Source organism: Vombatus ursinus, unplaced genomic scaffold (genome assembly GCF_900497805.2).
Source record: "Vombatus ursinus unplaced genomic scaffold, bare-nosed wombat genome assembly UNPS02000577.1, whole genome shotgun sequence".
Taxonomy (NCBI): domain Eukaryota; kingdom Metazoa; phylum Chordata; class Mammalia; order Diprotodontia; family Vombatidae; genus Vombatus; species Vombatus ursinus.
Window position 1 is genome coordinate 5,182,941 of NW_020940355.1, and position 72,089 is coordinate 5,255,029.

The 72,089-nt window shown below is 38.1% G+C and overlaps 1 pseudogene; it reads right to left on the reverse strand.

Annotated features, from left to right (window-relative positions):
* Window positions 1-5,930: 5,930 nt before the first annotated feature.
* On the reverse strand, window positions 5,931-50,980 carry LOC114046578 (annotated as a pseudogene).
* Between the last annotated feature and the right edge of the window lie 21,109 nt (window positions 50,981-72,089).

Genomic DNA, 72,089 nt, shown 5'->3' on the forward strand with positions numbered 1-72,089 from the left:
GGCTTTCAGAAAGGGTTTGACATTTTAAATGGAAACACACTTACAACACAAGTCTGCTGTCGGGAGAGGCCAAAGGGAATCCATGTCTCTCAAGGAGCTGGCTCCTTCAGGGCAACAGTTAGGTCCTGCTAGCTTTATTGATGACTGGCAGGACCTGGTAAAGTGCAGCAAGGGATGTTTCCAGCAACTCAGTAAGTCTTTCAGAGGGGAGTGACACAAAATCAACCAGGCTCCATTATATTCTACACTCCCAGCTCAATTCACTCTCAGACTCCTCCTCCACTTCCTTACCAGCTGTCTTGCCCAACTTGGGATGACTTGGTGCTGGGAGCCTCTCTCCTAATTGGTGAGTTGCTTGACTGGGACTGCCATTTCTTGAGGGGACTCAGCCAACTTACTCTGGAATTCTCTACTTCTTATCTTCTACTTGCCCCCCTTTCCAATTCCTCTTTATTACTTTCTTCCCCAGTAGCACCGACACTTAAAGAGTAAGGACCATCTTGCTTTTGTTTTTCATTTTTTTTGTATTTGTAAGACCAGTGCTTAGCAGATAATAAGTGCTTAATAAATGCTCACTTTCTGTCTCTTTTTCTGTTTTTGTGTCTCAATTTCTGTCATTATGTCTCTATCCATGTCTCTATTTCTCTGTTTCTGTTTCTGTCTTTCTATCTCTGTGTCTCTGTGCTTGTCTGTCTCTCTCCTCTATCTCTGTCTATCTGTCTCTGTCTCTATCTCTCTCCATCTCTCTCTCTGTTCTCTCTCTCTCTCTCTCCATGTTTTAGCTGGGCCACTCTTCATCAAGGTTTCCTATATCATCAAATGAATGGTTAGCACTTAGTTGGGGAGCATGATGCTGCAAACCCATTGACAGAAAACAAGGGCCATCATCAAACTGTGTGCCCTTCCAGTCAGGGACCCCATAACAGTCAAATGTAATAAAACACTCTAGTGATAAAAGTATCACTCAGACTTAGGTTGGAGAAGGAAATGGCAAACTACTCCAGTATATTTGCCAAGAAAATCCCATGGACAGCATTGGTGTGCTATGATCCACAGGGTCACAAAGAGTTGGACACAACTGAATGACAGAATAATACCAACAAAGACTTAGGTGCTGCATGGTCAGGAGTTCTGGGTTCTGGTCCCAGCACTGCCAGTAACTAGCCATGGAACATGTAGTAACTGAATCTTTACCCTCAACAGTAAAATGAAGTATCAAATTAGACCATAGATTCAAAGCAGGCTAAGCCACTTATTTTATACAAACATATACATGACATCTCTTCCTATAGAATATACTTAATCTCCTTGAAGACAAAGGACTGCATTTCTGACTTGGTATCTCCAGCACCTAGCATGGTACCTGGGCACATTTGATGTGCTTAATGAATGCTTGTTGTTGATTCAGCTTTTCATTGAATCATTTTTCAGTCGTATTTGACTCTCTGTGACCCCATTTGGGGTTTTCTTGGCAAAGATACTAGAGTGGTTTGCCATTTCCTTCTCCAGCTCATTTTACAGATGAGGAAACTGAGGCAAACAGATTTAAGTGACTTGAGACAAACAGGTTTAAGTGACTTACCCAGGGTCACACAGCTAGTAAGTGTCTAAGGCCAGATTTGAACTCATGAAGAGTAGTCCTTCTGCCTCCTAGACTAGTACTCTACCCTCTGAGTCACCTAGTTACTTGAAATGCTCAGTCAGAAGCGTAGCAAGTAGTAGAGCTAAGATTCAAATGCAGGTCCTCTGACTCTAAAGCCAACATGCTCTCCACTGTACCATGATGATCTTTAAGATTTCTCCTACCTCTAACATTTTATTCTTTGAATAGAGTTTTCATTTCTTATCTGCAGCCCACTGTAAACTATTATTTGAGATAGAGAATGTAAAATCTGGAAGGGTCATCTATCTAACATTCTCAATTCAATGTAACAAACATTCATTAAACACCTACTATGTGCAAGGCACTTGAGATACAACAACAAAGACGAAGCAGTTCCCATTCTCTAAAAGTTAAAAATCTCCTGGGGCTGAGGGGTAGGGGGGAGAAATACAACATGTACACATATAAGGTTACTGGAGGAGAAAGAGAATGCCAATAACAGGGTAGCAGAGAAGGTGTCCCAGGGTAGGTGGTGCCTGAGTAGAACCTTGAATGTATGTACAATGGCTAAGCTGAGGAGGGAGTGTGTTCAGGTGTAAGGGAAGGCTTGAGTAAAGGCATGGAGGTGGGAGATATTCAGGGAATAGCTAGTAGTCATAGCAAGGACTTAACTATCAAAAGCATTTATTTAAACCCCTTCCTGTCAGGAAGTTCACTGCTTCACTGCTAAGGTCTAACTACTAACTACTAAGGGCTTTGTGAAATAAAATGAGCAGGTCTTGCCTTTTAAGAAATCAGCATTAATCATTTACACCTGTGTGTTCACTTAGTTCTTTACAAATTGTATTCCTTTTCCCCCTCCTCAATAGAATATAAGCTCTTTGAAGGCAGGGTATTTTTAATTTTATCTTTGTACTCCCAGTGACATTTCAGTACTTGGCTCAGAGCAGCTACTTAATAAATGCTAGTGAAGGTCATTCCTTGTTGCTTTTCTTGATGGGGGTGAGGGGGGAGAAATAAGATTATGAAAAGTACTTTTCTGGCCCTTTGTCATTCTGCTGAAATTTTCTGAGTATAGCAACTCTTTTTTCAGAAACAGTTTTCACAGGAACAGTTTTCAGATAGTGCTCTCTCAGCTACAAAATCCTTTTTTTGTTTTTGGGTTGCCCGGCCTGAAGCTGTGGTGCTAACATCACCATGGGGCTAGTTATAACATTTTATTGTTTTCTGTCTACAGGACAGGCCTGACCCAAGAGAACTGGACTTTCTCCAGTAGTCATCCTTCTCTGTTTCTTGGGTCAGGCAGAATCCACAGAATTTTCCCCAGGGTTTGATAATGCCCAGTGATAGTTGTCAGTAAACCCCCCCACACCCCAAATGCTGCTCATCATCCCTTTCAGGAGTCTGTGCTGTTTCCTCACTGCTGCCAACAGGCAAAAAAAATCTTTAAGCAACCAAATTTGCCTCTGACTTCTTGAAAACTTGGAAGAGACAAGTCTTATGGAGAAGGAACTGTTCTGTGGCCAGGCTTTTTCAAATTCAGTGGTACTTTTCTCTCCCTGTGAACCTGATACCAGGCTGTCACACAACAACCCTGCACATTTCAGCCACCTTCACAGCAGAGGACAGTTGTTGTGAGGGGCTCCAGATTGATCAGGAAGGTGGCAGGTGTTGAGGGATCAGCCTTGTTACCATCCACTTTTTCCTCTTGCACAGAACTACTGGAGAACAAAGAGGGACAGGAGCTATGGTTTCATGCAGCTACCAATGAGTGCCATGATGGTCATTGGTGCAGAAAATATAAGCTAAGCTGCTACTTGATTTTCAATTTAGAAAGCTCTAGGGTACACGACCAGTGGCCATCTGCCAGTGTTTGTACTAGAAGGTCAGTGTACACTGACATTGAGCAAATTGATATTATATGTGCTATGGCTCTTTTATGAGGTTTTGCTCCATTCTTGCCATGTGAACCCAAATGAATACTACACCTTTACCACTGAAGCATTGTGCAAAGTTCATAATACTATATTCTTTTTTTTTTTGCTGATAGTACCAATTCCTTTATGTCCCATTAACTTAAAAGCTCCATGTTATTGCAACCTTTTTTTTGATTGCATATTTTTCTTGTTTTTTTATTATACAAGTCATAAAAAGTAAAGGTGGCTTACTACTCATAATGAAAATAATTTTATGATGTAGTTCCATCTAGTTGGGCCAGAGAGGGCTGATTAATGGTTGGTGCAGTATGAAGGGTCATTCAGTGAAAGAGGGCAGTGAAGAGGACTTTGTTTGCACCATAAAATTTAATGAGAAAAAGTCAAGAGACAGGCATATATGTACGCCTCAGTTTTGATGAACTCTACATTAATTTCTTTATTGGATTTAAGCTTCATGAAATATGAAGATCTGTCATAGATTTGAAAGTTTAAAAAATCCTTTAATCATGAAGATAATATTATGTACTGACCATTTTTAGTAATTTTGTCATTTTTTCTTCCTTTCCTTAATGTGAGAGGCTTAGGTCTCAGTCACAAGTATCATCATCATCACCATCAAGGATTTATGAGTCCGTAATAGATAGGAAATATTTTATTAGATGTGCTGAAGGAATCCTAATGGATATGATAAGACACACAAATGTGTAACTCTTGTGTACTATAATATAATAATTACAATCCTTACAGTCACTGTCCTGAGAGGTAATTACCATGGCCAATGGGCCAGCCATCCCCACCAACTGCTACTCACAGGGCAGAGAAGCCAGCTTAGAGGAAGCAGCAAGGTAACCTGAGGGAGAGACAGGAGGCACCATGCACCAGGAAGGTAAGATCACCACCACACTGACCACCGGGGGGAACTATTTATTCTTTAGATTGTGAGCTTCACTAGACATTCTCTTAGGTCCCTTCAGCTCTAAAATTTTATAATTCAATGATTTTGATCCAGGTTGTCGGAGACAACACTTAGTCTAAGAGCTAACCACATCTAATTCCAGCAGAAGTGATTGACAGACAGGCAGATAGATGCACACACATATACATATATGTATGTGTGTGTATATCTCTATCTATCTATCTATCTATCTGTCTGTCTGTCTGTCTATAATTAGAAATGGAATCTGGCTTTCTTAATTGTGGTTAATATATGTATATTTTTGACCTTGAAGCAATGGGAAAGCCTTGGTTACTATCCTCTGATTCATTCTAACTAGTTCTCCTCTTGCCTTCTTCGGATCTCTCATTCCCCACCACCTTTTCCCATCAGTGATACTTGAGAGGTAATCTAGAAATTGTATAGAAAATTATGGTGGAAGGAGAAAGCAGAGTAAAACTTTACTGTGGGGACAATAACTGAACCAATACATCAGCGCAAGTGGTCTAAATATAGTCTTTTGCTGGGAACAGAGATGAGGGGAGAGGACGTATCATGAAAGAAAAGGTGGAAAGACAGGATGGTATAGCTTAAGAGTTGAACAGGAGAAACAGGTTTAAGTCCTGTTTCTAGCACACATTAACTATGTGGCTCTAGGCAAATCACTTCACCTTTGAATCTCAGTTTCCATCTACATAAAATGGAGATAATAGTACTTCTAGGGGTGGGAAGCCTGCCCCTGAAGCCTATCTACCTCCTAGAACTGTTATGAGGAAAAAAAAAAAACTTTGTAAATCTTAAAACACATCTAAATATGAGTTACTGTGATCAGAAGCCTGATGGTGGGAGTTGTGACTAGGCTGTGTTTAAAAAGGAGACACATCTGAGAGGGGGCCCTATTGCATTATGTATAAATCTTGTCTCTATACTTTAAAATGTCCCATTTACAGTTCTCAGAGAGAGGATAACATCCTGTATTGACTTGAAAAGAGAGGCCTTGAGGAGTTAGAATGGCAGCCCACCAAGGGTTTGATCCAAGGTAAGTGTGTGCTAAATTTGAAGAAGGTTTGAGGTGTGTGTGTGTGTGTGTGTGTGTATGTGTGTGTGTGTATGTGTGTGTGTGTATGTGTGATTAATGAACTTGACTGTTTCTTTGATTATTTGCTTCTTATATTAATTTATTTCTACTACCACTATTCACTTCTAGTCCATCCCTGTTTCCTTTTCTACACTCCCAGGGGTTTCCTGTCACCTTTTCTTTCAACAACTGCAAATCTTTGCATTTCATCTCAAAATGACTCCATGTTTCCCACCTTCCTGTTACATATAGCTGGGGGTGGTGGTGGTGGTGGACACCTCTCAAAAGCCTGTTATCATGAAAGCAGTCTCTCTCCTTTTACTCTCTGGTTTAGAAGCCTGGTGCTATCTCACTTTGATTAGAAAGAAATTATTTACATTAGCAGTCTTGCAGTCGGAACACAAGGCGGGGAGCAAATGTCATCTGTACCACGGAAATTAATTCGGCATTATTTTGAAGATTCCCAGCCTGCTAACCATTGTTCAGGGTGTCATCATCTGCCTTGGCTCCTGGGGACGTATTTCAGCCCACATTTGGGCCTTGGCAGGTTTTGGGCATGGCCCGGCTCACAAGGGAACCAAACAGCATCTGCATGGCTCACTGCTTATCAGGAGTGAGCACTGGCTGCCATACTGTAGGGCAGCTAACGAAAACAAAACAACAATAAAGGGAGGCCTTTGTAATGGATTAAAAGGGTTTAGAAACATCTGAGCCATGCAGTTTTCAAACAGTGACACTGCCAATGACTTCTTGACTGAAAGCTAGAAAATGTGCTTAGTGGGTGAGATAGAGTTTTTGCTGGGACCGCCAACATTAGGGTTTTGTTAAAGGTCTCTTATCTATATTCTGTTTGTGATGTGTGTGTGTGTGTGTGTGTGTGTGTGTGTGTGTGTGTTCCCTCACCAGAACCCTGGAGCCTGGGTCATGGATAAAGTGACCTTTTACCAAGTGAGATGAACCAGGTTAATAGCATTACAGTATTGCTACTTGTGAATGCAGTTCAGGGTCATCCTCAGAGTGATCCTTCCACTCTTTATTCTCCTTCCTCACCTCTCATAGCCAGTCCATTTTCCTGAAACATCTACTCTGCACATCATCTCCTGATTGTATCCCCTTTTCTACAGTGACCTGGCCACTAGTTTGTTTCAGTCCCCCATCTTCTCTTACTGGACAGCAAGGAGACCACTGCCAAGGGACACATTCCCTTCTTGTATACTCCCCCTCTCTCCTTCCCCTTTGGGATCGTAATACACTCAGAACACATCTAGGCTATTTGTTGAGTTATATGGCTTGGAGAGATGAGATTCAGAAACTCTGTTCCTTCTGGTAAGACAGAGGACCACCAGGCCTTACCATCTGCCCTGAATCTATATCCTTCAGAACTCTGGTATTCTCATCTGATCTGCTGAATGAGGAGTCTATAAAGGATCTTTACTGCTAGAGAAGTTTTTCTTTCCAGTCACCATGGTAGGCCATTCCTTTTAAGTGTGGTGGACTCAAGTACTTCCTAGGTTCATTTTTTAAAAAGGCTTTTCTTTTTTATTATTAATTAATTTTATTTTATTATATATAATAAACATATAATAATATATATTTATTAATAATTGGATTAATAATAATTAATATTAATCATATAATTATATGTAATATTATACCATTATATAATATTATATAATAAAATAATTTCATTAATGATTAATAAATTAATAAAATAATTTTATTATTAATTTATTTAATTTTAGTTTTCAACATTCACTTTTATAAGATTTTGAGTTCTAAAATCTTACAGATTTTTTTAAAGCACCCTCCTCTTCATCTCCAAGATGGCTTGCAATCTGATACAGGCTATACATGTACAATCATATTAAGCACATCTTCACATTAATCATGTTGTAGAAGAAGAATCAGAACAAAAAGGGAAAAATCTAAGGAAAAAAACCCCAAACAATAACAACAACAACAACAACAAAAGATAAAATAGTATGCTTTGATCTGCATTCAGACTCCATAGTTCTTTCTCTGGATGTGGATAGCATTTTCCATCATGAGTCTTTTGGAATTGACTTAGATCATTGCATCGCTGAGAAGAGCTAAATCTATCAAGGTCGGTCATTGCACAATGTTGCTGTTTCTGTGTACAATGTTCTCCTGATTTTGCTCACTTCCCTCAGCATCAGTTCATGTAGGTCTTTCTAGGTTTTTTCTGAAATCTGCCTGCTCATCATTTCTTACTGAACAGTAGTATTCCATTACATTTATATACCACAACTTGTTCAGCCATTCCCCAATTGATGGGCATCCCCTCAATTTCCAATTCTTTGCCAACCACAAAAAGAGCTGTTATAAGTATTTTTGTACATATGGGTCCTTTTCCCATTTTTATGATCTGTTTGGGATACAGATCTAGTAGTAGTGTTGCTGGGTCAAAGGGTATGCGCATTTTTATAGCCTTTTGGGCATAGTTCCAAATTGCTCTCCAGAATGGTTGGATCAGTTCACAACTCCACCAACAATGCATTAGTGTTCCAATTTTTCCACATATTCTCCAACATTCATCATTTTCCTGTTTTGTCATGTCAGCCAATCTGATAGGTATGATGTGGTTCAAAGTTGTTTTAATTTGAATTTCTCTGATCAGTAGTGATTTGGAACATTTTTTCATAGGACTATAGATAGCTTTAATTTCTTCATCTGAAAACTGCTTGTTCATATCTTTTGACCATTTATCAGCTGGGGAATGCCTAGGTTCATTTTCTTATCAGATTCACCAGTGGTACTAAAGGAAGAAGGAGATATAGTATATCTAGCATGTTATGCAGGATATCACAGCATTCCACTATTGTGGAATTATTCAAAGTCTAGATAGTGTGAATTAAGAAGTGCTAGGAAGGCCCCCCACATTGATAACTTATGTGCTACCATCAATGATTCATTCTTCAGTTTTAATCCTTGCCCTGTACTAAAATGCAAAATGATCTAACATTTCTCATTTTTTTATTTTTTATTGGTCTTTGAGTGTGGGTTAGGAGAATTAATGGACCTAGTGGATAGAGGGCTGGACTAGGGCTCAGGAAGACCTGAGTTTGAATTCTATTTCAATCAACTACTAGCTGTGTGACCCCAAGTAAGTCACTTAATTAAATGTCTCTCAGTCTCACTTTCTGTATCTGCAAAATAAGGATAATATTATTTGTAATAGCTACCTTACAAAGCTGGGTTGCTTTTTTCTTTGGGACTAGACTTGAAATTTCATTAATATAAGGGAACTCCCTTTGAGAAAATGCTCTTTAACAGTTCAGATTAGCACCTGCTCTAACTTACACTGTGGTCTTAGACACTTGCCAGGGGCAGTGAGAGGTTATGGGCAACAGGGTTCTTACAAGGATCAAATGAGATATTGTATGTAAAGTTCTATGCAAACTGTAAAGCCCTATATAAATTCCAGCTATAATTATTATTTGGTGAATTTATCAAGTGAGAAGATCTTCTTTTTATTGGCTCTTGTCTTTGAGTCAACCTAGGCAAAGCATTGGATTTGTAGAGTGGAAAAAGCCCTTTTTTTTTAAGAGTTCAAGGACAAAGTTCAAATCCCAGCTGTGCTATAAATAAGCCCCACGTGATTTGGAACAAAAAAGTCACTTCATCTAAGTCTTGGTTTTCTCATAGATCTCATATCGAAAAGGTTGGACTAGACAATTTCTTAGGTCTCTCCTAGACATAAATCCATGATGTGATAATTATGTGAAGGAGAGTAGATTCGAATGCTTGATAGTAGGTAGAAGCCAACTCCTCCTCCTCAAATGACCTTGGATCCTGAAGATGGGTAATGGGTCACCTTTGAGTTGCTGTAATCTATGAGCCACTGCTGGACTGCTACAGATATTTCACAGAGGGTGGAGGGTCCTCCTGAGGGATGGATCCCTTTGATCAAGTTTAGGGTCTTGTCTAAGAAATATGGCTATTTATGATTGTTCTTGATTGGTGTATGTAAATTCTGGGTTCTTGGGGAAGACTTCAAAAAGGGGCCAATGACAGAAGGAATGTCTGATGTTGGAGGACCAGCCTCACCTTGTTCAGAATGACTCATCACCAAACTGTCTATAACATGATTAATTTTCAGTCACAGTAATTCTCAATACTTCTCTAATAAATGTTAGCGAGATTGCAATCTGCATAGGAGGAATGTGCAAGGGGAGGCAAGGGAACAAGCATTTATTGAGTGTCTACTATGTGCCAGGCACTGTGCTAAGTACTTTACACATTTTATCTCATTTAATTATTATGCCCCCTTTTTTTTAGCTAAGGAAACTGAGGCAGGCAGCAGTTAAGTGACTTGCCTAGGGTCATACAGCTATAAGTGTCTGAGGCTGGATTTGAACTTTGGTCTTTCTGACTTCAGATCAAATACTCTACTATGTCATCCGGTTGACTCTAATAATAATAATTTATATAGCATTTCAAGGTTTACAAAGTATATATATGTATATATATACACACACACATACATATACACATATATGTATGTAGTATTATATATAATGCAAGTGTTTATATCTATATACATACATGTGTATACACACATACATGTGTGTATACACACACATACAATTCATTCTTCAAAACAAAGGTGTGAAATAGGTGCCATTATTATTCCCATTTTAGCAATTAAGTAACTGAGGCTGGGTAATGTTAAGAGTCACCAAAACAACTTCTCAAGTATCTTTTATTTTTACATTACCTTCTTTTTTTGGAATATATCCCATATCCTTCTGTACTCAGTCTTCATCCCCAGTAACAAAAAATAAAAAAAGAAAGAGGAAAAGGCATTTCAGCAAAACTGACATATCAACCGAGTTAAAGTGCATATCTGATGCTCCATGCTCGTAGCTGCCTCACCTCTCTGAAAAAGGGAGAGAGAAAACTTTTTTTTAAAAAAAAAATCTCTTCCCTGGTGTCCAGCATGGTCATTTTAATCATAAAGTGTTCAAGTTATTTTTTTTTGTTCTCATTGTTCTTTCTGTTTACATTGTTGTAGTAAGCATGTGTACATTTCCAGGTTCTGCTTACTTCAATCTATATCAGTTCATATAAGTCTTATAATACTTTCTTATATTTTATTATATTTATATTTTTATATTTATAATTTGTTATGTCACACATAAATTTGTTTAATCATTCCTCATAAATATAATCATTCTTCACATATATAATCATATTTTAAGTAACTGATAGACACCAATTCATTCCAATCTTAAGTAATATTAATTAGAAGACTCTATATTAACTCAATCAGTTGTAATATTGATTGTGAATATGTCCCTATTAGAGCCTCAAAGGTCATATAGTCCAATCCTTACTCATATTATGAATCACAGTCAGAATATCCCAACAAGTGGTCATCACATATCTGCTTGAAGACTTCCAGTGACTAACTCTTAATTTTTGGACAGCTTTCTAAGAATGTTGTGTTGTTTTTTTTCCTTATAGTGAACTGAAATGTACCTCCCTACAATTTTGGGATTTTTTCCCCCAATGGTTTTAGAACTAAAAGGAAGCTTAAAAATTGTCTTTTTCATCCTTCTCATTTTACAGATCAAGAAACTGAGTCCCAGTGAAGTGAAATGACATGCCCAAGGAGCACAGGTAATAAGTACTAGAAATGAATACTCTGACTCTAAAGCCAGTGCTAGTTTCACTGTATCAGCTACCTTTCACCCAAAGGTCCTGGTTCTCCTTTCTAGGGCCAAGTAGAACAAATTTGATCCTTCTTCCACTTAACAACCTTTCAAATATTTGACAATTGCTGTTATGTCCCCATAAGGATTCTCTTCTCTGGTTTCTTCAAGTCATCTTTCTATGACATGATTTCCAACTCCCTTACCATCCTGGACACCACCGCTGCCCTTCCCTATCCCAATATATTCTACCTAGTCCTTGTTCATTGTAAAGATGACACTCAAATCTAATTACAATATTCCAGATATAGTCTGTCCAGGGCAGTGCAATAAGACCTTACTCATCTATCTTATTTGTGACTCTAAATTACTTCTACTAATTTGGTCCAAGGTTGCATTAACTCTTTAGACTACCTTGACAGGTTGCTAACTGATATACTTGCAGTACACTAAGATCCTGTAGGTTTATGTGTACACACACACACACACACACACACACACACACTTTTGTGTCTGTATCTTCTTTTTGTGTCATTGACTTGCTAGCATGTGTTACTACCAAATATTGTCATCTTAGCTTTCGCCTACCATTCCTGCCTGTTGAGGTGTTTTTATATCCCAATTCTTTTAACAGTTTTTATTTTATTTTTTTATCTTTTATTCATAGTCTCTCTTGGATTTTTTTTTGCCATGCATGAATGAATTAACAAAGGAAAGAATGAATGAAAAACAAACACTTTTATGTCCAAAACACTGTGTCTTAGCATAGTGATACAAATTGATACAAATATAAATCTAAAATAGATACACAGAGATGCAAATAGAAATGCAAGACAATCCTGGCTCTCAAGGCACTCACGTTCCCATAAGAGGAGATAATACATATAGGAGTTTTAAGCTGTAAATTATCTCAAAAGGCCCTCCTGGTCCTTAGGGCACAGCAGCAGAGCAGATGCTAACAGATCTTTTTAGTGCATCCTTTCCACTGATCAAACCATGTCTGTTTCTGTTGCTAGACCATTCAATAGTGCTAAGGACTTTGGTGGCAAGGGCCTTTTCAGGACCTTCTGTAGCCAAGACTGCAGAAGGCAGCAGTGGTTCTAGCACCAGATTCACTGGGTGGCAATTAGATCATATGTATGCCTTTATCTAAGGAAATTATAAAAATGTATGAGAGAGCAATGTCGAGGACCAGGTTGACATCAATCCATTAGTCTTCCCACCCTTTGGGGTCAGTGATCCAACTATTTCGGAATCCACTTAACTATATGATCATATAGGCAATGTCTCTCTCCATCTTTCCCACAAGGATTCCTTCTTCAAATACTGGTCTCTACTATATCCATGACAGATCCTTTGAATTATTATTTTAGTAACTGTAGAACCATATGAAAAAAAAAACGTGGTTAGTCTGGCAGAAGAAATACAATCTATTCTCAGTTATTCACACTAATGATCATTGGCACAGACAATCAAAAGCTGTCAGTAATCTGCCCCACATGGCCATAGCCTTACTCATTGCAACAGAAACGCAACACAGCTGAGTGTCAAGGAATGATGCCTAATGTTTGTGGACAATACACAATGTGAATAAACATACTGATCTTCATAAACCGACGGAACCAAGATATAACAAGTCAGATACTGAAACAATCAGTGACCTTTACCATCCAAGGGAGGATGCAGCCCACTGTAAGAAACATATGCTACCTTTAGATAAAGCCTAACAAATCATAGCTTTATAGTAAAGATTAACCTAATTAATCAACTTATTAAATGGATATAAAACAGCAATCTAGCATAAAAATTCTCCTTCTTGGGATTTGTCATGTAGGTTCGTATCTTGCTCACAGTATTTCTTTTTTATTTCTCCCTATTAGATAGTAAGCTCCTTGAGGAAAGGCTGGGTTGTTTTTTATCTCTGGATCTCCACGGTCTAACACAGCACTTTATACACACAAGCATTTAATAAACGTGTGTTGGATATGCCAAACTAAATTGAATGTTGATCGAATTTTTCCTCATACCAGTGTATGCCATACCCTTTGATGTCTTTGTTAAGTCCCTCAGTCCCCCACAAGACTAAGCAATAGCTGAAATACTTGCAAAATCTATGTTCGTGGAGAGGCCTGGCATCTAGTCCTGTTAAAAAAGTGTGTTACCCACATCATTCAGAAACGTCTATTTCAAGCTTTCTAAGGAGTAAAGCCTGCACTGACACCGTCTGCTGATACTTCATCATGGTGTGCAGCAGAGTCTGGATCCTCAAAGGTTCTCAAATGCAGGAGTAGAATAATATAGTCTTTGGCAAGTCTTCAACTGAAAAAAAAAACTAGTCTCAGAGACAGGCAGTATGTTCTGACTAAGGTCTGATCAACATAGCTAAGTGCAGAGAGGTTTATCACCAACAGTCTGGTCACAAGTTCTCACTTTAACCCATGAACCAAAGAAAGATTAAAAATATAGTCCTTCCACTGGATGCCCTTCCACTTATGTAATGATAATGGTAAAGTACAAGAGAAGATGTTAGATGATATGAAGTCATGTAGAGTTTGTTGTTATTCATTGTGTCTGATTCTTTGTGATCCCATCTGGGTTTTTCTGGCAAAAATACTAGAGTGATTTGACATTTCCCTCATCAGCTCATTTTACAGATGAAGAGACTGAGGCAAATAGGGGTAAGCGATTTGGTGAGGGTCATATAGCTAGAAAGTGTCTGAGGCCAGATTTGAGTTCAAGAAGATGAGTCTTTCTGACTTCAGGCCCAGCACTCTGCCACCTAGCTGTCCCACACAGAGTTTAGTTCCTCTGTAAGCATTAATTTCATAGCTAATATGCAATATATATGTATATATATATGTGTGTATATATATATGTATATATATGTACTTTGGATGATTTGTTATTCCTTGACAATATTCATTCTCCTGACTCTGCATTTGCACAGGCTGCCTCTCTTGGCCTGGGATGCTCTGCATCCCCATCTTTGCCTCCTTAATTCCCTTGCCTCGTTCAAGATGCAGCTAAAAACCCATATATTGCAAAAGGCCTTCCCCACTCTCTCCCTAGTCTTAATGTTTCCTTTCATCTGTTTCCTGCTATGTACATTGAATAAAACCAGTACTTACATAGCTATTTGCATGCTACTTCTCCTATTAGAATAAGGGTTCCTTGAGGTCAGTAGCTCATTTTTTGGTTTTTATTTATATCCCCAGCGCTCAGCATAAGGCTTGGCACAAAATAAATGTGTATTCACTTACTGAGATCACTCAACCAAGTCAGTGTAAGGGTAATAATAGGGAACACAGTGAAAAGGAGGGTGGGAAAAATGGGCCAGCATTAAGAAATGATAGCAAGTCAGAGTCTTGTAAAAGTCGAGTCAGAATTTTTTTCTCAGAAGAGGCCTATGTGAGAAGGAAGTTTCTGAGTAGTATTTATCTCTCTCCATCTATTCTTCCATCCATCCATCCATCCATCCATCCATCCATCCATCCATCCATCCATCCATTTTTCTCTTCTCTCTCTCTATCAACCTGCCTAGATAGCACAATGGATAAGGTCCTGGAGTCAGGAAGACTTGAGTTCAAATCTAACCTCAGACACTTACTAGCTGTGTGACCCTGGGCAAATCACTTAGCCTCTAATTCCCTCATTTTCCTGAACTATAAAATGGTGATAACAGTACCTACCTCTCAGGGCTGTTGTGAGGATCAAAAGGGATAATGTTTTGTTTGTAAAGCCCTTAGTACAGTGCCTGGCACATAGTAGGTTCTATATAAATACTTGTTCCTTCCCTCCAACTATGTGTGTGTGTGTGTATATATGTATGTATGTATGTATGTATATATGTATGATCTGTCTATATCTTTCTATGTCTATCTCTATGTATCTGTCTCTGTATATCTATCATTTTTCTGTCTATCTCTGTCTTTCTGTCTCTGTCTCTGTCTCTTTCTCTCCCTCTGCCTCCTTTTTTTTCCCTCTCTCCTTTCTGTCTCTGATGACAAAGCAAAAATGGATTGTAATTTGACCTTTTGTATTGATTATTCGCATTGATGAAATCACAGGTCCATTGATGTAGTGAAATGCGAAAATAGATGAATGGGTTGAATCTTTTTTTAAATTTTATTTTGTTATTTTCAAATCCATATCCTCTCCCTTCTACATCTCCATATTCCCCTTCACCCCTACTTTGAGAAAGCAAGAAAAACAAAGTCCAGTATGAACATAATCAAGCAAAATTTTTTTCTTATACTGGCCATGTTAAAAAAAGTACCTCAGAGTGCATTCTGAATCTATTACATATATATCTAGAGATGAGTAACATGCATCATCATGAGTCCTGTGATACTGTGGTTGGTTTCTGTTTTGATCAGAGTGCTTAAGTCTTTCAATGTTATTTGTCTTTACAATATTGCTACTACTGTATAATTATTCTCCTGATTCTATTTACTTCACTCAGCATCAGTTCACATAAGTCTTCCTAGGTTTCTCTGAAACCATTCCTTCTGTCATTTCTTACAGCACAAAAGTATTCCATTACATTTATGTACTTGTTCAGCCATTCCACAATTGATGGGCAGCCCATTAGTTTCTAATTCTTTGTTACCACAATAACAGTTGCTATAAATATTTTCACCACATATAGGTTCTTTTCCTCTTTCTTTGATCTCCTTGTGGTATACACCCATTAGCAGTATCACTGGGTGAAAGTCTACACACAATTTAATCACTTTGGGGCATAATTCTGAATGACTCACCCAGTTTGCAGTTGCTCAACCAGGGCATTAAAGTATCTGCTTTCCCACACATCCTGTAGCATTTGTCATTTTCCTTTTTTTTTTTTGTCAACTTTGCCAATCTGAAGTGTATGAAGTGGGACTCTAGAGTAATTTAATATGCATTTCTCCAATTGTGATTTGAAGCATTTCTATAACGCTATTGTTAACTCAGATTTCTTCCTCTAAAAACTGCCTATTCATATACTTTGACTATTGGAGAATAACTCTTCTTCTTATAAATTTCAATCAGTTTCCTATACATCTCAGAAATGAGACTTTTATTCAAAAAACTTGCTACAAAGATTTCCCTCCAATTTTCTGCATTTCTTATTAATTGTCGCTGAATTGGGTTTCCCTATCACAAACTTTAAATTTTATATAATCAGAACTGTCTATTTTAAGTCCTACGGGCCTCTTTATCTCTTGTTTGGTCTTAAACTCTCCTTGATCCATAAATCCAATAGGTATTTAATTCTATTTATTCCAATAGGTATTTATTATTATTTTATGTTCCTCTAATTTGTTTATGATATCATCCTTTAAGTCTAAATCATGTACCCATTTGGAGCTTGTCTTGGTGTATGGTATGAGGTTTTGGTCTAAATCTAATTTCTGTTCTTGAGTTCTCACAACAGTTTTTGTTAAAAAAAAAAGTTCATTCCCCAATAGCTGGGATCCTGAGGTTTATCAAACACTAAGCTGCTGTTCTTGTTTGCTTTTGTATATTGTGTATCCAGTCTCTTCCACTGATCAACCTCTCTATTTCTTAACCAGTGTCAATTTTTTATGATTATGTCATTGTATTATATTTTGAGATCTGGTATGACTAGACTCTCTTACTCTTTTCTAAATTAATTTTCTTGACCTTTTTTTTCCTCCAGATGAATTTTATTTTTTCTCTATAAAGTAATATGTTGATAGTTCGATTGTTATGACACTGAGTTAGTAAGCTAATTTAGGTGATAGTATAATTTTTATTATGTTGATTTGGCCTACCCATTAGCAGTAAATATTTCTTGATATTAATAATAATTAATATCACAATTTATAATATGATTGAAAATTAATATTTCTCATAGATCTGTCTTTGTTTAAAGATCGTTTTGCAATTCTGTTTATATAGTTCTTACGTGTGTCTTGGCAGTTACTTTCCCAACATTTTATTTAATCTGTGGTGGTTTTAATGGAATTTCTTTTTCTTTTTCTGCCTGTTGGATTTTATTGGTAATATACAGAAATGTTGAGTTGTGAATTTATTTCATATCTTACAACTTCGCTGAAGTTGTTAATTGTTTTGATTAACATTTTTGTTGACTCTCTAGAGTTCTCTAAATAAACCATCTTATTATCTTACAAGTGATTTGTTTCTGTTTTGCCCATGCTTATTGCCCCAATTTCTTTTCCTTGTCATAGCTAGCATTTATAGCACTACACTAAATAGCAGTGGGACAATGGACATCTTTGCTTTACTCCTATTCTAAGTGGAAAGATCTCTAGCTTGTCCCCATTACAGATAACATTGGTTCTTACTTTTAAATGGATACTATAGATAAATAGATACTATAGACAAATAGATACTATTTGTCCTGTTAAGAAAAGTTCCATTTATTCATATGATTTCTAGGGTGGTTTTTTTGGTAAATGCGAATAAGTGTTATGTCTTATAAAATAGTTTTCTGTTTCTGTTGATGTAATCATATGATTTTGTTTTTGTCATTAATATGTTTATAACTTTTTAAATATTGAACTAGCCCCTGCATTCCTAGTATAAATCCAGCATGGTCATTATATATAATCCTTGAATGGGATAAATCCTTGGTTGCCTTATCTCAAAAGAATCAGACTAAGGCTGTATAGAAAGGAATGTTGTTTATATACCAGAAATCACACATTTATGGCTAGAGCTGTGTCTACATTGCTAAAACTGCCACTGATTTGGGTGATATAGCATTTTTAAAAAATATTGGACCTTTGATCTCACTGATTTGGAAGCTCCCTACAGTGATGAAGATCATAACCCATTTGTGTGAATGTGTCTATACCTATAGGTATGTATGTATATGTGGGTGTGTGCAGTTGTTGTTCAATAATAAAGGGCAGCTAGGTGGTATAATGGATAGAGCACTGTGCCTAGAGTCAGAAAAACTACCCTTCCTGAAATCAAACTTGGCTTCAGACACTTATTAGCTATGTGAACCTGGGCAAGTTATTTAACCCTGCTTGCCTCAGTTGCCTCATTTGTAAAATGAGATGGAGAAGGAAATGGCAAACTGCTTCAGTATCTTTGCCAAGAAAACCCCAAATAGAGTCATGAAGATACACACATGTATATTATATACCTATACATGTGCATGTGTAGATAGATGGATAGATAGATATAGATGACATACATATACATACATATTTTATGTGTACATATTTTATATGCTTTAGTATGAATTCTCCCTGAATCAAGACATCATTGTATCTTCATCTTCTTGAGTTGATTCTGAAAAAAAAATCATTACCTGGTAGGTGACTTTTTAGAGATAAACTTCTTCTAAATGAATTAGGCTTGTCTTTAGGTGACAGATATTTAGATCATCACTGGGAGCACCCTTAAAGCCTTTCTAGCTGATTACAACATTTCAGGGCTTGTGTTTTGATGGAATAACCTTGAACAACCTAGGGCCACCTCTGCACTATAGTAAGGTTCAAAAGGAGAGGGTGTATATGTATGTGTGCTTATGTATGTATATGTGTATAAATTGTGTACATATGTTCATATACACATGCACACACACATATATATGTGTATATATATATATATATGGAAAGAGAGAAAGAGAAAGAGAGAGAGAGAAGGAACATGGCAGACTCTAAGCTGTCCTTTGAGTCATAAAGACTTGGGTTCAAGTCCTCCCTCTGGCTCATACTGGCAGTAGTTCCCTGGCCAGAAGTCTCTATACATTTCAGAGTAGGCCCCAATCTGTATTAGCAGAGACTTTCTCACTATAACATCCCTGTATTGATGAAATCCCAGGGCTGTCTCTGCCACAAAAAGCCACATTTGTAATAGATATGGAGAGAGCACAAAGCAATAAAGAACTCTTATAATACAAAACTCTCCATAAATTCAACTGATTTTTTTCAGCTTCAGATGAAAATAGCTGGAACAAGAAAACCATCTTTGCTGACTAGCAAGTCCTAACCAAAATGATTATATTGTTAAGCTGTCCCTAGTGACCACAAAGAAAGAAAAAAAAACAGATGAAAGAAAGTGTTGAGTACCAGGCTTTTAAGAAGAAAACCTCTCATGAATGCAGCAAAGCAGCAAAAGTCCTATAGAGGACACACACCCACAGTTTCTCCCACAGGTCCTTGAGCACTGGACAGGCTCCCAGACGCTTTTTCTGGGTCAGGCCATAATCCTAATCATTTATATCGACAAAGTGCTTTAGAGCAGGAGTGTCGAAATCAAATAGAAAAGGATGCTTGTTGATGGCATATTGACTGAGAAAACTACAAATTAACATTATTTGTGTTGTATTACATTTTTATTTATTTTGTTAAACATTTCCCAATTCCATTTTAATCTGGCTAGAGCTCACTCAGGACTTGGCCAGCAGTTTGATGCCTCTGCTTTAGTGTTTGCAAAATGCTCAACAGGTAATCTCTTTTTGAGCCATATAACAATCCTGTGAAGTAATGACTTCAGGAATTCTTATCCCTGTTTTATGGAGGAGGAAACTGTGGCTATTATTTATACAGCTAGAAGGTATCTTTGAACCATAGGCATGCTCGTGCCAGGAATGGTAGAACACATCTTAATGTCTCGAAACTCATTGGTAATTTGTGTCTCATTTTTAGAGTATGTATTTTTAAGAAAAAAAAATTAGTCATCAACTTTTAAAAATTAGGTTTAGTTCTAAGTTTTAATTTCTTTGGTTTGTTTGATGAATAAAAATAACCATCTTTTATTAAGCATTCAACAAATACTTACCTTAAAAATAATTCCCTGAATGAGCACCCAAAGAAACGTGCTCTGCATGCCTATTACTTTCTGAAAGGTTGTCCTGACTTCCAATTCAGCTCTCTATCCTCTATCTAATGCTGGTTGCTTCCATACCATAGAAGTATTTCATCTTCAACTTTACAACTGTACCAAAAGCTACAAACACTAAAACCAAAGGCTTTGAACCAAGTCTTTGGCCAGATGACCTTGAGTGTCTTACTAGAGGAACAGAACTTTATTTCTCTTTCTTTGCCTTTTTTTGGCGAGGGGAGGGTGGTGTTGCTTCTGAAGACTTGGATTAGGAGATACATCCCATCATTTATCACAGTGCATATGCATTACGGAGGCAGAAATAACGCAATGCATTATATTAAACAAGACATTAAATCCATCATTCTTCTTGACCTTTCTGCCTGCTATTCCTCTCAACAGCTAGAAGATATTTGTGAAGCTTGGCATAAGATTCACTTAGCTGTTGTGTTGGTGTTTGCGGATTGTCCATCTGCTCTCCTAATGTAGTAGGCTCATTTTAGCGTAGCATTTGTAAAGCTTTACTATTTTAGGCCATTCCAGGATTGACATAAGGATTCTGGTGTCCATTATCAGCAGAGAGATGTATATCAGTTTTAGGGTGTCATGTTAACATGGGTAGCCTGGTCATATTCTGTCTTATACATCATGCTCGATGGTAGATTTCTGAGCTCTCTGTAGTTTCTGAAAGGGAAAGGGGGAAGGTGAAGGATGTGACAAGGAGATCTAGAGCACAGAACACAAATGACAGTGAGGGACAGACAGTATGCAATGTCCTAGAGGGAAATCTCAAATGGTCTTAAAACTATTCTCTTTTGTACCCAAGGTAGACATAATGGCAGATAATGTCTTTTTAAAAGAAAACTTTGGTCATCAACTTTTAAAAGTTAGGTATGATTTCATATTTGTAGCAGTAGACACTCTTATGGCAATGGTTTACTTCATCCCTGTACCAACTCCCCCAAAGAGCCTGAGAGTACCCCACTCTTTCTCCCTCTTAAATATGTTACTTTTTATTATGAGCATGGCAATTATCAACAAACATAAACCTTTTGACATACAAAAAATAAGAAAAAGTCCTGTGTAAGACAGAACCAAAAATGGGATTAGACTAATATTTTACACTATATACCACAATAAACTCAAAAAGGATATATGATCTAAACATAAAAATGCATAAAACATAGAGAAGGGGAAGAGGCATCTTTCACAATTATGACTAAAGGGAGAATTCTTACCAAAACAGTGGATAGAGGTGATCACAAAAGATAAAGTAGGTAATTTCAAATATATAAAATTGAAAATAAAATTTTGCATAAAGGGTAAATGGGCTTTACAAATGCTCAAATGTTTAATAACATAAATAGTAACATTAAAGTTGGAGATACCCATGCAGGAGGGGGCAGAGACCTGCTTCTGAGAGAAGACATCCTTCTTTTTCCTCCTATGTAAATAGAGACAGCCTCTTTCCATTGGCTGCATCTTTAAAACTAACGGACTGGGATAGTCTCTCCCTCTCTCTCTGGCATCATCCAGGGAGTGAAGGTCCTTTTAACCCTAGTAACAGCGCCATAAACTGAACTGGGTGATGGGGAAAGGCCACATATCCTCTGTTAGGCTCTGAGGCCCTTCGAATAAGATTTGGGGTTTTGGTCTGTTGTGTTTGTCCTTGTCAATTCTAGGTGTGGATAGTGGATCTCCAGCCATGGTGACCTTGGAGGCAGTTTTCTATGTTGAATGTTGCTATAAATTCATCAGGGAAGACTTGAGATGCTGGGGGTACTGTAAAAAGTTCCAGGGGATTTTAGGCTGTGAACCTAATCGCCCTCCCTTCACCAGAGACTGAGGTGGTGTAAGGTAGGATTATGCCCTCTAGATATTGAGGAGTGGGGGCAGATGTCTGCATGTTTGTTCTTGCTAGACCTTTGAAGTAAAGGTTTTTATCTTTGTAAAAGCTGCTCTGATTGTTAAGAGTTTTAAAAGAAACTGGAGTGTGGAAAGATGCCTAAAATTGAGAGAACACCATCAGTGTGGGCCAATGGCAGAAAAACTATATAGCCCCAACTCCTCTTACAGGTACCTAAGAACCCTGGGGAGGGGTGAAACATAATGTATATAATCTTTAGGTTGTGGGGGTCAAGGTACTCACATAAAATAAATTAAATTAGGATTAGAAGAGAACTGGGAAAATTTTTCACTGAAAATTTCTCTAATAAAGGTCTAACATCCAAAATAAATAAATAATTGATAAAATATAAAAGAACAAGAGCCATTTTCAATTAGATATTCTGTTTCTAATCAAGGATCCCTAATTTATGTCATTGTTTTGGCCTGCCTATCCTCCAGGTCAAGGTCCATTTCTACTATTTATTTCTAATAGAAGGTAAACTCCTCAAGAGTGAGGGACTTACAGACAGAGCTGCGTATCTAGATAGAGTTCTATATAGCTCTCTATAGATCTATATATAGAAAGACATATTTCTCTTTCTATATATTACTTTATATCACATAATATCATATATCACACCATATATCTTATTTTAATCATATGTTAGATTACATTTTATGAAAGAGAGATAGGGAGAGAGAGGAAGTCTGGAGGTAACAGAAAAGACTTGCAGAAGCTAAGATATGAACTGAGTTTTGAAGTTGGGAAAAGTAAGAGGTAGAAGCAAGGAGAGAGAACATTCCAGTAAAAGGGGGACAGCCAATGAAAAGACATAGATGTAGGAGTGTTGTATGTGAGGAATAGCAGAGTCCAATGAAGTCGAATCATAGACTATATTGTGGGGTGTAAAGTGAAAGAAGATTGGGAAAGTAGGAGGAGCCCATTATGTGAAGAGCTTTCAATTCTAAACAGAGGACGCCGTATTTGCTCCCATACATAATAGGGAATCATTGGAGTTTATTCAATAGGAGGTGGCATGGGTAAATAGAAGATTTAGTAAATTCGTTTTGGCAGGGGAGTAGAGGATGTATTGAATGGGCAAGAGGTTTGAGGCAAGGAAACCAACCAGAAGGCTATTTTAATAGGCCAGGCAAGAGGTAATAAAGGCCTGAACCAGCATGGTGGTTGTATGAGTAAAGTAAGGGGGATGCATATGAGATATTATGAAGATAAAGCTGACAAGATTTAGCAATGGATTAGATATCTGAAATGAGTGAGAACAAAGAGTTATGACATTCAACCTAAGTGACTGGGAAGATGGTGGTGCTCTTGACAACAACAGGGAAATTCAGAAGAGGGGAGGATTTGGCAGAAAAGATAAGATTTGTTTTGGATGTGTTGAATTTAAGATATGTGCCTACAGCATACCAAGTTTCAAGATGTCCAAAAGGGTTGGTGAAGAGATGCTGGAGCTCAAGAGAAAACGTGGTCATCTATCTATCTATCTGTCTGTCTGTCTGTCTGTCTATCTATCCATCCATCTGTCTCTCTATCTACCTACCTGCCTATCTATATACACATATGTATATACACACACATGTGAGGATTCAGCAGAAGAGACTGAGAAGCAGCAGTCAAATAGAAGAGTTAAGACACAGTGTTGTCAAAAACCTTAGAGAGGAAATAGTAACCTGGAGGAGATGATCAACAGTGTCAGATACTGCAGAGTAGTCAAGAAGAATTAGGATTGAGAAAAAACTCAACAAAAATATTTATTTGGCAATCCACAGATTTCTTGAGAGTATTCTAAAGGGTGGGGTTTGGAGAATATCCCGTAAGTGGAACTGATGGGCACATGGTTTAAAACTCACCCGTATTGAGGGAACCACTGAGTGTAGGAAAATGAACCCACACCATTTGTCTATCTCAATTCCTGATCTGCTGCATGGCACTGAACTCTTGTAGTCTGAAATCAGGGCCTTGCATCTTTCCAGCACTCTTCTTAGATCTTATAAGTTCTTTATTTTGGTCCCATATTATTCAGACAACACTCCACCTCTGGTTATTTTTAATTAGTTGATCTGTTCAATAGGTTCCTTGTATTGGCTTCTTGAATTTCACTCATGATCTCCATCTGTACTTTCAATTCCCTTAATATCATTATTTGTCCCCTATTTTAGCACTCCTTGAAGAAAAGATAGTTCAATTATTTCCATGGACTCCAACCCATCATGATCCTCACCAGATCCTAGTCTGTGACCTATCCAGTCACTTGGCCATATAACCCAACAAGGCTTGTGTTTGTTCCTTGTAATTTATGAAGTGACTACACAGAAGCCCAGGCAACTAAACTTCTAATTTTGGGATCATTGGGGTGAGTGAAGGTATTCTAGGTAAGTTGCTTTAACTTTTCTAGTTTTATTGTTAACAATATATATTACTTTTTAGCTTTATTTATATGAGCTAATATTTTTTTCTGATAGTTATAGAAGAGAATGCTAGAGGAATGACCAAGCTCTGCTTGGTTTGAACTCCATGGAACATGATGCCCCTCCTGGGATAAACTGATCATTTCTAATCTCATCACCATACTTCCAACTCAGGCTCTGGATACCCAACACCTGCCTACCTCCCTCAGCCTCCTCTCCCCTCTGATGGGAGGACTAGAGGGGAGAGCACTAAACTCCTCCTAAAGCTGTCTTTTCTAGAGGACAGAAATGGGACTTTCAGCTCACTCCACTTTATTTTTGTTGCTGTTGTTGTTCATTGTTGTTTTCTTTAAAGCATTTAGATCTAGAAAGGATGTTAGAAGCCCTCCGGTCCAATTGCCCATTCCACAGCTGAGGAAACTGAGAATCAGAGAGGTCAGTCATACGATCATAGAATCATGGACAGAGCTGGAAAGGACCCTAGTTACTATCTAGTCCAACCTCCCATTCTACAGATAAGACCCAGAGAGATCATAGATCATAGACATAGAATTCAGAACATTAGTTGCTTTCTAATTTTACACCTTATTTTATTGAGGACCAGTCACTTAAGTAATAATTACTTGATAAATAATAATTACAAAACTGATATTTGAACAGCCTGGCATAGCAGTCACTCCACTTTCCACCTGCAATTCTGCTTGATTTCAACTCCATGAAACAAATGCCTCTCCCCCTCTCCTCCCTGGTACAATTTAGTCTCATTTCCTGCCCCTGTCCCCAGCTTTCCAGTTTCCTTTTGGGTATTGTTTTCCCTTATTAGATTGAAAGTTTCTTGAGTGCAGAAATTGTCTTTCTTTTTCTTATTTGCATCCCCAGCACTTAGTACAATACCTGGCACATAGTAGGCACTTAATAAATGTTTACTACATCTAATATTTTATTGCACAATAACAAAAACATTGTAAGTTTAGAGCATGAGACGTAGTTCTCCTGACCCAGATTATTCCAAGAACGTTTGTAGATGAAAGTGCAAAGAAGATAATAAATAGAAACGAAACAGATTTGCCAATGTTCCTATAGTGATTTATTTTCTATAATGATCATTAAGGAAAGTGGAATCTCTATATTTGTAATTCCCCACCTCAATACCTACTGTATTATAGGATAAAGTGAAAAAGTTACTTAATAATATGAAATCAGGAGTAGTGACTGGGCCTGACCAAATATATACAGAAATGCTTTTGCTGAAGAGAACATAATATTGAAGGTACTCAAAGATCTATTTTCTAGATATATAAAATAGGGAAAGATTCCAAAAGATGGCTGATAGCATTATCACCCCTCAAAAGGTTACTGAGAAGACATCAACAACTACTATTTCATTTGCCTATGAGCCAATCTCTACAAATCTTTATTAAAGTTGTCTATGCGTAAATATGTCCTTGATGAAAACACGAGAAGGAAACAAGTGAGTTTTTTATAAATGACTTTCTGTAGCAAATTATAGTCACACAATGGACTGAGAGGTGAAAACAAGATAAGATTCTATTGTGTATATTATTTATCCCTTACAAAATGTCCCCATCACTTACTTGGTAGAGCAAAATGTAGTCAAAAAGGTTAACTTCCAATAGGTTGTCTTCCATGATGCCAAAAGAAGATCACTAGAGATTCCCTAGCAGATATAAGTAAAGGGATAACTTTATTCAGTGATCCTTTGAGCATTAACACTAAGTGAGGTATGAAACAAGGTAAGTGAGGTATGGTTGGCAATGTCATGGAGGATGTCTGGGAAAAAATATAAGCAGGAGAGGATTTCTTACAGATAGTGAGATAACTCATATGTTCTTGTTTGGGGATGACATTGATTCTGACTTCATGAAGCCTCAGAACATTGAAGAACCTCCTAAGGTTGTCCATGGGCCTACCACCCTACATGGGAAAAAAATGGTTGATGAATGTACATTTCCCAATTCAATTCAGTTCAGTTCAAAAAGCATTTATAATGCAGTTATTACATTCAAGGCACAATATTAGGTGTAGGGGTAAAAGAAAATGAAAAGCAGTTCTGGCTTATACATCATCTAAAGAGATCATAAGAATCTTATGCATCATAAGAAGTTCATCCATCATATACAGAGATAAATATATACAACATAAGTTAAGGAGGGAGAAAGGACTAAGAGGAGATGGTACTTGCATTGAGTCTTGAGGGAAATTGAGGGTTCTAAAACTCAGAGGAGGGGCAGCTAGGTGGCACAGTGGATAGAACACCACCCTTGAAGTCAGGACGATCTGAGTTCAAATCCAGCCTCAGACCAAACATTTGACACTTCCTAGCTGTGTGAACCTGGGCAAGTCACCTAACCCAAGTGCCCCAAAACAAAAAACAAACAAAAAAAACCTTAGAGGAGTGAGTATATTTGAAGAAAAGAAGACAGCCTATGCAAAGGCTTGAAGATGGAGATGAAATGCCATGACTGGGCAACAGGAAATAGTCAAATTTGGTTAGAATGTTGAGTGCATGGAGGGAAAGAATTTGAAATGAATCCAGAGTCAGATTGTGCTTGAATGTCAAGCTAAGGAACTCATATTTTACATTAAAGACAAGAGAGAATTACTAAAGAATCTTAGCCAGAGGAGTAATGTTGTCAGACTTGTGTATTCAGAACATTATTTTGGCAGATCTTTCTTTGGAAGATAGATTGAAGAGGAAAGAGACTAGAAGAACGAAAACCAATTAGGGAGCCATCATAATACCAGACGAGGTAAAATGAAAGTCTGAATTAGGGTAATACAATTGTTAGTGGAACAAAGGGGGCAGATGTAAGAGATATTGGAGAAATAGAATTGACCAGACTTGAAAGCTGATTGGACCTGTAAGATGAGGGAGATGAGATGCTGAAGACGACTCTGAGGCAAGATTGCAGTAGAGCTGGGTAACAGAAAGGATGATGGTTCTTAGAAGAGAAACAGATGAAATGAGATAATAATTGTAAAATGCTTAATACAGCGCCTGCTTGGCACATAGTTAGAGCTATCTAAATTGTAGTTATTATTAGCTATTAAATAGACATGTTTGTTGGGATGGGTTCAGAAGGGGAGATGATGAGTTCTGTTTTGGACATGTTGAGTTTGAGATGCCTACAGGACACCCAGATGAAAATTTCCACCAAGTAGCTGATGATATGAGCCTAGAGCTCAGGGGAGGGAGGAACACTGAATATACAGAATCTGGGGAACTCATAAAAGTGAATGAACTAAAGAACAAGGTATATATAGGGATAACCATAGAGTCTAGGACAAAGTCTTTTGGGACATCCACAGTAAAGGAATTATATATGGATGATAATCCAGTAAAAGAATCTGAGAACTAGTCAGACAGGTAGTAGGAGAACAAAGAGAGAACAATATTACAAAAGTTAGGGAGAATAGAATATCCAGTGGACAGTCAACATTCTAAAAAACTGCAGAGAGGTCGGGAAGGAAGATCTGAGAAAAGGCCATCATATTTAGCAGTTAAGACATCAATAGTAGCCTTGGAGAGAACTTGTACTGGAGTTTTTGAGTTGGAAACTAAATTATAAAGAGCTGAGAAGTGAGAAGTGGGAAGATGGGGAAATGAAGACAAATGTAGACACCTTGTCCTAGTTGTTTATAACAAATGGCTAAAGGGGTGGCCCATAGAGTTGTTCTCTCAGCAGTGTGGTGGAGAGGCAGTGTGGGGGAGGCAAAAACCACCGATTTTAGTGTCAGAGGACTCAAGTTGGGATCCTGCCTCTGACACCACCTTTGTGACCCTAGGCAAGTCACTTTACCTCAGTTTCCTCATCAAAAAAAATGAAGAGGCTAGATTGGAAAGTTTCCAAGTGTTCTTCCAGTTCTAAATATAAGAACCTGTCCTGTGGCCATCATACTAAGCTCCAAATTTAATATAAAGAGAATGGGCTGGATCATATTTCAGAGGTTGGGCATGTTTTCAATGGTCTCAAGTGGTCCCCTGCTACAAAATTTCATCATTTAATATTGCTATGCTTCTGGTGATGCTATTTGTCTCTGCAGCATGGAAGGTCATGATTTCAGAAGAATAAGAATTTCAGAGAGTCCAATGAATCAATTGACAAGCACTTATTGAATACCTACCATGTACCAGGTACTATGCAAAGCACTGGGGATTAAATGTTGTTCAATTGTTTCAGCTGTGTCCAACTCCTTGTGACTCCATTTGATGTTTTGTTGGCAAAGATAATGGAGTGGTTTGCCATTTCCTTCTCCAGCTTATTAGACAGATAAGGAAACTGAGGCAAACAAGGTGGAGTGACTTGCCCAGGGTCAGACAGCCAGGAAGTATCTGAGGCCAGATTTGAAGTCAGGAAATGAGCCTTCTTGACTCCAGGGCCAACATCATATCCATTACACCACCTAGTTGCTCACACTGGGCATATGTAGGCAAAATTGAATATGTTGAATACATACATGATACACAGGTAAAATTGAAATAGTCTTTGCCCTCTAGGAGCTTATATTCTAATGGAAAACAGCATGTACATTAAAAAAAAATAGTTTAGGGAGGGATGGCACTAGTTTCTGCAGGGATCAGGAAAGGTTTTGTATAGAAGCCAGAGCTTGAGCCAGCTTTTTAAGGAAACCAGAGATTTTGAAAAGTGGAAGTCAAGTGGAAGAATATTTCAGGCACCAAAGCATGGTGATGTTTTGAGATTTTTTACCTCACACTGATCAGATTGAAAAGACTAAAAGTAAATGACAAGAAAAAGTTTTGTAGTGGCAAAAAGAAAACCTCATTGAAACTAAGGAAATGCTCATAAATTGGGGAATGGCTGAATAATTTGTGATATATAAAGGTGATAGAATGCTATCATGCTGTGAGGAATGAAGAAATAGATGATTTCAAAGAGAAGTGGAAAGATTTGTATGAACCGATGCAAAGTGAAATGAGCAGAATCAGAAAAACAATTTATGCTATAGCAACAATTTTATAAAAATAAACAATTTTGAAGACATATAAGCTGATGTCATAGTTTGGACAATGTGTATTCTCACCCCCTTTGGGGTTTCTATTGTTTATTTCTTTTTGCGGTTTTAGCATAAATGGTCAGGTTAACTTCTTCCCTCTTGTTTAGATTTACTGAGAAACATTTTTTCTTCTTTACCTTTATATTAAATCATTCCATTTCACCAAATTCCCAATTTATACATTTTTTTTTTAGTATTTTTTCCTTCTGCTCTTCAGTTGTCTGTACTAAACTGGACAAAGTACTCTGAAATTTCCCTGACCTATGTGAATTTTCCACTAGAAGTGTACCACAATCAATACTCAAGATAATGGACAAAGGAAAATTAACAAAGGAATAATCAAATATGAAAAAGCTAAGAAGACACAGTAAAGGAATAATCAATTAGATCAGGGTTGGAGGCAAGGTACCACAAGGTGAAACTTTAAAGTCTAAGTTTCCAGAATCCTTCTCCTCATATCCAGAATTAATTATCGTGTGCCCCATTTCCTCAGGATTTTGTTTGTATGTTAGGAGATACCTTGTAATTGTCTCATGGTGGTTTAATATGCTATCCCTCTCAGATAAAAAGTTGTATTTTAATAACTACACAAAAGAATAACTAAAATGACTAGGCAATGCGAGAAATAGGATGGGGGTAGGTTAGCTCAGCTGGAATGGAGAGTGTGCATGTGGAGACATGAGGCTGTTTAGGCTATTAAGATATATTCAGGTGCAGAGGAAGGGTGGGGAAGAGATTGACAAAGGGTCAAAGTATTGTCACTGTGGAGAGTTTTGTAGATAAAACAGGTTATTTCAATTCTACAAGCATTTATTCAGGGACTACTATGAACAAGGTACTATACTGGTCCTGATCCTACAAAGACAAAAAAAAAATGACACAGTTCATGTCACAGCAAACATTAATATAATTAATTAATTAAGTAATTAACATAATGCTTTTGCAAGGTTTGCAAAGTACTTTACATGTTATCTCCTTTGATCTTTACAAAAGCTCTGGGAAGTTGGTGCTATAATTATCCCCATTCTATATATGAGGAAACCGAGGAAAGCTGAACTTAAAACGATTTGTTTAGTGTCATACAGTTAATACGGGTGTGAGGCTGGATTTTGAACTTAGCTCTTCCTGCCTCTAAATACTGCAGCACTGTATCCACTAAGCCCCTAAACTGTTCTCCATGCTTTTAATTTCTATTGGAGTTTACATTCTTCTAACATAATGAGTCCATGTGCCCCTCTACCTAGATCTAGGATCCTAAATTTTTAGTAGGTCAGTACCTTAGAGATCATCTTAGCCTGACCTTCTCATTTTACAGATGAGGAAACTGAGACCCAGAGAGTTTAAGTGAATTGTCCAAAGTCATGGCAAACATGAGATTTAATGCTAGGTCTTTTGATTTGCTCATGTTCAGCAACCCCAGCTTTTTTTTTTTTTTTCCTGACTGATCCCTTATCATGGTTTTCTTGGCTTGAGTAGTAGATCTGGAGAAGGCTATTGATTTATCTTCAAATGATCTGGAGATTTTGTAACATTCTCACGTTGGTGGAAACCACCTATAGAGTATCTCTTATGGTTGTTGTTGTTTTTACAAATTGTTCAAAGGATGAAAACTGAAAGGAACCTTAGAGATTATAAAATCCATGACCTTTCATTTTAAAGATGAGGAAGCTAAGGCTCAGAAAGGTTAAGTGACTTCTCCAGCATCATACAGGATAATTAGTAGCAGAGCTGGGATATGAACCCTTGTCCTTGCATTCCAAAGATATACTTTCTTTTATATTGAGATGACAAGGTATGGTGAAAAAACCCTGGAGTTGAGTTTTGCAAAGATTTCAGCTGGAATTCCATCCCTGACCCTTGCTGTGGAACCATTGAAAAGTCACCTGTAGTCTCTCTTCTTCAGTTTCCACAGCTATAAAATGGGAATGATAGTACCTGAGTCCTTGTTTTGAGGAGCAAAACTGTCAATGTATATCAATCACTTTGCAATCGCTAAAGTTCCATTTAAATGCTAGCTAATATTATTACTCTTTTTATAATCCCTGTGTGCTTTAAGAGTTAGTTGAGAAAGAAAACAAAATGGACCAGAGACTAGCAAAGTTTTTCTTATACTCTGAATAATGTGTGTATACATACACAAACACACACATACACACACACACCCCAACATGTGTGTGTATAAATATAAGTAAAGACAGTATTTCTAATTTCTTTAAATGGGACATGAAGACATAAATATAAAAATTAGGAGCCAGGAGAAATGACCTTTGAGTTCATCTAGTACAGTCCTGTCATTTTACAGATGAGTCAACCAAGACCAAGAGTCATGTCCAGGGTCACCCAGCTTGGAAATAGCAGACACGGGATTCAAATCCAGATCCTCTCTTTCCCAATGCAGTACCCTTTGCCCTGCATGTGGAGATATCTAAATTTGGGTAAATTACACATTTTTAAAGGAATGACAGATAAGTAATGAGATTGGGCTGGTCATTTAAAAAGATTGCCTCCCACATAGTGGACAGAATGAGCTTGCAGAAAGCCAGAGAAGAATGGTCACAATATCTTTCTATGGCATGTGATCAAAGAATTTATCTTCCCACACCTTTCTCTGCCCTTTCCTTCCTCTTCTTCCTGAAAATTCAACTGCTGAACTACCATTTAGCTAGGCTCAGGGCTTGAGATTTGCGGCAGAGCACAAGAAAGTAGAAGTTTTAATTTAATTTCACCTCTGCCAAGAAATTAAAAAGCTATTGACACCATGTCCACAAAAACTAGTGCCCTCCCACCTACCTCTTCTCTTCTTCTCTTCCCTTGTCTTCTCCTCATTCCCACTTCATCCCCCTCTTCTCTCCCTGCCTTCTCCATTCATTCATTCAGCACATATTTATTGCATGCCTACTAAAACATGCTTTTCTAGAATTTGAGGGAGGGGGGATGGTAGGAAGTAATCTAGGTTTTGTAATGGGGGGGTGGTCAGGAGTGGACAGAAGGAAAATTAGACTGAATTATATTCCATAATTTTATTTACCTCATCAAACACTGAAGTACCCAATATTAAAGCACATCCTGTCATTCAACTCATGAGGCAAAGGAAATGAAAGGTAAGTTCTATGGTACTATAGCCTGAACCACTCTCAAATATAAGTCTCTGAAAGTTATACAGTGTTTCAAGGCATATTTTGGGTCAGTGTCTATTAAAACAGTCCTTAAGTCCCTGTCTGATGTTTCCATCGGACCAAATTAGAAGTTAGACATTCAACTCAAAGCAAAGGCAGAATTACAAGAAGATAACAAGGGAACTCTCATCCCTCAACCATCATCACCCCATACACATACAGATATACTATCTTATACTACAAGTGGGAAAGAGAACACGTACAGCCCAAATAGCTCAAGTTCTAGGATTGTGTCTGAAGAGAAACACCTATATATCTTTAAATCTGCCACTGGCAGCTTCCTTGAAAAGTTTTCAATGTCATCTGCTAGTTGACTTTGCCCTGCTGCCATCTCCTGGTTCTCCATTGAACTAGCACTGACACCTGGTGGTTCATCACTGAATTGCAGGTACTATGCTGCCGCTTCTCCACAGGGGAGTGCTGATACATCTTTTGTTACATAGTCCAGAGACGCAGATTTATTTCAACTCTTTTGTGAACCAGATCAACAGCTCTACCCAGCCAGGAGCAAAAGTCTCTCTGGTGAAATCTATATTTTTAACTCCCTTTGCTTTCTTCTATAGAAAATGACCTTAGGACTACCTGATATTTATTTTGGAATAAGTAAATTCCTTTCACCTGCCATCAGGGATCTGACCACTAGTATATATCCATGAAAGTTACCCTGGAGATTCTCTTAGTAATATTGAAGGTGGAGTGGAGAGAGGCTAGGGATCTTTGTGCAGCTGCATCCAAATCACTCCTTTCACTCACATAGGAAAGGCGCAAGAGATTGTGGTGTGCCAAATTAGGACTCTCAAATTAGGATACTCTCCACTCTCATTGTGCCCTTACCTTAGGCAAGGTTTGGACTGTGTGTGTGTACTGAGAGAACAAGTTTAATATTTTCCAGTCACCATTTAGAGATTCACAGAATAATGTGTGTTTTTAAATGATAATAGAACAGTTCTCTGTTCTACCTATAGTGTCAAATTTTCAGCTAGATAAGGAGAGACAAAGTGAGACTGTCTACCTCTTTTCTATCTTTTCTTACCTCTTCCCCTTTACCAAGTTTCTATCATCACTCTTCCCTGGCCCTATGAAGATATCCCACCCTCATTCTTCCCTTCAACTACAAGGTTTTTTGGAATATGTAGTTTATGCTCCTTTCCCTATTTCCTCACCACTTCCTTCATCCTTGGGTAATTCAGAGTCTTTTGCCACCACTCTACCCGGTTCTCTCACAGGTCACTTATGACCATATCCAATGATATGTGGCCTCAAGGCCCTGTGCTAGTTATTCTTTTTTTGTTATTGCTGTTGTTGTTCAGTTGTTTCAGTCATATCTGACTCTTTCTGACCCTTTTCAACATCTCCTTCTCCATTTCCTTTGCTGATTTCTTTTCTTTTTTCTAATCTTGGACTTCTCTTTTTTCTCTTTATACTCTGTTTTTTGGCAATCTCTCTCATTCCCCCTGCTTCAAATCTCACCTCTATACATTTGATTCTCAAATATTCTATCCCTGACCTTTTTTTCTGAGCTTCTTGCCTATAGGATGTAACATGTTTTACTAATATTTAGAATTCAATGAAGGACTCAGTTTTCTCATCAGTAAAATTCAAAATTTGGACTAGATGATCTTTAAGTTCCCTCCCACCCACCCCACCCCCAAACAGGCTACTTGTTGAATACTTAGCCATGTTTCAAATGCCACATCCTTTGTGGCACCTTCCACGTTGTCCCCTATTGATAATGATAGATCACCACTCCTATTTTTCACAGCACCATGTTTGTATCTCTCTTGTCATGTACTTTTTTGTATTATAATTATTTTTGTTTGTGTCTTATTCCCCAGTTGGGCCATGTGCTCCACGAGGCAGGGGCCATAGCTAATCCAAAGTTTATATCTTACTGGGCCTAACTTCACGCCCTATATACATTTGATTAATAAATTTCTTGAATGAATAAATGAATTGAAAGACTAATTCTAGCTAATTGGTACTAAACATGGAAGTAGAGCTTCATATTGAGAAAAGTTTTCATGCTCATGTTAGTACTTCTTTACAACCATGATGGTCAAAACCAACTGTGGACGAGCTTGGAGGACACTGTGGCTTGCCTAAATTCCAAATCCTCTTGTTCTTCCTGCTAAACTAACACACAACCTTTGCCTTTAAGCAAAGGGTGGAAAATGAAAAGAAGTTGTTACAAACTAAAATCTCATGCACATGAAACTTATATGATATGTCACAAACTTGGCAGGCCTAGGATCTTTTTAAGTGAGCAAAAACAGAAATATTGTGAGCAGCTAGGTGGTGCAGTGGATAGAATGCCAGGCCTGAAGTCAGGAAGATTCATCTTTCTGAGTTCAAATCTGGCCTCAGACATGTACTAGCTGTGTGATCCTGAGCATGTCACTTCACTCTGTTTTCCTCAGTTTCCTCATCTGTAAAATGAACTGGAGAAGGAAATGGCAAACCACTCTAGTATCTTTGCCAAGAACACCCCAAAGGGGGTCATGAAGAGTCTGACATGACTGAAATGACCAAACAACAACAATAACAATCGAAATATTACCCACAAGGGTAAGTTCACCCTTTTGAAGTGGGGAATTAATGTTGTCATTCATATAATTCAAGATAAAAACACTGATACTTCAATTATCCTGAAACAACAGGAGAAAAAACCAGCTCTGAATTCTCTAGTTAAAATCACTTCTGTTCTTCATTTTTTTCCTTCACTTTGCTAGTATCATCCCAACTGTAAAGGAGCTGATCTTTTCTGCAGTAGCAAAGCCATTTACAATTTTTATGGAAATCGTGCTATAAAAAAATAAATTTTCAGCAGGGCAAGGCTGCCTGTTTAATAGGGCTCTCAAAACGTGCACACGCGTACACACGGATGCCTTACTGTGGGAAAGAGCCCTTATTTTATCTATAGCCTTGCACTGTTTCCTTCACCTTGCGTCAGGATTCTGCATAATATAATCATAGATCATGTTTATGATCAGTTAATTTTGCCTCTGCTCTATGGCCTCCCCCCTCCCCTATTCTCTTCCCCCTTTCTCCTTGTCTCTCTCTCTCTGCTGTTCAATGTTTCCTAAAGCAGGGCTGAAGACTATCTGAAGTGCCGGGGCGGTACCTCGTGTAAGTTGGTATGAGCTCACAATACCCACCATGTGAGCCCTGTTCAGTAATCTGCTTGTAAAAGCTGCTCCTCTGTTACTTCTCCATCCTCATTCCAGGAGCCTATTAAATTAATGAGATAGAAGGCAGTGCTACCGCAGTCAACATGTTATTGGTGTATAGTGCTGGTGCTATTACAATGTGCCTGTTTTTTCTCCTGGGACATTTAATTTCCGCTTCTCAAATGAGCTGCAAAGCCGTGAAGCCTCGCAGTGTTCTTTCTAGACACTCTGTGATGCAGATAATGAGGGTACTGATAGGTGCCTAGGAGACTGCGATGGCTCTAAGCACAGCTATGGTCTGATAATGCTTTATGCCAACAGTGTCACAGCGGAACCACTATCATCCCTCAAGGAATGGTTCATCTTTATATGTAATACAGCAGCTGTCACCTAAATGGCTAATGGGAAGCAGAGTAGAACCTTAGTGCCAGTAATCTTTGTCACTTAATAATTTTAAAGGTATCCGACTTCAGCAGCTCCTGCAAGTTGTAATAAGAGTGCACTTGCCGGGTTTATGTTGTTGGTGGTGAATTAAATGTAAATTGAGAAATCCATGATGCTGCTCTGTGCAAATCTAATTTAGTATAATTTGAATAGCCAAGTAATTAAAATGTATTATAGGTAGAAGATGCTGAGATGGTGGAGTGCCTGCATTTAAGAGGAAGATTTATTGGACTCACTGCATCCACAGTGAACCTTCTACAACCACATTAGCTAACATCTGTTGGAAAATGCCGAGATGCAGGGCAGGGGACATGCACACAGAATATATGCTTGCGTGTGTTGGAACAACAGACCAGAGACCTGGGGGTGGGGGAAGGGGGTGGGGCAGGGAGGAATGTGCTTGCAGGTTAAGCTAATTAGTAACGTGGCTTGTGCGTCCATGTGTGCACACATGCAAATGTTTAAATGATAGGTGGGTGTACACCATGTGTATCTGTGTGTGTGTACACACAGATACACATTCTTCCTAATTAATGTCTGTCCCCTGCCGTGCTGGAATTGCAGTTTGATTGGATTTGGGGAGCTAGGTAATAATAATAGGACAGTTGATACAAACAATGTCTGTGTTGACACGGCACCATTAGTGTTTCCTGGCAGATTATTTTGTTTGCTTTGCCTAAGCGCCCAAGATTATAGGTGGTGATTTAGTAGGCTAGGGGCACGGGATTCTGAAGAGAAGCCAACCTGATTTCAATCACACCTTCAACCAGACTGTTAATCTCTGGGGAGTCAACACACCTGTGCTGGCAGAAGTTAAGAGGAAAGAGATTCTGAAATGCACGAGTCCAGCAATTGTCCAGGGAAAGGGGTAGAGATATATTTGACCCATAATTCTTTTTGGGGATAAATCACAGGATGTCTCTGGAAATCTGGAAAATATAGCTGAAGTTGAGTGAAAGATATATAGCTCCCACACAAACATGGAGCATGTTCTGAAGAAATATTGGTCAGGAGGCAACAGAAGAAAGACAAGAGGGCTTGCTACCACACCAGTAGGAATCATACACTACTCACAATGCAGTTCACAACCTACTGCCATTTAATTGTGTCATTGGGATGTTTGGGGATAATTTGGCAAACATAAGTTCCTTGATAGAAAGGATATCTAGGTGACATGTGTGTGTTTGGAGCAGGAGAGAAAGACAGTAGGGGTCCTGCAGGCATTGTATATGTATACCCACCATCCAACACAACTCTGTTTTTCAAATCACTGGGCTATCCCAGTCCTCAGGCTCTTAATCAAATATGGAACAAAGATGAATGTTAATTTTCATGACATGCTTAATTCCCCCCACTCCCCAGCCAAAGACAGGTCTTGTCCTTGGTGGTTCCACAAGAGAATCTTTGCCTGTTTCTATAAACACTCAGTGCAGTAACCCCAGAGCCCCCTTATTTGAAGAATGTCTCAGAGGATGCATCATTGATCACTGAGTGTTGTGAATGAAAAATGTAGATGTTAAATAAGGTTTTTAAAAGCACCCTCTGCTTTGCGGCATGTGAGCCAAGAACAGGTATCGACACAAGAAGCTGGAAACATTCACCAGCATCTGCAGTCTATCTCCTCAGTCGTGTCTCTGTGCAAGCAGATGATGGAACACGGATACACCAAAGAGCCCCAAAGAAAACAGAATGATGATTAGGAAATAGAATGAGAAGAGTCTATTCTCCTCTCCCCCCTCAAGATAATAACAACACGACAATCACAATGCATGAAAATCATTAACATTTAATTTGGTGTTCATTGGAAAATCATTAATCATGAAGCACTGTTCTGGTATCCTTGTGGACATAATTCATGAACTCCATGTGAATTCGTTGCAATTTAACATTAATTAATGTCCATTTAGGATAAAATGTTACCTCATATTTTAGGGTGGCACTTCAGTGTCCTTCCTAAAGGTGGCAAGAGATTGGCTTCTGGTCTAAAAGACACCAAAAAAAAAAAAGAACCACCCCCCAAAAAACATTTCTGGGGTGGTACTTTCAAAGTCAATATTGTCAATGTAAAAAAATAAAGGCAATACATCACTGAATGTTAGATTCTCACCTTCCTTATTTCCCCTGTCTCCCCTTCCTTCTCTCCCTTTTATTCAGACCAAAGGCCCTACTTCAAAAATAGTTCTGGGCTAATAACACCACATCTGTTGCCACAATCCAGTGAACACTGGTAAGAAATGACTATATGCAATTCAATAAAGTATATTTAGCATATTTTCATTGCACCAACTATCAGCTGATCCACCTCTTATTAGTATAAATGACATAGATTAGTGTCAGGCATTTTCAACAGTGAAGAAATTACAGAAGTCTGCATGGCTCATTAGGCTCTGGTTGCATGTTAAAAGGGGGCCAGGCCTTATTAATAATAAAGGGAAAGATAAAACTATATTTGTGATTTAAGAAGAGAAAGAGAGATTGGTATAGTCCCTTAAAATATTCAGCCCTTAAGAGGGAGAAAAGTTTCATATTTGTATTTCCACTTTTACTCTAAGTTTCTTAGCCACTTGGGAAGGTGGCATATTTTTTCTTTAACATTCAGTTTAGGGAGAAAGCTTAAGAATTACTTGGTTTCAACAAAAGTTCAGATATGAGAGATCAGGACTTTCAAAGGTGTACATTTTTGTTGTCAAATTTTGCTCCTAAATAGCTTATCTGAGACTCAATTTGGATTTTGAATAATTTGAATGGCTAAAGTACCCTTCCCCTCATTCTACAATCAGTAAACAAAAGAGAACTGACCCATCTTTGCTGATAGAATGTAAGCACCTTGAGGGCAGGGAGCGTTTCATTTTTGAAACACTTTGCTTGGCACCTTGTTGTCCTTGTCGTTGTTCAGTTGTTTAGCCATGTCCAGCTCTTCCTATGGATGTTAGCATGCCAGGCCCTTCTGTCCTCCACTATCTCCCAAAATCTGTCCACCAAGCTTATGTTCATTGCTTCCATGACACTATCCATCTCATGCTCTGCCATCTCCTTCTCCTTTTGCCTTCAATATTTCCCAGCATCAGTCTTTTCCATTGAGTCCTTTTTCCTCATTACGTGGCCAAAGTATTTAAGCTTCAGTTTTATTATTTGTCTTTCCAATAAATAGTCAATAGCCTAGCACCTAGGATATGCTTAATAAATCCTTATTAATTCATCTGAATGACCAGGAAGAGATTCTACCATTCTTTGTCTCTTCCAAGCTTTCATACTTCACCATGTATCTATAACTGACTCATTGTTAATATCGTAATTTAATCCTGCACTGGCAATAAAGGTAAAGAAAGTGGCACTAAATATTATCTATAAGAATTTAGGGCATTTAGGAGACCTGAAAATGCTCTCAGAGTGTGGTGAATTTTGTTTTCAAGAAGTATTTTCATGTAATTAGCATTTTTCTTGATGCAGAGACATTAATCCATAAAAAAGCAATAGGCCATAAACAGAGGGAAGAGAAGAAGTGAGAGTCATGTTAATTGCATAACCAGGACATAGTAAAGAAAAATAAATAAATAATGGCCTGAGCAGATACTGAAATTTGAATAATATCAAAAAGCAAAAAACAGAAAACCAAAGAAAATTGTCAAGACTCGAAGTATTCAGTCACATACAATAGTAAAGAAAAAACAAAAATAAGATATTTGACATTGGCTCTTACCATTTTTTTAATGAAACATTTTTAAAAGTGGCAACTCTGTATTTTGAAGTAACAACAGAATATACATAAATGATCTGGTTTTTTTATGTGATAATTAAAATTCCTCATATTTTGCACTTAGTAAAGTCTTTCAGCTAAGAGCCATTCAATATGACTATTAAAACAAATAGGAATAGAAAGAGAAGCTTTACATTAAAGGGAAACAAGTACTCTAAAGAAATGGAATCTATTGTTAAGAAATCATCAGCAACTCATTCTCAGTCCTGGACTGCTTTCCTTGTGCTCTGCGTGACTTATAATATTCATCTGAAAGCTTAAAAATTGCATTTCTTTCACATCTCTCTGCCCCCACCCCCTCATCGATTTCCCCCACTGTGTTCCTAATCAAAAGAAAATTAACATGACTGTTGTGGATTACTTTCTTGCTTGTAAACCTGTGTTATCAGTAGCATCACTCTGGTTGCAGAATACTGTATCATTTGGTAGATAAAGACTGTATAAATGTGAGGGGGCGTTCACAGAAATCAGCCCTAAGTCTGTACGTGTTTATGTACATCCGTGCTATTGAGGGAATCAAATTGTTTCCCAATGCTAAGCAAAGTGGCATAATGAGTCAATTTTCTGAATATTTATCATCAAAGACTTCTTTTGATTTTCAGTCTTTCTTTCTCTCTCCTTCTTTCTTTCTCTTCTTTCTTTCTTTTCTTTCTTTCTTTTCTTCCTTCCTTCCTTCCTTCCTTCCTTCCTTCCTTTCTTTCTTTCTTTTCTTCCTTCCTTCTTTCTTTTTCTTTCTTTGTCTCTGTCTCTCCCTTTCTCTCCTCTCCTCTTCTCTCTTTTTCTCTATCTCCTTCTCTTCTGTCTCTTTCTCTCTCTCCTTTTCTCAGTGTTTCTGCTTTTCTGACTGCATCTCTCTCTGTCTCTATTTCTATCTCTCTGTGTTGCTCACTTTTGCTCAAAATACCCAGAAAATTGAGGCAAAGTGATCTGTTTAATTGTGTGTTTTTTAAATTCTTTCTGTAAAATGGTCTCTCTTCTCTATTTCATTGTATGTGTAAAAAATTATTAGTTTGAGGGAGAACATATCATATGCTATAGTGAGTGTCATAATTCTACCCAAGTCTTCTGAATCTTAAATTGTGTTATTTATCCTGAACAAGATTATCAGACTCATTAAAAGCATTTTCCCTGCAGTAAAATAGTGAGTATATACATACGTCATTTTATTTTTGTTTTTCTTTAATTTTTGCTTTTTGTAGCCCCCAAGATCTGTGATTTTATTGATGGGGATCCAGATGGTAACCTCTTACTTAAAGCATTAGAAAATTTTAAAAATATTATGGATTTTCAAAAAAAGGAAAGAGAACAGTGTTTTCACACTCTAGGCAATCTAGAATGGATCAATAAAGAGATGATTAGTGAACATCTAGAAAGGGAAGTGGTGATTACAAAGAGTCTGCATGGCTTTGTCTAGAATAAGTCATGCCAGGCTAACTTCATTTCCTTTTTTTTTTTTTTGACAGGATTACTAAATTAGTAGATAAATGGAATGCTGGGGATACAGTTTATCCAGACTTTAGTGAAGCTTTTGATAAAGCTATTTCAGATGCTTCTCATGGAGAAGATTGAGAGATGTGGACTAGAGGATAATATAATTAGATGGATTCAACACTGCTTAAATTCAATGAGTAGTTGTTAATGGTTCAATGTCAATCTGGGAGGAGGTACCTAGGAATCTGTGCTGGGATCAGTGCTGTTTAACATTTTTATCAATGACTTGAATAAAGGTATCAGTAGCATATTCATAAAATTTGTCAATGACTGAAAACTAAGAGGAATAGTTAACACACTGGATAATAGAATGAAGATCCAAAAAGGTCTCGGTAGGCTCAAGCTCTAAGCTACATCTAATAAGGATTTCAATAGAGATAAATGTAAAAGTCTTCCATTTGAGTATTAAAAAAATTCAAAAATATAAGATGGGTAAAATATGGATAGACAGTGATTATTCTGAAAAAGATATGGAGATTTTAGTGAACTGCTAACTCAGTATGAGCCAACAGTGTTACTTATGGGACAGTGAAAAAAAAAAGCCAATGTGATTTTGGGCTTCAGTGAGAGAAAGCAAAGGAAGCACAGCTTCTAGGAACAGGGGAATGATAGTCCCTTTGCACCATGCCCTAGGCAGACCTCATCTGGAATAGTAATCATAGATGCCACAGTTTGAAAAGGACATCAATAAGAAGCAGAGTGTCTAGGAGGCTGCAACCAGGATGGTGAAGGGACTTGAATTCAGGTTATATGAAGATCAACTGAAGAAACAGAGCATGTTTATCCGTGAGAAGGAAGATGAGGAAGGATGCATGTGATAGCTTTTTCTCAAGTATTTGAAGGGCTATCATGTAGAATAGGGATTATACTTTTTCTGTTAAGTCCCTAGAGGACAGAACCAGGAGCAATGGGTAAAAAGTATAAATAGGCAAATCTACGTATGATATCAAGAAAATTTTTCTAGCAATTAGAGCTGTCCTAAAGTGGAGTGAGCTACCACCAAAGATGGAATGCTCCTCCTTTTTGGAGTCTTCAAGCCAACACTGGATTACCACTTGCCAGGTATGTTAAACTCATGATTCCTTTCATGCATAGGTTAGATGAGATGGTAGATGAGGTCCCTTCCAATTCTCACATTCTCTGATTCTAAAAGAGTTATCTGGGGCACTGAGACATTGATTGACTTGGGTAGATCACATAAATCTTTTTTCCACCAGAAAAACTGCCTTAAACTCATACAGACTCTTCATATATATAATAAATACATGGATCTGAGGCATTGAAAAGTTATTTCTATACCTCCCCCATTCAACCAATATTTTTTGGGGGGGGAGTCTTAGATTTTCAGCAAGAACTCTTTGAATGTATTCATTTAAATGTTGATCAGATACCTCCAAGCTACTTTTCTTAAGAAATGCCAAGAGAATGATTACTATTCATGTGGTTTCCTCATTGCAATGGGTTTCTCACTCAATTTCCAAGGACTCTCCACATCTCTCAATGCGATTCTTTCTTTCTTTCTTTTCAAGACCCGAGAGTGTTGGGTGGTAGACACCTTATGGTCCTCTATTTTATGTCATGATGATAAACTGAAATCATGCTCATAAAATCCTGAAAATCATACAACTTCAAAATTGCTTCCTGTGGGATCTTGGGTATTGCCTGGAGTTTCTAAAATAACTCGATGTACATTAAAAATATTTCTCTTATTGTTATATTGCAGGCATGTTTACTATTAGCTGCTTAGCTTCATTATGTATCATAGTCTGAATCTACAAATCAAGTATAATTAGACTTAGTGAACTGATTGGATTTCTAATTAAGCTACATTGGAAACAATGCACAATCAGTAAATATTCTGACTAGGTACATTTTAAAGAGCAACTCTTGGGCTTTTTGCTGATGACTAGACACCAGTGTCATTAAATTTGTTGGTGGCAAGCAAATTTTAAAGCTAAAATAGAGGCAATTAGTAAAGATCTTGAAATATTTAATCACGTTTGTCCAATTAGTGTGCAATTAGGCAGTGGTGTGGTGTGGGACAAGCATTCTGTTTCAGTGCATGGTAGAGAAGGATCCCTTTGAAATTTTGCTGTTTAGTTTATTGATATATAAAAAGGAAGTTATGGTTGTAATTTCCAATTTAAAAAAAATACTGTGCAGATGGTCTGACTATATATTTAACAATGTTAAACAAATCCAAACAAGGGAAGCATGTTACCTGAAATTACACAGCTGTGATCTGTGAATAAGCTCTGGATCATGGTAGATTACAGCTGTGCTTATCTTGATCATTGAAACTGCCAGGCATTTTATATTGAAGAAATCAGAAGCTTGATAAGCTGGTCCAACAGGTCTTGAAATGACTGGCAACTTCTTACCTGGCCAAATGCACTCTTCCTGGTTCTTGCCTCAGCTGCTCTGCATTCCAGTGGCATAAATTATATGCAGAGGGAGTGGTGAACCCTAGAGATCATGGGAAAAGTTATTTTTGGATCTATTGATAATGTTTATTGCATTGAATTACACGACATTTTTATGTAAACTGCCTGGGAAACTTTGACACCACTAGTGTCTGGCATATTGTTGGCACTTAATAGATGTTTACTGAGTGGTTGACTGGTCTTCAGGTACTCAGTCACTGGTTCTTCATTTCACACTCTCCCAGGTGAGAAGTATCATTACAGTGACTACATTTGTGGTTGCTATCCCTGGCTGGACTTAAAGGATGGCATAGACTGTTTTGTGATTGTACAATAAGCTGTAAGATACCTCACGGATCTAGTCCTGCTTTTTCATTGTGTAGATTTTACAGAGAGCTAAGGGGATTGATCTCAGGTCAGCTTGTAATAATAAAAATAATATTTATGTGACACTTTAAATTTTTCAAAGCTTGTTTCTGCAAATACAATCTCATTTTATTTTCACAACAACACCGGGAAGTAGGTGCTATTATTGTCCTCATTTACAGATGAGAAAACTGAAGCAGATAGCTATTAAGTGACTACACTGTTTCTGGCACATGGTAGGCACTCAATAAATGTTTATTGACTGATTTGCCCAGGGTCTCATAGTATCTGAGGCTGAATTTGAACTCAGATCTTCATGAATACAGGTCCAGCATTATCTATTGTGCTACCCAGCTACCTCTCTGGTAGCTACCAGAGTGGGGACTAGATCCATGTGCTCCAATTCCTTGTTCTCTGTTCTCTCCATCATCTCATGTTGCTTCTCTCTTACTCCTATTTGGTGTTAGAGAATATGGGAGGAGTTAATTTAAACAGAAGAAAAAAGTGAGAAGATGGATAGCCTTATGGTTTTCCATTTTATGGCATGATGATAAACTACAACCATGCTCATAAAATCCTGAAAATCATACACCTCCAAAATTTGCTTCCTGTGGGATCTTGAGTATTACTTGGGGTTTCTAAAATAACTTAATGTACATTAAAATATTTCTCTTATTGTTTTGTCCTATTTTGAAATGTCAGGGTAAACTTTGTGAATTTAATGAGATAATACAAATCATCATTTTCATCCTCCATCAGATACCCAGTTTAGAAAAAAATTTGGGAAGTTGATTCCAACTCCACCTTAAGGCAAGATTTGAGGAGAGGATGTCATGGATTACTAAAAGAGGGCTGTGCACAATAGCTGGATTTAGGGTTGACACAAAGGGGAACACAAATTTCCTTATGTTATGTCACTGAAGAGGACATTTGGGATGCATTGGGTGTGAGTGGGGAAGTCTTAAAAAGAAAATAAAAGTGAAACTAGAAGATAATGGAAGTAAAAGAAAAGTATAGCTCCTGAGGACTTACATAAGTCTTTTGAGGCTTCCAGGCTATCAGTATTTCTTCTGTTTTCCTCAGAGGCAGTTCACCTTGAAGCTTCCTGAAAAAAAATTAAGAACTAAAGAGAGGAACCTGTTCTTCCAAACACTGGTTGCCCAATGTATTGAAACACACTTTTTTCTCATCAGGGTAAAGGAAGAGTAACTATGTAGCTGAAGTGGCCCTACAAATTCATACACTTTTTGTATTACTGAGCTGCAATGTGCAGGCAGTCTTCAAACTAGAAAAGAGTTCGGTTCTAAAAGTTCATTTGTAAAAGAGTTGTTTGACATTTGCAATGAATTTTCCCATAGGTAATACACTATACCTAATGGTTAGGTACCCAAGGCAACTCACAAAAGACTCTAACAATAAATGTACCTGAACTATAGTACTTAGCACTACTAACTACTTAGCCAACAGGAATAATGGTGTTTGAATGAAAAAATGTATTCAGAATTTTAGCAACAATACATTTTCCCTGGATGTTACATTAGCTTGGGGGAGGCAAGATAGGATGAAGGGGATAATGGCAGGTTGGTTATAGCTAGCTCTCAGTAGACTCAGGGTCCCCATACCTCCTTATCTCCTCAAATACTTATAGTCCTATTTCCCTCATCCTCTTCCAATCCTGCCTGAGCTACTGCCAAGCATTAGAGTGAAGTAAGAAGCAGATTCTGGAGCTGGAGGGAATGGGGACATCTTGGTCAGCCACCGCATCTAATTGCTTACAAGGTGGAAGGCAAGGATAAAGGATGATAACAAATAGCAACATCTGGGACAGTGCTTGGCACATAGGAAGCAATTAATAAGCAATAAATGCTTATTGAAATCTCAACATAGAGGATGATCCAAGACTTAAAGTTTTATACACATCAGGAAATATGACTTGGCTACATCAAGGACTGTTCATATTCTGATTTCCCTACTTTGGGAAACAAGGAAAATCCATGGTATACCAAGATACCAACACAGTTTCAGGAAGAACTTTCTCAGTGAGAGGAGTTAAGTCCAAAATTGTTCTTGGAGAAACTGACAAGAGAGTTTATAGCAAGGTTGAAACAAATATTGTAGATCACACATTTCTTAGGAAACAAATATTGTAGATCACACATTTCTTAGGACTTTAGTTCACTTAAAAGATTATGCCATTTGAAAAACTTACATCAACTGATGCTGAGTGAAACCAGCAGAACCAGAAGAACAGTGTACACAGTAACAGCAACACTGTTTGATGAACAACTTTGATAGACTAGCTCTTCTTAGCAATGCTAGTATCTAAGACAACTCCAAAAGGCTGATGATAGAAAATGCTATCCACATCCAGAAAAAGAACTATGGAGTCTGAGTGCAGATCAAAGCATACTATTTGTTCCCTCTCTTTTTTTAAATTTTGTTTCTTCTTTCTCGTGGTTCCTCCCATTGGTTGTAATTCTTCTTTACAACATGACTAATATGAAATATGTTTAATATGAATGTACATGTAGACCCTATATCAGATTGTACATTGTCTTGAGAGGGGGGAAGGAAAGGGGAGAAGAACTCAAAATCTTTAGGAAGTGAAAATGAAAAATAAATAAATAAATTTTTAATTTTTAAAAAAAGATTATGCCATTTATTAATATATTTCCATCTCTCTGCTCAATTTTCTCAGAATCATTCCTGAGTTGGAAGGAGCTTCAGATGTCACCTAGGACAACCGATTTTGTGGAACAAAACTGTACATCCAACATACCCAATACTCTTGTCAACAAGCCTTTGCTTGAAGACCTCCAGCAAGGAGAAAACTACCTCCCATGGCAGTGAAGTCCACTTTTAGATGTCTTTAATTGTTTGGAAGCCTAAATCTGCCTCCCTGCAATTTCCACCCTCTGCTACTGGTTCTGTCTTCTGAGGCCAAGCAGAACAACATTAATCCCTTTTAGGAATGATAGCTCTTAAGATATTTGAACACAGCTATCATATCCTCTGTGAATCATCTATTTCTCATGTTTAACATCCTCACTTCTGTCAATTAGTACTAATATGGCATGTCCTAGGGTCACCTTCTCTGTAGGCTCTCCAGTTTATTAATGTACTTCCAAAAATAAAGTATATAGAAATGAAAACAATACTTCGAATGTGATCTGACAAGGGCAGAGGACATTGGGACCATTGCCTTCTCTCTCCTGGACACTATGCCTCTGTTAATGTAGCCTAAGATGACATTGGCGCTCTCTCTCTACCTCTCTCTCTCTCTCTCTCTCTCTCTCGCTCTGTCACCTCTCTATATCCATGTATGTAGATAAGTACACATACATGATAGACACAATATAACACATGTGTACACATATATAGACATATGTGTTGTTGCTGTTGTGTTTGTCCTTCTTTCTTGAAGAGGAGGACATCAAGGAGAGGATTACATAACTTGTAATTGACTTTGATTTAAGTGAGGGAGGGCTGTGCAAGGTCACCAGCCTCACTTTCTCCTCCAGATCCTCTGGGTCCAGTGGCCAGATATTCATCAGGACGACTGGACATAGCCCAGGATGCAATGGGAGGCCTTAGCCCTTTTAAGCTAAGGTCTTTTCAGGTTCTCACTTTGAGTGAGGTAACACCCATTCAATGAAGAGGCCTCTTTAAGAAGTGAGTGAAGGGATGGTCCCTTTAATAAAAAAAAAAATAGAACTGGGAGGGGACACATATACATACGTGCACATGCATACATAGATATAAAACATTGTTTTCCTATTGAGTTTGCAGTTCACTAAAACCCCAAGATCTTTCTCAAACAATTTATTGTCTAACCATGTATTCCCTAATCTGTATTTGTAAAATTGAGGGGTTTTATTTGAGACAAGCATAAGATTTTCATTCATCCCTATTAAATCTCTTTTTAAAAATCTTATTTTTTAGTTACATTTTAAGTTTTGAACTGTCTCCCTCCTTCTCCACCTCACACTAGAGAAGGCCACCATTGATGCAGATTTATAAAGATATGTTAAAGCATACTATGTGTACCTCTATTTATCAGTTCTTTCTCTGGAGGTGGATAGCATCTTCCTTCATAGGTCCTTTATAGTTGATTTGAGTATTTATAGTACTCAGAATAACTTGGTTATTCAAAATTATTCTTCAAACAATATTGCTGTTACTGAATGCAAGGTTCTTTTGATTCTGCTCACTTCACTTTTCTTTATTTCATGCAAGTCTTTCCATGTTTTCCTAAAACTAACCCACTCATCATTTCTTACAGCACAGTAGGATTCCATCACAATCATATACCACAATTTGTTCAGCCATTCCCCAATTCATGGGCATCCCCTCAATTTCCAGTTCTTTGCCATCACAAAGAGAGCTGCTATAAATATTTTAGGACATATAAATTATTTTCCTTTTTCACTGATTACCTCGGGAAACACACCTAATAGTGGTATTGCTGGGTCAAAGGGTACACACAGTTTTATAACTCTTTGGGTATAATTCCACATTGCTCTGTAAAATGGTTGTCATTGTTCCACCAACAGTGTATTAATGTTCCAATTTTTCCATACCTCCTCCAACATTTGTCACTTCCCCCTTCTATCATTTTAGCCAATCTGATAGGTGTGAGATGATATCTCAAAGATGTTTTAATTTGTATTTCTATAAGCAATAATGATTTAGAACATTTTTTCATATGACTACATATAGTTTTTATTTCTTCATTGAAAAACTGCCTATTAATATCCTTTTACCATTTATCATTTGGGGAATGACTCATATTCTTACAAATTTGACAAAGTTCTCTATATATTTGAGATATGAGACCTTTATCTGAGAAACTGTTCATAAAAAATTCCCCCCAATTTTCTACTTCTCTCCTAATCGTGGTTACATCAGTTTTATTTGGACAAAACCTTTTTAATTTAATGTAATCAAAAGTATCCATTTTATATATCACAATGCTCTCTATCTCTTCTTTATTCATAAATTCTTCTATCCTTAAGTCCAAAAGGTAATGTGTTACAGGTTCTTCTAGTTTTCTTATGATATCTCCCTTTATATCTATGTCATGTGTCCATTTTGACCTTATCTTTTTAAATGGTGTGTAAGATGTTGATCTATACCAGTTTCTGCCAGGCTGTTTTCCAGTTTTCTCAACAAAAATTATCACTATTAAATTTAATCTTATTAGCCAAATGCCAGTCTTCTAGCCTGTCAAGATCTTTTTAGATCTTCTCTTTGTCATCTGACAAACTCTTTCCAGTTTTGTGTCATCTGCAAATATGATGACCATGCCATCTATTCCTTTACCCAAGTCACTGATAGAGACATTTAATAGCAAAGGACCAAACAGAGATTTCTGGGATGCTCCATAGAGTCCTCCTTCTAAGTTGACATCAAACCATTAATGGCTACTCTTTGACTCTGTCTATCCAACTAGTTCCAAATTCACATAATTACACTATTGTCTACTGTTCTTCTAGCCCATAAGAATAATCTCAGGTACTAACAAATGTTGTGCTAAAATTTGAGTAAGCTCTCTTTATACCACTCTGAGCTACCAGTGTCCTACTCAAATACTAAAATATCTCCACCATCTCCTTGATTTGAATCTTCCCTTCAGTGATGAAGATTTGCAATCCATCCATGCCTCTCTATCCTGCATGACTTTTTTTTTAAGAACAAGTCACTTTTATTTGATATTTTGGTTTACAAAACGTTAGAAAGCATACAAGTGGGATCCATTATTTTAATTGCAAACAATTACAGACTTTCTTAAAATAAAAACAACAACAACAACAACAACAAGGTTTCCATGCTTTTCCTCCCAGACATTTCTTAATGAAATATCCCACTAAGTTCTGTGGTCTCTTTTGATACTCAACAAGCACCTCATGGGAGCTGCTAATCTGATCTTCATTGAAATGATTTAGAAGAGTAACACATACGACAGCAGCTTTGATGCTGCTAGCATCACATGTGGCTACAAAGATAGAAGATTCCGTCTCAATGTTTCTGATTCCCACATCATAAGCTGCCTGTAAATACCTTTGCTTATCCTTGTCCATATATGAGCAGAAAGCACCACCCAGCCGAGCTCGAGCTTTGTAGAAGTCTAAGTTACACATGGTGTTTCCATGTATTCCATGTAACAGTATTAAACTCATTTATCTCCTTGGCACATGCCATTAGTTCCTGATTTAGGTCATCGCTGAACTCTATATTTCACACTATGCATTTCCCCAAAACAATTTGTTCAAATTCATGTTTGAAGCCAGAATCCATAGCTTTTCTAGTTAGCACTACTGAACTATATTCTAGACCTGTTCCACCACATGTACCAAGGCAAATGACAACAACATCAGAACACTTGGCATCATACAGTAACTTGATGAGTTCATGTAACATGATTCCAATGGAAGGAACTCCCATACCATGGCTAATTGATAATACAGATCCAATCTTATACATGGCATACTGGTCAGTTCCTTCACAAATGTTAGGGTGATCCATGCCAGGTTGTGCAAGTCCCAGCTCTTCACTTGTACAGCTAATGAAAGCTTTCATCCGGGCAGAACTTCCTCCAATACATACAACTTTACATCTCCAAACACAGTATATAAATCATGAGTTTTAGTTTCAAGATTGAAATGGTAAAGAATATCTTCCTTCACTTCTGAGATATTTGGGTTTGAAAAGTGAATTGAGAGTTCACCTGAACACTGCAGATTTTCAGGTTTCTTTTCCTGAGTTGCCATTCTTTAGTTTCAAACTAGACCCTCTCTCTGACTCTTGGGAATTCGTAATCTCCTTCAAGACTGGAAGGAGCTCCACCTTTGACTAATATCCTGCGTAACTCTTGTCCATGACCTTCTTTGTAAGTTTTCCATTGGGATAAACCCATCTTATAGGGGGTTTTCTTCAATTTCTCATGATATCATTATAATATCAGTGTACTACTCTGCCAAAAAAAAGGAAATAAGGCTAGTCCATTAGACCTATTATTAATGAAACCATGTTGGCTCTTGATGATCCATATATTCTTTTGTAGATGTCCACTCACCATTCCTTTAACAATATGAAGGTGTGGTCATCAATTTGTTGCTGGCAGTAATGCATGACAGAGGTGGAAATGTAGGACACAGGTCACCAGCCTTACCTAGGTCCAAGCTAATGTGTTTGGTAAATAAGGACATGATGATGTTGAAAACAATCTCTTTCCTACAGCTCCAGGCAGTGCCTCTGCCATTCATCCAGGCTAGGGAACCAAAGATATGATGCGAGTTAAAGAAGATTCCAGATCATGTCAGATAAGAGTTTAGACTGCAGTGTCCCAAGCAGCAACAGGGAAAAAAAAAAGAGTTCAAAGGACAGACTACAAAGTTCCTAAGGGTTTCCCCAGACACCAGGTTGGTTGCTATCTATAGATGGTCCATGGGACTATCAAGCTAAAAAGTCATGAGACTCCTCTTTCTGACATTGAATATTAGCCTAAGACCAGCAGTCGGTAGCAGAAAGCAACGGTAGTCACAGCAGTGATTACCATTTGGCAGGAGGAGCGAAGAAAACCAGCAGCAGCAGAGATCATAGCATCATAGATTTAAAGCTAGAAAAGATCTCAGAAATCATTGAGTAAAACAATTCTTTTATTTTACAAATGAATAAACTGAGCTGCAGAGAAGTTTAGAAAAATCACTTTGGCAGCTGAATGGAAGATGGATTAAAGTGGAGAGAGACTGAGGCAGGGAGATCAATTAGTAGGCTATTGCAATAGTCCAGGGGAGAGGTGATGAGGGCCCACCTTAGGGTTATAGCTGTCTGAATTTCAGGAAGGAGGAGTGCCATTGTAGTGTCAGACCACTGGGGTGTTGTGTTCAGCCCTGGAAGAGAACATGTAGAGGATATGGGTCCTCCCTCAGAGTGCATGGCTCCTCCCAGAACCTCCATTTAAGGAGAGTACCTGGTGGTCTCTTTATTCCCTACCAGGTCGCCTTCTCCATGTCTCCATCATGTCTCCATCATGTCTCCATCATTTCTCCATAGGGTACCTTCTCCCACCTCCACTTCTCAGCTTTCTTTCTTGTGTTGTCTTCCCCCATTTGAATATAGGCTCCTTGAGGGCAGGTTCTGTCTTTCTTCCTACTTGGATCTGTATTCTTAGCTCTTAGCACAGTATCTGGCACACAGCAATAGCTTAATAAATGTTTGTTGAACTGGCTGATTGACTGAATGACTGACGACAACTAGGATGAGTAAGGGTCTTGAGTTCATACCACATGAAGAAAATCCAGCTTACTTGCTTTGGAATTTTAAATTGTTCCAACCTACCTTTCTGAATTTTTACACATTACTCCTTTTCCCTCAATTTAAACTCTGGCTGAACAGGCTGACTTGCTTTTCTTCAATACAACATTCCACCTCCCTTCTTTGTGCCTTTGCAGAGGCTGCCCCACCCCAAGCTTACAATGCCCTCTACACTCTCCTCTACCTAACTTCTTCGACAATGTACTCAAGCATTGCCTCCTTCATGGGGCCTTTCCTGATCCTCCTGCTATTCATGAAATCTTCCCCTCTGAAGATAGACCAGTCTGTTGTTGCTGTTCAATTGTTTTCAGTCGTGTCCGACTCTCCATGACCCACTTGGAGTTTTCTTGACCAAGATACTGGAGTGATTTGCCATTTCCTTCTCCAGCTCATTTTACAGATGAGGAAATTGAGGTAAACAGGGTTAAGTGACTTATCCAGGACCACACAGTTAGTGTCTGAGGCCAGATTTGAACTTAGGAAGATGAGTCTTCCTGACTCCAGATCCAGCGCTCTATCCATTGAACCACCTAGCTGCCCAGGCCAGTTTAGGCCAGTCAGAAAAGGTTGGGGAGGAGAACACTGTATTTGAAGAAGATACATTCATGTGAGGAAATCTAGGAGCTATAGCAATGATGGAGAACACTTGAGTGAAGACCAATGGATGCAATGTCATTAGAGCATAGCACAGACCATGACTTCTTCCCCTCTGACATTATGTAATATTTACATAACATACATGTTGTTTCTATTTATATATGTACATGTTTCCCCTGATAGACTAGAATGTCCTTGAAAGAAGGGACTGTTTCATTGTAGCCTTTGCATAATCCCAGTACTTAGCACAGTGCCTGATACATAGATACTTAGTAAAAGTTTATGGATTGATTGGTTGGTTGAAGAGACTGGGGATGTTTAGTCTGGACAAGAGGAAACTAGAGATAGATGAGATAGTTAACTGCCTTCAAATATGAAGGAAGAGATTAGATTTCCTATGATTGTTCCCAAAAGACAGAACTCAGAACACTAAGTGGAAGTTAGACAGAGAAGCCATTTTAGGCTCAATGTCAGGAAAAACTTTCTAGCAAATTGAACTGTCCAAGAGTGGAATAGGATGCTCCTGTGGAGAGGGATGAGTTTAGACACTAGTGACTACTTATCTGTTGTGCAATATAGTAGGGATTCTTTTTGCAGGTATGAGTTGGAATAGAAGACCACTGAGTTCCCTTCCAACCAGCATACTGCTAAAACCAGCTGGAGCCAACTCAACCAGGTCAGAAGAGCCAATTGTTAAATTTTCAGTGTGAGCATTTACACCTCAAAATTTGGCAAACACTATAAATCAGGGTCCGATTTATTATTTTGTTGATTTCTAGACTTAAGAAAGTGACAGAGCAAATGTCAATAATACAGATTAAAATGTGTTGTGCATATATTTCTCCCCCCTCCAGAGGACCAATTGTTAAACTTTTACCAGAACATAGATACTTCCAACTCTAAAATTCAGTGGTTCTCTGAAGGTTTCTATCACTTCTGCTTCAGCCAACAGTTCATCCATGTTGCAAGGTCACAGGTCCCATCGTTGTTTCCCTCACTATTCTAAAGATAAAGTCATAATTAAGGTGAGCCAATAAAGTATTAACTGCTCTGCTTTTGACAGAGATGGAGTTTCAGTAGATGTCTGAAGAGTTGAAGTCCTTCCTGTAGCAGTCCAGAGGAGTTGGCCATTACAGGCCCTGGTGACCTGTGAACCTTACTTTCATCAGAATGTCTATTTCATGACTAATAAGTCATTACTTCTCCCTTCCTGAATTTGCTTCTTTCTCATGCTTAAATTCCACAGCTGGCCCAGATAAGATCTCCAGGGCACGTGCTATAATGCTTACCCTACTGTCAGGCATGCAGTATGCTCAGACTGGCATTTTATGACATGACTAAGAAGTATTTGAGAGCTCTCAGTGGAGAATTCTGTAATGCTTTCATATTATTTAAATACTGTCGTGTTTTGCTTAGGTTTGTATTATCTTGTGATGCCAAAGACTGACTTGTTGAGAACTATGTCTTGTTGGCTCATGCCACTAGAAACTGTATCATAACCCACACAAGCAGCCAACTCCTGACATCACTTTTCATTGTACCATTGGTTCTCAAGTTGGATCAAGACCAGAGAAGAGTGCTTGATGATGGCAGACTCCAGACCTAAGACATAACACTGAAGAAAGCTGCAATGCTACTGATTGCTCTAACATCACTGAGAGCTGTAATGTTTAATCTGACAACTGCCCAACCAAGGATTCTGCCACTTAAGACTGCTCGAAACCCTCTGCAGAAGATGCCATACATCACTGCATCCCAGTCATTTAGGAATTCTGGGGGCCAGAGGAGACTACAGGCTGAAGTGCTTGTGTTCCCATCAGGTTTTCTTCTCAATGAACATCCTTGACCAAATAAGTGCTAGTCTGGTGGACCCCTTCATTGACTCAAACCCATATCTGAGTAAAAGTACTAATGGACAGGGGTAGCTAAGCCTGTGAGATGAACCTACCCTAACACTCCTCTAAAACCCTTCCATATGAGACTTGTGATGTGTTCCCTGAACTCCTCATCTCTTTCCTCTTTCTACCCAAATGGTCTGTGATATGCTCTAATGATACTGCCTCCAGTGGTCTTCACCCAACTGTTCTCCATCATTGTTATGGCTTCTAGATTTCCTCACATGAATATATCTTTTTAAAATACAATGCTCTCCTCCACCACCTTTTTTGACTTGTTCTCCTTTTGAAGAAAAAAAAGAAGAAAGAAAGTATACCTTTCTATAGCTATATCTTAATAATGTCTTATCCCACTAAGTCTAACTAGGTGGTTCAGTGGATAGAGCACTGGGCCTGGAGTCAGGAAGACTTGAGTTCAAAACTGGCCTGACACTTACTATCTGTGTGACCCTGGATAAGTCATTTAACCTCTGTCTTAATCCACTGGAGAAGAAAATGACAAACCACTCCAGTGTCTTTGCCAAGAAGACCTCACAGACAGTATGGTCCATGTGGTCATGAAGAGTAGGACACAACTGAACAACACCACCACCAAGTCTTAATGATGTCTATCGTGTCAAATTCACCACCTTACATTAAACTCTAGAGTTGCCTATTATCCATATTTTGAGCATTTGTGAATAGACATTTAAGGCCATGGCTTTTAGGATCCAGAATATTAGATTTAATGGGTTAAGACTAATAATCTTAGGCCTTTAGGAGGGCATTTGTGCAAAGCCTAAAAGAAATTATCAAAAGATTACATTGCAATGAAGAGAACCTACATCTTGAAAGGACTGTATAAAACAGGTAAAAATCAAGTTCAACTAAATCATAATTTGTCAAGTACCTCCCAGATCCCAAATCTTTTTTATGTCCTGGATTTAGTAGTCTAGGGAAGCCTATGACTCCTTTCTGGAGGGAAGGAAGGAAAGAAGGAAGAAGGAAGGAAAGAAAGGAAAGGAAAGAAGGAAGGAAAAAAACAGGCATTTATTAAGCACCTACTAGGTCACAAGCACACACAAAGTACATACAGATACTATTTCATTTGATCCTTTCAACCATGCTAGTAAGCAAAGACTATTATAATCTCCTGGGGAAGCCCACGGGTCCTTTTTTGAAGGCAGGAAACAAGCATTTATTAAGCACCTATTATGTTATAAACACAAAAATACTAATCACTTTACAAATATTATCTCATTTGATCCTCCCAACAGCCCTGAGAAGTAGGAACTTTAAACATCTCCATTTTATAATTGAGGAAACTGAGGTAAATAGCATTTACCAGAGTCAAACAAGTAGTAAATGTCTGAAGCTGGATTTGAACTTAGGTCTTCCTGACTCAAAGCCCAATGCTCTATTCATTTCACCATCTAGCTGCTTCTCAGAATAATGTTTTTAAATGTGTAAATGGAAACCATTATATTGAAGTACAAATATCAAAACATTAAAAGTTCCAAGTTCATGGGATCCCTGAAATCTGTCCATAGGCATCAGGTTAAGAACCCTTGTGGGAAAGCATATGCTTCTAAGTGAGATATTGAGGAAGACAAAAAGTTCAGATACTCCCTCATGATGCTTACAGCCTTGGGTTAGTTAACTGAGCAAAATCCTGAAGGAGGAATCAGAAAACTACTTCTAGAGGTCCTCAAGTTGTTATATAGCTGTTCCCTTGCAGTAAGGTGCAGTCATACGCTTATCTGCCTGTGGTAGCTAGATTGAAGTGGATCAAAGTGGGGGACAAAGTAGAGTCAGAGAAACAAAAGATAGTAGGGGAGGCCAGGAGGAATCCTTACAACACCCCCTGTCCTTCTTTTACCTCTTCGCTTGGCAGCTGTTGAAGCTAAAAAGGAGATTGGGATCTCAAGACTTAACTAATACCAAAAGCACAAGAGGAGGTAAGGCAGTTTGGCAGGGGCCCAGCTGAGGTCAGCAGAGAACTGGGAGGCAGACTCCCCATAACTGAAGGGTTAAGGTCCTGAAACTTGGGAGGTTTCAGAGCACTGGAAGGAGGGTATGGAGGGAATCCAAGCAGGGAATGGCCAATTGGCAGGCATTTCTGAGGATGTTAGATGTTGGAGGGTGAGAGGGGGTAGGGTCAGAGTTATGGAAGGACAAAACTGAAAACTGAGATATTAGGAAGGAGACCAGAATAGCTAGAATGAATATAAATGATACCCATAATAGCCCTACCCCCTGTCACCTTGCAAAATATGCTGACATTATAAGTCAGAAGAAGGAGCCCGTGGTCAATCCACTGGTCCTTTTTAAATTTTTTTTTTAATTTTTGGATGCCTAAGTAAGCACCAAACATTCAGTCATGACCTAAACCTAGGATTCATTCCTTATGGTTTTGGGGTCATGTGTAAGGCTAGTCTGACTGAGTGTGATCTCCACAAGTGGAGCACAGAATCAACACAGAAACTGACACCAAAAATAGATGCATGCAATGAAAAAGGGGAGAAAAAATTCTTGGGCATTTTTATACCATCTTTTCATGTTTTGTTTTCATGAGAGACAATACACATTTGAAAATACTCGCTTTATCAGCCAACCGATTCTGACCAAACCATGTCATGTGTGTCTCTAGGAAAAGTCAGCAATATCAGACAAAAATTATTTAAAAAAAAAAGAGTACCCAGCCCAGTATGAAATAGAATATAGGCAGAAAGATACCTGATTATTAAATTTATAGTGTGAGCATTTATCCTCTTGGAAAACTACAAATACCACAAATCAGGGCTTGACTTATTGTTGACTTAAGACTAGACTTAAGAAAGTGATGGTGAGAATGCTAATAATTCAGATTAATTTAGATCATCTGTCTTTTCATCCTTTAAGGCAATAATTCCTTGAATATTTTTGGAAAAACCCATTGCTGTCTTCTGAAGACTTCCTTAAAGTATTCTATTGTTATTGTTCAGTCATTTCAACTCTCCGTGACCTCATTTGGGGTTTTCTTGATAGAGATACTAGAGTGGTTTGCCATTTCCTTCTCCAAATCAACTTACAGATGAAGAAACTGAGGCAAACAGGGTTAAGTGATGTGCGACTAGTAAGTGTCTGAGGCAATATATGAACTCAGGAAGTCTTCCTGATTTCAGGCCTGTGCTCCATCCACTGTGCCACCTAGCTGCCCCTAAACTATTCTATAGTGAACATTTAATTTTATAAATTTAAACAATTTTAATTTAACTTACTTTGAAAAGTCTTTGGCTTTTTTGGTAGCCCTTCAGATATACTAAGGCATTCTGAAGTGTCTCAAAACCAGGGCTGAAAATCACTGTTTTGGGCCTTCTCACTCTTTGGATGTATGTGACCAGTGTCCTAGAGCACCAAGTAACTGTGCAACTCTGCTGACCCAGCATCCAGGGAGGGAACTATTTGTATATTACACCCAGTCTTACACAGAGGCACAACAAAACTGCCTGCCAATCCCTCCCCAGACGGCTCAGGACCTAGGTACTCTGATATGATAGTGAGAAAGAAGATAGCTCTCTTCCTTCCCTCAGCTGAACCCCTTCACCACACCCCCTTCACCCCATCCCGTAGATATTACACTACACCACATGGATGTGCAAACTGGGCCTGTGAAATTAATTATACTGTGAGTGCTTGGTAACCGATGAATTGTAAATTGTACATTATTAAAACAGCATCAGAGTACTGACTGATCTATTATTCTTTGGGGAATGAATGAAGATAAGAGCTCTATGTGCTTTGGAGATCTTTCTTGCCTCAGTACAGCAAGCTTGGAAAGGAAAACGTTACGATATTTGTTGTTGTTTTGTTTTTCTGCAAGTTGACACAAGTAGAAAATATTCTATTCTTTGCTGCAATTAAATTGCTGTGGGTACATATGTGTATAGGTTTTAGATCTAGCACTGCGCTGAGTTTCTAATAGGCACTTAGTAAGTGGTATTGGATTATGATTGCAGATGATTTGTACCCATGGATTCTAGGTACTTATGCATCAGCACAAACTGCAGTAGCCACTTAAGATGAATGGGATGTATATGCCATAGCATGGCCTAGTCATATGGCAAACTATTTTGTTAAAGAATGTCTCTGCTATAGTTCAGAGAGTAATAATAGCTAGCATTTATATAGGGCTTTAAGGTTTATAAGATGCTTTATAAGTATTATTTTATCCTCACAAGAACCCTAAGAAATAGGTGCTATGATTTTCCCCATTTTACAGAGGAAGAAACTGAGGCAGTCAGAGGTTAAAGTGACTAATCCAATGCTACACATCTAGTAAATGTCAGAGACCCAACTGGACCTCAGCTCTTCCTTACTCCAGATGTTTATAAGCTGTGTGACCCTGGGCAAGTCACTTAACCTCTGCCTAGGAGACAGCTAGATTGCCCAGTGGATAGAGCACTGGGCCCAGAGTCAGGAAGCTGTGATTTGGTTATTTCAGTCTTGTCTGACTCTTTGTGACTCTATATGAAAAAAAAATCCTTCTCCAGCTCATTTTACAGAAGAGGAAACTAAGGTTATACTACTAGCCTGGCACTTACCCACTGTGCCAGCTAGCTGCCTGTAGTCAAGGAAACCTGAATTCAAACCTGGCCTCAGACGCTTACTAGCTGCATGACCCCGGACAAGTTACTTAACCTCTGTTTGCCTTAATCCATTGGAGAAGGAAATGACAAACCACTCCAGTATCTTTGCCAAGAAAACCCCATGGACAGTATTGGCGTGCTATGGTCCACGGGGTCATGAAGAGTCAAACACAACTGAAAGACAACATCCTCACTCTAGGTCAAGTGCTCTATCCATTGGTTATCTCACTGCAGAAGGGGACAGTATGATAGCATGCAAGGAGTACTGGCTCTGGGATCAGTGAACTTGGACTTGAATCCTTCCTCTGGTGATTATTTTCTGTGTAACTTTGGCCAAAACTCTTAACCATCCTGAACCTTGGTTTCATACTCTATAAAATGAAGGGACTAAAGTAGATGACCTCTGAGGGCCCTTTCTGCTTTATATCTGTAATCCTACGAGTCAGAGTAAACAAAAGGACACAAAAAAATGTACATATACACATATATGTAAATGAATGTCTTCGGTGACAGACAAAATGGTGGAAATTTATAGCTATTATGTTTCTTCCTTTTAGACACAGTAGGATGGTGATAGGGAGGTTGCTTCCATGTCTCTCTTTTACTAGAGTATAGAAAGAATGACCCAGAAGCTTCCTACCCACCATGAAGTCCACCTTTATTGTCTCCTATGTTGTTCAGCAAAACCACAGAAACCTTATTGCCAATCAACATTATTGTATGAGCCTTCTAATTAGAGCTTTTGATTAGAACAAGGAAGAAAGATAGGTAGGTTTTCGTCTCAAGCTAGGGCTTAACTTTCTAACAGTGCTGTTAAGGAATAGAATTTGCAGTCTTGTGGTAGAGGAGTAGTGAGCTCCCTGTGTCCAATCTAGAAGACAGTTTGCCGGGAATACTTATGAGGGAATACATGCATTAAGTGGGAGGTTTCCTCTAATTCTAAGATTCATTAGTCTATGAAATATGGGACACATCTACCCCTTGTTCTCAGGAGGATATGGGCACCTCAGGATTGAGTGACCAGTGAAGTCAATCAGATATTTGTCTGAATCTTATACACTTTTAGAGATAGGAAGGGAGGAGATTCATAATAGCTGTCAACCAATTCAAGCTCAGCCTTCCAGAGGGAGCCTTTGGAATTTGCCAGCCTGCTAATCTTACATTTTTTCTTCCTGGGAAGAGAGAAGCGGCAGTGTTATCTGAGGGGGTAAAGAAAATCAGAATCTGAGAGATGGAATCTCACTCCTTTCTGGGAACTGAAATAGGTATCCACTTTTTCTTTGCCATAGGGAAGGGCAGGTTAATTCATACCAAACTTCTCATGTAAAAAAATTTTTTTAGCCTTACCTGAACAGACTAGAGTTAGGATTAGAGGGAGAGAGGAGAAAGTAAAGGAAGATATGAAAGAGAGAAGGATTGGGGAGAGAAGATGGCCCCCTGCCATGCTACAATTGATCGGAAGACATTTTAATCCTTTTATTTATTTAGGTTCGTCTCACCTCTGACTCATACAGGCTGGGTGACTCAACACAAGTGACATCCTTCTAGATTCCCAGGCAACTTTCTAGAGTAGGAGTTATGAGGTAGGTGATTTTCTTTATTGGTAGAAGTTCTTTCACTTGGAGTTCCCTATGTCAATGAAATCATAGCAAAGTAAAAACAGAAAAAAAAAACCCAACTAACTAAAACATATTCCTTTACCCTTCGTGAAAGAATTGTGGTGGGGGGCGGGAGGAGAAAGATGCTTTTTAATTCCACAAGAATATTTCCCAACTGTTCTATAATTATATTTATTCTCTGGGTTCCACATCATTCCTTTATCACCTTTTCTCAGTCAAAAGAATGAAAAGAGTTTTGGGCTATAGAAAAGGGGAGCACAATTATGCCCTTTATATGACAATTTTTTTAAATAATCAACTACTTCCCTAAAGCTATGGTCCATCAAAGATTAAAGCTGGATAGACAGGAGGAGGGGAGACCTAGGGTTGGAATAAGGTACTATTAGGATAAGAAATAGGTAGGATTATGGTATCTGATGGACCACACTGAGGATCAGGTGCTAGATATGAAGAGAAGAGGGAACTGTGACTATGAGGTTGACTTAGTCATGGGAACAAAGTTGTGTTAGTAAAGGTGATGGTTAACCTTGAAGATCCCTGCTGGGTTCCCTGACTCCCTCACTGTAACTTCTCATTCCATGAAACAAGTGGGGAAAATCTTTGGAACTTGTTCAGACCTGTTTCTTGACTTAGTTACCTCATCACCAGTATCGGCCTGAGATATAATGGAAAAATATCTTGTGTTGATTAATTAAGACAAAGAAAATAAACTGTTATGAGCATCTTTGCGGGCTATTTGATGCTTTGGGTTTCATTGTTTTGTTATTATTGTTATTATAATTTCTTATAAAGAAGTGGAAGGCCTCCCCTATAGAAAAGCATCTTTAAGGACATAGTAAAGGATCTAGAGCAGAACCTAACAGCCCTTGACAAGGTTCATAGAAAATGGAGCCAGAAGGTTAGGACTAACCTCAATCTCCAAGTCTCCTTGAGTCACATGCGTGAGTGCAGTACAACCCAAAATTCAAAAGAGGGCAGCAGATAACTTGTACTGCTTGTAAGAAGGGAAAAATATCCCAGGAACCTGAAGAATGTGAGAAGGGAAATGCAAAAGTACACATCATGACCAAGAGATTAGACTAAATGTACTAGGGATTTGTGTCTCTAGAACTGTGTGTTTACATGTAAAGCCAGTATTTAATTAAGTAGTGATGCCACCAAATGTGGCAGTGTTGAGGGTATGCCTGCATCCCTATGTGATTCTAATTGGTATTGTAGAAATGCTGGGGAAAGTAGCTCACACCTCAGGGAGCAGAATAAAACACTCAGTGATTGAAAATTGCTAATCAAAATGGGCAGAGCCACTGGTAACCTGAGGCTATGATCCGACTGCCCTCTAAGGACTTTTGTCCTGGGTTTGCTTCTGCTTTTCTTACCCGGGCTCAGGGGCTGGAGACCTGCTGTCCATACTGCACAGACAGGGACACTGAGCTCCAAAGTGTATAAGACAATAAGAGGAAGGGAATCCTGCTTTCAAAAGGGCTTCATTGAAGTTATTGTAGCCTGAAGGAGGGAAATCTTTGGATTACGCAGTCACATAGGTATTAAGGTTCCTTGATTACTCTGCAAATCAATGCTGCCTATGGGACAGAGGCTTTTAACCTTTTTCACATCATGGACTCCTCTGGCAGTCTGGTGAAGCCTATGGATCTTTTCTCATGTTTTTAAATACATATGATTATAAAAGAAATCAATAATAACAATGATAACAATAATAGCAACAACAATCTTTATGTAGTATTTTAAAGTTTATGAAGTACTTTACATATATTATCTCATTTTATCTTTACAATTAACCCTGGGAGGCAGGTGCTATTATTACCCCCATTTTATAGATGAGGAAAGTGAGGTACAGAGAGCTGAAGTGACTTGCAAAGGGCCGGGAAGCTAGTCAGTGTCTAAGACTACCTTTCAACTCAGGTTCACTCTATCCATTGTGCCAACAAGCTATGAATATGTTTTTCCCATCCAAGATCAGATGCCCTGAAATTTATCCACAGATTCCAGTTGAAAAATCCTGATTCCAAGAGGATCATAGAAGGATCCTGTTTCGTCTATAACATGGATATGAGTCATAGAACTTAAAGACAGCTTTACAGAGCAGCCCGTTCGTATGGGAAAGGGAGAAGACAGAACAGTGAAAACCTTAATGTGTTATTTTGAAAATAATATATGCTACATCTGGCCAAATATCTGATCAAAAAGATAAACAACTTTTCACAGTTTATAATATCCCTTCTATTTAAGTAGTTCTTAGATAAATATCACTAGTATATTTCATTCTAAAAATCAGTCAATCATTTAATCAACAAGCATTTATTAAGTGTTTGCCAGGTGCCAGGCAGCACGCTTAGCACTGGGGATGCAAATACAAAAAAAATAATTGGTCCCTACTTTTCAGGAGCTTACATTCTAAGAACATAATGTCCATGAGAGACACTTCTTGCCTTATAAAAGGTCAAACCTCTTTTTACTTTGAACAATATGTTGATTTCTGAAAATAATTGAAAATGTGAGTCTCAGTTTCTTCATCTATAAAATGAAGGGGCTGGGCTGGGCTGGGCTGGGTGATCCCTGAAGTCCTCCTGGCTTCAAAATGTTAATAGTCTACAGCTCTGTTTTTGTACTCCATCAACAAGTTAGCCTACTGCACTTAAAAATGTTAAATAAACTCCATTAGGACATAGAAAACATCAATTATCTTTTTTTTTCCACCTCTGCCTGGAAAGTAACAGATGCTCTATTGTCTAGGTACACACCTGATGCTAGAGAAAGGGTTTCTCAGAAACATGCCCTAAAATCTTGGACTGATTTAATATTAAACAGTTACTACAGGGAAGAGGAAACCAACCCCTTTACAGCTGTTGGTCAAGGGGGATTCTTTTCATATGTAGAATAATTTTTTTAAAAAGCTAGAATTGGTAACAGGTTCACAGTGTGTACTTCTTTATATTCACTACCAAGTTCTACCTGCTCACTACCTGCTTTCCTATACCCCCAAATTGGGCCCACAGTGGGTCAGTAGATTTTTAGGGATTTTCTGATGACCTATAGTAGGATCATTAATGCAGAGCTAAAAGGGATCTCAGGGGCCATCTAGTTCAACTCCTTCATCTTACAGATGAGGAAACTGAGGCCCAGGGAGGCTAAATGATTTGCCCAAGGTAGCACAGGCAATACGTATCAGAGGCAAGAATTGAACATAGTTTTGTTAATTCCAGAGCGGGTAATCATGCCACTGTGCCATATTCCTTAATACAGACAAACACTTCTTCCAAAGATCTTGTCCCTAGGGATTCTCCCTCTTAAGTAGATCCAGCCAGCCAGGGGAGCCTTTCCCAATGAGGAGCAGTCCAGCCCCTGAAGTTTGGCACACAGCTTTTGCACCCTCTCATCCTGTCAACAATGACACAAGCACATAAATCAAAAATTCAGAAAGGGAAATTGTGTTTATGAGAGTTTTTTTGAGAACGAAATGATCTGTAGCAAAATAGACACACATAAGCTAAAAAAACCACAGATATTTAGGATTTTTGAGAATGAGTCCTAAATTAAATTCAGATGCAAACTGATCCTTAGAACAGAATATGACAAATTTATATTGGGTTGGTGATACTTACTTATCATAGTATTCCCAACTGGCATTCCCGGAAGACCTGAGACAATTGCAGCGAGTCCACTTACACACACACACACACACACACACACACACACACACATGATTTTGAGTAAATCATGTAATCTTTCCAGGTCTCAGTTGTACTATCCGTAGTATAAGTGAGTTGCAACTCTGAAATGCTATAATTTTTAAATCAATTGCTGATATGATAAACTCCTAAATATTGTTTTGTTCTAGGTATCTGAGAGGCAGTATGGTGTATCATAGACAGGGCTGGCATCAAAGTCAAGAGGTCTTGGGTTCATGTATTGCCTCTGACATGTACTGGCCATGAGGCCCTGAATAAGTCACTTACCTTCTCTATGGCCCAGGCAACATTCCAAGATTTAAGATACATCCTTGCCTGTCTGCATTGGTAGAAGGGGGCTTCCTCATCTTTGCTAATGAAATTCCAGACCTAGACCTAAAAAATGTGGAATTACCTGTTCAGAATTTCCTTAATTTTAAATTGGAGGAGGGAACATTCTTAAGTCTAGAGCTTGGAGGAACTTCAAATGACATCTGGTTCAACTCTCTCATTTTAGAAATACATACAGAACCTGATGTCCAGGGAGGTTGAGATTTGCCTAAGGTCATACAGGTAGTAAGCACAGAGGCAGAATGTGAATCCAGGTCTTCTCATTGGATAGCCAGTGTTCTTCCTGTTGTACCATCCTGTCTCAGACATGTCATGAAGCATGAACATTCATAGCAACACTATGTGAAAGTTTAAAAAAATGATCAAATTTACATTATTCTCAACAATAACATGTACAGAGATGGAAATGCCTACTACTGTTCTACTGAATCATTTGTAAAATGTGGACTGTTTCTATGCTTACTTAAATACTTCAAAAGACCATCAATTTTATCCATTACTCCCTTCACCTCCACACAAGACTGCAGAACTCCCTCCCATCCCCCAAATCAGCATCAGTAAATAGATTCACCAATTGCTTTAGCTAAAAAATAAATAAATAAAAATAAAAATTTACCTGGTGGCCAACAGGCCAGTAATGAACCTCTCTGAACCTTGCTGGGCTGGTTCTAGGATCACAGATTTAGAACTAGAAGGAACCTTTAAATCTAAATCATGAGCCATCTAGTATGTCTGATTTTACAGTTGGAACAACTGAGGACCAGGGAGCTTAAATGACCAAGGTCATAGAGGTGTTAAGTGGCAGAATTAGGGAGCTGAGAACAGGACTTTACAGTCTGGTAAGGCCTTCAAGAGCTGGTGCTCAGCTACTATACTCTCCCAGGATTCAGATTCAATTCTATGCCAAGATGTAGCACCAAAGTAGGATTCTGATCCAAACCTCTGTCTTTGATCTGTGATCATTGCTAGGGCCCTTTGGCAAGAGATAAAATATGGGTGTCAGTGTGGGAATAATGGAAATTGTATTGGGAGACAAGAGACATTTTAATTTCAATTTTGCCATTAACTGACTCTGATGCTTTGGACAAGTGAATTAGCCTCTCTGCTTCCGCACCTGCAAAATATGAGAGGTGGACTAGAGAAGCTGTAATGTTCCATCCCACATAGACTCACAAACCTAGATCCTGAAGGGATCAACTCATTTATTTTTACCACTGAGGATATTAAGACCCAATGAGGTTAAGTGACTTGCTGAGGTAACCTCAATGATAAGCATGGAAGGTGAAATTTGAACCTAGGTCTTTTGACTCTTTTGACTCAAGAGCCAGTGTTCCTTCCTCTGTAGAACTTTATTACCCTTTGAAATCCAGTGTTTTTGAAAAACAAACAAACATATGCTGGCTTTGCCGAGTTTGCAATCTCTGCCTCCTTGAAATTGCCTTTGTGCCCTTTAAAACTCTTATATATACTCAGCCTACTTGAAAGCAAAACAAAACACACTTGCCCTTTTCTCCTTAAGAAATTCTTCTGCCTCTCCTAAATTTATAGTTGGAAGATGACAGGTAAGTTTTGGGGCAGGGATAGCGGGGAGTTCCATGGCTGTTGAGTTTTAGGCAGCTAAAAGGCATTTTTCTGTAGATGTTACAACACCTCCTTTAGGAGGAAACCTACTAAATGAAATCATGGGATGGATTGTGTGACCTCAGTAGCAGATGACACTTTAAGCAGGGGCACTTTAAGAGATGATGGGAAGACAGGTTTGAATATCTCAAAAAAAAAAAGTGAGAGTGCTTCTTTGCTTTGTGAAAAAATTCCTCACCTTCAGAAAAGATTCACAGTCAAATTCTTTTAGTAAGCCCTGCCTCCCTTTAGTGTATTTAAGATGATTTGATTTCCCCAAATTCGATTTCTTTACAATATGGACCACGAACAAATCCTTATTACCTAAAATGAGGTACATGTGCACAAATGCCTCACTTTCATAGCTGGTCCATTGACAATTGACAGCTGTTAATCAGGCCTGACTTGTTCAGTCACTCCCTAATCCCAAAGCATACACAAAAGTTGGGACAAGAGCCCAGGCTGACAGACCATTTTCGCTTCTGACATCAGGCACGGAGCAGAAACTGTCCCTGGCTATAGCATAAGATGCTTATTGAAATTTTTCTTTTTTACAGATGAATCTGAAAACCTTTCCCATTGGTGCAGTACTGCTTAGGCTAGGCTGTTCCCTCCATGGTTTTTTTTTTTTTTTGGTACCATGGAGGCATAATTGTAAAGAGTTAGTGATGATCTTGAAGAATATACCTGTCATGGGACAACTAGGTGGTGCAGTGGATAGAGCACTGACCCTGGATTCAGGAGGACCTGAGTTCAAATCTGGCCTCAAACACATAACACTTACTAGCTGTGTGACCCTGGGCAAGTCACTTAACCCCATTGCCTAGCCAAAAAAAAAAAAAGTATATGTATCTTTGCTGAGCTATGAGCTATCCCCAAATAATCAGGATAATTAAGACTGTTTAGAAAATTTCTCTTTCTCTATGTTCCTCTGGTTTATATCAGAAAAAAGAGTAAACTAACTTCTTTGGTGTTTTCAGTAAACTAAGACATGTTATTCTTGTTTAGGACTCAAGTGATGACCAAAGTTAGTGAGGTCTCATTTTGGCTTCTTCTAGAGAAGTCTATGATACTTTCTCCATTCTAAAGCAGCTCCCATCTCTTTAGAAACTATTATCACTAAGCTTCCTTCTGCTCCCCCTACTTAGGAAGATACTCTTACTACTGCCTTTCCACTGACATCATGTTAATTCTTTCTCCTTGTGTAATAAGAGCTCTTGGTGGATTGACATTGAAACCAAGAAGCAGCAGAAGCCAACTGTGTGCCTGGATGCCCTTTGTAACCACAGATATTTGGGAATACAATTGTGGAGAAACAATTAGCTTGAAAACCCTGTTAAAGCAGGATTTGACCCCATTCTCTTTTCACCTTTGCTATTCAACCTCTTTATTATTTACTTAAGATTTGGAACCTGCTTACTTCTGAAGAAAAAAAAAAACCTTGACGGAATTCCCAGAGTAAAATATTGTATGAATTAAGACATTTAAGGATAAAACAAAAACCTTCTTCAGAAGTGGAGGGGGATAAATGCTTTCAAATATCTGTACTGAACATTACACTACAACTCAGAGCAAAAGCACAGATCCAGGAGTGGGGACTTGGGTTCTAGACCTGCTTCTATTCCTACTTAGCTGCACAACTTTGAGAAAATCATTTGTTCTCTCTGGGCCCCAATTTGCCCAACCGTAGAGATGTTAACTAGATGATCTTTAAGGTCCTTTCCAGTTCAAACATTCTCTCATTCTGCTTGTAAAGCCATAAGTGTTCTGTGATGCTTGGCTGAGGGAAAATGAAATATAATTTATTTTAAATTGTTTTAGCAAAAAGATATATAACACATACGCACTTTAAGATTTGCAAAGCACTTGACATATGTTATTTCATTTGATCCTCAAAACAACCCTCTGAGAGAGACACTATTAGTACCCCCATTTTATAGATGAAATTGAGGCTAGGAGACTTTAAGTGACTTGCCTAGGGTCATATCGCTAGTAAGTATCTGAGGCTAGATTTGAACTCAGGCCTTCTTGAGTCCAAGTCCAACATTCCAATGTTTAACTCCTATTCATCAGAAAACAAAACAACCAGAAAGCTCTAATGATCCTTTTTTTTTCTTTAGTAGTAGGCAATGATAATTGAAACTCCCCATAATGGTGACTCTGAGATCCTAAAAAGACTTCTGAATTATTCAGTCAATTGTTATGGGTAGCCTGGCTTTTAGAGAAGCAGTCCAGTACTGTCGGTAGTACACCAGAGTTGTGGTCATTAATAGCTAGGCTTGAAATCCTCCCTTTCCCTATTTACTAGCTCTGAGACTATGGGTGAGTGACCTAAGCTCTCCGAGTCTCTCTATTTGTTCAGCTTTGGTATAAAATAGGGCAGTTGTGAGGATCAAATAAGATAACCTATGCAAGGAACTTTGTAAGTGTTAGTGCTATGTAAATATGAACTCTTCCACAGTTTCAGTTTATATTATTCTATTCTTTAAAATTTTGTAATTCATGTATGCCACTTACGGAAATTTTCAAAAAATATGAATCATCAATTAATAATGACAACACATTTCCCAAGTTAATTATATAGGATTTTTGTAATTAATAATAATATTACTTTTATATTTATATTTATTATTAGATATTTTATTTTTATATATTATGTGCATTATTATATCTTTATATATTATATTTTATATTCATATATATGACTTTTATAATTAATAAGAATTATATATGACTTTTAAAAATGAATCCTAAATAGAAAAATATTATGCCATTTTATCATTTTTAATTTAAGTATGACATCAGATTTATCCAAAGAATGAGTCTAGAGCCACAGAATTTTAGAACAAGAAATTTCTTTTAGGGATCACCTAGTCTACCTTCCTTATTTTACACATAAGGAGAGCAGCAAACATAGAATTAGACTCCCAGATCTCTTGACTCCCAAGTCAGTTCTTTTTCTGCTTCTTCATGCTATTCGTAAAACTTATTTGAGTTAGTGCCCTACTTTAAAAATGTTGGTAGTGGCTGTGTTGGATATGATGGAGAAATGAGTTCATTGGTAATATGCCATTGACACTCTCCATAACCATGTCTATACTAAGAAAGTGAAGAAAGGATATGACCAGTTACCAGGTTACTTCTATGTCAAGATTATCAATATGGTGATTGGCCACAAGGATATTAGACTATATTATTAGACCATATTAGACCATATTGGCAAGATTTCTTTGCCTTAAATTACTGGGATGATGATTTCAAATATCCATTCCATTTGGTCTGTGTAGACATAGGCAGTGAATTAGCATTTCCCTTTGCTCCTGAACCAATTTAGAGCACAACTGGCAGGTTTTGATTAAGAATGTCGGCCTCCATCCCCAAGTGGTAATTTTCTTTGTAGTTGAGAGATTGTCCTTCATTCCGTGTGTAGGAAAGTCAGAGAAATCTCTATGGTAATGCCTTTTTCCTGCTAGAACAATTGAAAATAAATTATATTTGATTTACCTTCTGACAGACATCACAGGATACCTGTGGTTTTGCAAGTAGATGCATATAATTGTAGAACTGGAAGTGACTTCTCAATGGCCTAGGGTCTCAAAGCTATGAAGATGTGGGCATAGAATACTAATACAACCTATGAGTGGGGTATTTCTTCCTTCCACTGACAGTTACTCTCCTCCTATTCCACTTCTTAATAATATCAGTCAGTATGGAAAGAGTTGATGGGTGTCAGTACTTGGGAAACCTCACGCTAGCTATATGACCTTGGGGAAGTCATTTACTCTCCTTGGGTCTCAGTTTCCTCATCCATAAAATGAAGAGCTTCAGTTGATCTAAATGTTTTAAAAGATCAGTTGATCTAAATTTCTTTCTATGTCCAAACTTCCATGACTCTCTATTGAAACCTGCTTGTAAAAAATACTTGTTGATAGACTTATGACCTGAGAAAAGGGTTACATGCTGATAGACTTAGGAGACAGACTTTTTTATGAGAGAGTATGATGCAGTGGAGCCAGAAATGAGACTTGGAGGCAAGGGTTTGACTCTCAACTTCAACACTTACTATAGTGAGACTATAGATAAGTTTTTTTTTTAACCTCTATGAATTTTAGTTTCTTCATTTGTAAAACAGGAATGATAATAATGATGATGATGATGATGATGATGATGATGATGATGATAATGTATACTACCTACTTTGTAGGTTAGTTGTGTTTAGTAAAATGCTCTATAATTTTGAGTTACAGGTTGAATCACTGTGGGATGGGGGATGAGTGAGGGATTGAGGGTGAAAGTAGGGTATGGGTGAATACATCAAGAAAGCTTATTTTCTTTTTTAACTTAAAACATTTTAATATTTAGTTTTATTAGTGTTATTTTTAACATCATAATCACTTTCATTGGAAAGTAGATGGAAAGTCCATCCAAGCCCAATAGAATCCTTACCTGTAACACATAAAGAAGATCAAGCAAAATCAGTACATTAGTTATAACTGAAAATGTGTGCTTCATTTGTATCTAAGTTACTATCTTTCTGCCAAGAGATGAGAGGCATACTTCCCTAATAATCTTCTGAAGTCTCTAAGGTTATTTTCCATCTACTATGTACTTATCTTGTATATTTGGATTTATATGTGCTCTCACTCATTAGAGTGTAAGCTCCCAGAGGGAAGAGACTATTTCTGCCTTTTCTTTATATTCCTAGTGCTTAGCACAATGCCTGGTACTTGGTAAATGCTTAATAAATGCTTACTGATTGACAGATTGAGTTCTCAACATTTTTAAAGATTGCATGATATATGTATGGATTTAACTCTTGGTTCTATTGCTTACTATGTTATAGAAAAGACACTTCAGATGTACTAATGCCTTATTGGTAGAGCTATGACTTGATACAACAACTCAGGAAAACAATTTGGAACAATTCTAGAAATGTCACTAAACTGAATATACCCTTAGGCCCAGTGATGCTTTGGGGGCATGTACCCCCAAGGAATTCAAGGTATAGGAAAAAGTCCCACATATAAATACACATATAAATCATTGCAGCACCATTTTCAGTGGCAAAAAAATTGAAAATCAAGTGGTCCCCTATCTTTTGGGAATGACTGAAGAAATCGTGATATGTGGATATAATTGAATGTTATTATACCATAGGACATGAGTATGAAGAATTCAGAGAAACTTG